Raw genomic sequence first — 72,089 nt, forward strand, 5'->3', positions numbered from 1 at the left:
TGTAGGTGAAAGGGGCAAAATTCCTATCTTTTGAGGGCTAGAGATCGGATATCCTATTATGTGAGCTAGGTATATTTTCCTTTGACATCACATAGAATTACTATCCAGATCATTTGTGGATATCATTGATGTCTTTTACTTGAGGCTTACCACCCTAGCATCAGACTTTTTTCTAAACAGTTTTGTCCAATATGAATTAGAGTAAGTGTTTTGTCAACAATCCTCTCATGTGATGATTTCTATCTCGTACAGGTAGTGGTTGCAGTACAGGTAGTTTCAGTAGCATTCAGGCAGAGGTACTGATTCCCATTGTCATTTTTAAAAAAAGTGTCCCTAACATCTTAACTGCAGAGTCTACAGAAAAAAAGTTAGATCTTCACCCAAGGCTATCCCATGGCCAGCAATATCTTTAGATTATATACACTTATATCCTCCTATTAGCATATTACATAGTGCTATTTATCACATCCCAACTAATACAATTTTGCTTCTTTACCATACAAAAACATTTCTATATAGACATATATTCCTTTGATAGTCCCTACCATGTGCAATACTATGTTTATTGAAGAGCTGTTAGTCTCAAGTATTATTATAATGGACATTGCAAAGGTGTAGCTCACACTAGTATCTTAACTGTAGAATATTCCCTTTGTTTATTCTCTGAGTGTTGTCTCTTGTAAGATATCACATCTTGTAGAAAGGCTGAGAACTAGGTTACTACTTGTTCTCTTGGCATGCTGGTTTGCTGGAGATCACTTCTTATAGGAAGGCTGTGTGTCCTATCTTTGTAAAGTGTTCTGGTTACATACTGTCGATATATCTCAACTGGATCTTATTTTAGAGAATGTCATCTACTCTTACGGTTGCTAGCTCTTCACTGGGATCTCATTATCCATAATGCCACATTTAAGAAAAGGTCAACAACAAATCAAAACAACATTCAGGTAGATCGATGCCATAAATGAACCTTGAAAAAGAAAATGCACCCTCATACTAGGAGGAAGGAAATTCAGCAGAATTTTTAGGTAATAAAAGTCACCTAAGCCCTGAGAGTGACATTTTTAATTGATTATTTGAAACCAAAGCTTCTAGCTTTATTTAATCTTAGCTGTACCCTCTGAGCTTTGACTGCCGGCACTGAGTATGCTTTAACTACATTTTAAGGTCATTCCTGGACAAAGGCTACCAAATCTAGTGATTACTACTACCATGAATAGGTCCACTGAAATCAGTAGTAAACAGTGTGCTCGGCAGCTATCTGCAAGATAGAAGATGGTTGAATATGACATACTGCAATGAAGACTAATCATCAGAAACAAAATTTCTTAGTATAAGGAAAAAATCTGTGTTTTTAAATTGAATTTCATCTGAACTGCCATCCCTCAAAACAATTTTGTTTATTATTATTTTTAAACTAATTGAGTGTCAGGATCCCAACCAGGGCAATTGGGGTCAGTGCAAGTGCAAACCTCAGGCTGGCAGTAACTGAGGAGTTCATAGTCAGGTTCTTGGCCAGGGTCAATACCAAGGGTCAGAGCCAAAGTCAGGAGGCAAAGTCCAAATCAAACTGAGGTCAAACTCAGGAATTCAGGAGCAAGGTGCAGATACGGTCATGGCAACTACAGGAAATCCACACTGTTGCCTGGATACTTTATGGAATGCCCCTTAGGTTTATATAGGGTAGGGAGCTCTAGATACTGTAATATGTTTAGTGAAGATTTCTATAGGATTAACAATTAGCTCCATGCTGATGGAATTTTACAGTCATATTTGAATAACTTCCACTTCAGTTACTTAAAACTTCACCTTTACTTTTTTATCAATTACTGCTAACATATGCAGAAAAAATCCTTTAGGGAAATTATCAATTGCTAGTGGATCTTTTCATAAGACTCTCCAGTGTCACTTGTGAGCTAGGTCTGCTTAATACAATTCTACATCAATAAGATATAAATGGACATTAATTAAATTCATTCCTGATACCTAAGCTGAGCATATCACTAAATTGGAGTAATTAATCAGATCCTCCAAACATTTACCATTATGGTCTAATTTTCAGCAATCACAGATTGGACTAAAACCATTAAACTCTACACATATGACAAAATAGCTGTGAAATCATTTATGACTTCCCGCAGTTTTTCTGATTGTAAGCACCTGGAAAAATTATACAAACCCAGGCTATATTTATCCTTTTTTTGTTGGTTTAAATAACAGTCCCGGAAAATACTCAGATAAAAATCTGATGGTGCCAAAAGGGGAGATGTTTTGCATCCCACCCCACCAGTCCGGTGGCTACTGACACCTCCCTGTGGCCAGACAACTCTCCACCCCCTTCTTCCTTCCCCTCCCCCAGTGCAGACCCCAGCCCACACAGAGGCCAAATTTGCATACAAATTTCAGAGGTGCATGCTCATGCAAAACAAACAGCTGAAAAATATGCACTAATTTTAATGAAAATGTTTCACTACTTTTGCACATCTACCCTTTAAAATCACACTAGATGGTGAAGTGGTTTATGGGGAATGGGGTATAACAGGCCAAAAGCAGGAATTAGAGCAAAAAATAAGCTGCATTTTGATTCCTAGTTGATGTCTGCTAGGAAATTCCAACAGACACTTATTCTCATTGATACACAAGAACCAAAGGGGAAAGACACTTAGAAGTTCAAACCCACAATAACTAATAAAAAAAGATATTCAGTTTTATCAGCTTTGCATTGGTTACCTGTACACTGGGAGCTGGGGTGTGATTCCCAGCTTGCATAGATGTACCCATGCGCTCTCTGCTCAAATTTGCATGCTAAAAAGAGCAGCGTGGCCAGGCTATCACAGGCAGCCTCTCGGGCTAGCTTTCCAAGTACATATGCGGGGGGTCCAGGGAGGTACTTGCATGGAGTGACTAGCCTGAGCCACCACCCATGCTACCCCAGCTACATGCTACTTTTAGCTTGAGCAGAGTGAGTCTGGGTATATCTATGCGAGCTGCGATTCACATCCCCAGCTCCAGTCTAGACATAGCCATACAGTCACATCTGTTTTGGTGGAAGGTATCCACATACATTGTTAATTCATTGCCAAGGTGCCAAAGTCTACTGATAAAGGGTTAATGCAATTTAACCCAATTACTAAATATGTTCCTGGGGAGAAATCTGGTAGTAACAGACACTCTGTCATGGAGCCCAGTATCGCACTCAACTACCCATGAACTCAAATGTGACGTAAAGGCATATGTGGATGCACGCAGACCAGCATCAGAAAAGAGACTACACGAGCCACAAAAAGCAACCTCAGCAGACACACCACTTCAGGAAGTTCTAAGTAACATTAGGGCCATACTTATTGTGACAGGGTCGAGCCAGATGGCTACAGGAGAGTAATAGAAGGCAGATATATTAGCCCCAGGTTAAGGAGGTCCCTTTTCCCTGGGTAAGGTAACAGGGAAGGTTTTTTTTTTTTTTTTTTGAAACAGAAAGGAAGTTTATTTGTAACAGTTACAAAGAATACAAAAGGATAAAAAAAAACTTAGCAACAAAACAACGCAATCAAAAGGTATAACACAACAGCTTTCAGGAGGGAGAGGTGTTCAGGTTAGCCCAGGCCCAGAGCGGGGGGGCTTCCTCGACACTCGTGGTCTTCCACCCTCCTGAGTTACCTGGTGGCCTAGAGCGGGGGGGCTTCCTCGACACTCGTGGTCTTCCACCCTCTCGAGTTACCTAGTGCCGCGCCCAGGGTCACCGACCCTCCCTCTCCTGAGAGTGCCCGACAAGATGGGCACGGCTGCGGGGTGGGTGGTTGGGAGGGAGGGGGGTACACCCATGTATTATAGGACCCCTCCTAGAAGACAGTAATGATGGTATTCACAGCAACTAACGGCTGTGACTGGCGGCTCTCGCTCTTTCCCTCAATCAGAGGGTCAGACGGAGGGAACCGGACGGGGTCACCGAGCAGAGAACCCCGGACAGCGCCCACCGCTCCTCGAAGGTGTCAAGGGAGTCGGTGGACGCTGCCCAGAGGAACTCCGCCCGGATACGTGAATGTACTGAGAGTCGGAAAACGGCCTCACAATCGCAGGACGCCTCATGAGCCAACCTCCGCTCTCTGGTCTTATAAATGGCTGTTTTAGCCAAGGCTAGGAGGAGGCTAACCAGGAGATCCCGCGACTTGGTGGGGCCACGGATGGGGAGTGTATAGATAAAGAGGTGGGGAGAAAAATGAAGCCAAAAGCGCAAAAGAATATTTGTGAGGAGCCGAAAAAGAGGCTGCAATCTGGCACACTCTAAATAGACGTGCGCCAGGGTTTCCCTCACGTTGCAAAAAGGGCAAGTCTCCGGAAGGGAGGTAAAACGTGTCAAAAACACGCCCGTGCTCACAGCCCCGTGAAGGAGCCGCCAACTGATGTCCCCGACGGGCCTCGGGACCAAGGTGGAGTACAGGCTGGCCCACCGAGGTTGCTCACCCTCCAAAGGTGGTAAGAGATCTCGCCACTTTGTATCGGGGCGGGACACCAGGGTGCGGGCATGAAGGGTATGGAGCGTGAGTGTATATAAATATTTCCGTGATGCAACTTGAAAACCGACCGGTTGCAGTTCATGCAGCCGGCTCGCAGTGAAAGGATGAGGGGTGTGTTGGGATCGGCAGGGTAGGGGCCCGATGGAAAGGTCCGGCGGGCCTGGGGTAAGGGATGGGCGGGGCACGCCCTCGCACAAGGCTCGGCTAACATAAGCCCGAGCGGCGGGGGTCAAAGCGGCCCCCACCTCCTGAAGCACGCGCCGGGGGGTGCGAAGGCTGGAGAGCCCCATGCGTCGAGCGAGCGTCAGGGGATCCAGCCAGTCCCCCCGGTCGTAGTCCAGGAGGTCCCCGACCCTCGTAACTCCCGCCAGGACCAACCTCTGGCGCACCGTGCGGGACTCCGCCGCCTGCACACAAAGTTGGGGGTTGTGTAGCAGGGGCTCCGTGAGGAGATCTGCCCCCACGATGGCCGCCACGGACCTGGTCGTTGAGAACAGTTTCCAGGCCCGGAGGAGGTCCTGGTAGAAATCCGGTAGCCCAGAGAGGTCTCGCGGAAAACCTCTCGGACAAAGATAAAAGAGCTGTCGGTCATATCGGAGCCCATGGAAGCGGCGTAAAAAGGCATGCGCCAATATGCTCCACGTCGAACTACCTGCACTATAAAGGAGCCTCTGCAGGGCCTGGAGGCGGAAAACGCGGACCTGAGTGTACAGACACTTCAGGCCCTGCCCTCCTTCCTTCAGGGGCAAGTGGAGAACTCCAACAGGGGCCCAGTGCAATCCTGACCAAAAGAACTCCAGAATCAATCTCCGGAGGTGGGACAGGAAACCCGGGGCCGGGGCTAGGGTGTTGAGCCGGTACCAGAGCGTGGACAGGACTAGTTGGTTAAGCACCAGTGCTCTCCCCCGAAGGGAGAGACATCGGAGTAGCCTCGTCCATTTCCTGATCCGCTCAATCACACCGCCTTCCAAATTTTGCCAGTTCTCCGGCGGAGAAGGGTGCGTGGCAGAAAGGTAAACGCCGAGATAGAGCAGAGGGCCGGCACTCCACCGGATGGTCTGAAGCGCGGGTGGGAGGGGGCTTACCTGCCGCCAGCCCCCCACCGCCAAGCCAGAGCTCTTGACCCAGTTGACTCGGGCGGAGGAGGCTGCCGAAAAGATGGCTTGGCATGCCTCCACTCGCGCCAAGTCGCCCGGGTCCTGGACCACGAGGAGGACGTCATCGGCGTACGCCGACAGGACCAGTCGCAGCTCCGGCTCCCGCAGCACCAACCCCGTCAACCTCCTGCGGAGGAGACAGAGGAAAGGCTCGATCGCCAGAGCGTACAGCTGGCCTGAGAGGGGACACCCCTGCCGCACCCCTCGCCCGAAGCTGACCGGTTCGGTCAGGGTCCAGTTGAGCCTAACCAGACACTCCGCGGAGGCGTACAGCACCCGGAGAAAACTCACAAACTGAGGTCCGAATCCAAACGCTCGCAGGGTGCTCAGGAGGTACCCATGATCCACCCTATCGAACGCCTTCTCTTGATCGAGAGACAGGAGGGCGAACGACAGACCGTCTCTCCGCCCGAGTTCCAAAAGGTCTCGGACTAAAAAGAGGTTGTCAAAAATGCTGCGACCCGGGACAGTATAGGTCTGGTCTGGGTGAATCACGTCCGCCATCACGGACCCTAGCCGCAGCGAGATTGCTTTCGCTACGATTTTGTAATCCGTGCTAAGGAGTGAGAGGGGACGCCAGTTTCGTAAATCGCGGAGGTCCCCCTTCTTCGGCAGCAAGGCGAGCACCGCTCGTCTGCACGAGAGAGGGAGGGCCCCGCTCTGCAAGGACTCAGCCCAGACAGTGACTAGGTCTGGGCCAAGGATGTCCCAGAACGCGCGGTAAAACTCCACGGTCAGCCCGTCCATGCCCGGAGATTTATTGGTGGGCATGCGACGGAGGGCGTCCGAGAACTCGGCCAGGGTGAGAGGCAGCTCTAGCCGGTCTCGGTCGCCCACGCTGACCGTGGGGAGTTCCTCCCAGAGCACCCCGCAAGCGCCAGGATCGGTCGGATCCGGGGAGAAAAGATTTGCATAGAAGTCACGGGCCCTCCCACACATCTCCTCCGGATCCGTGAGGGGGGTGCCGTCTTCCGCTAGAAGGCAGGTGACGTGTTTTTTGGCCCCCCTCGTTTTCTCCAGGGCGTAGAAGAAGCGGGAGCCGCGATCCATCTCCTGAAGGAGGCGGATGCGGGACCGGACAAAGGCACCTCGGGCCCGGTGGTCCTCGAGGGCTCGAAGTTCCTCCCGCTTCTCCCGGCACGCTCCGCAGAGGGACGGGTCCCCGGGGCTGGCGGCCAGGCGCCTCTCTAGCTCTAAGACCTCCCGTTCCAACTGCTCTATCGCCGCATTTCTCCGTCGGCTGGTGCCCCGAGTGTAGTTGCGGCAGAAGAGCTTGGCGCGCACCTTCCCTAAATCCCACCAGCGCCGCACCGAGGGAAAGGCACGCCACTGCTCCCGCCAGGCCAGCCAAAACTCCCGGAAGGACATCACAAAGCTCTCGTCCTCCAACAGGCTGTTGTTAAAATGCCAGTAGGCCGGCCCCGGTCCCTCTGCACGGAGGGAGACCGTGACGGCAACCAAATGATGGTCGGAAAAAGGGGCCGGCCGAATGGTGGAGGAGTGGGCCTGTGAAAGATGGAGACGGGATAGATAAATACGGTCTAACCGAGAGCGGTGCGACCGACGGGCCTCCACCCGAACGAAGGTAAACGTGGAAGTATCATCTGGGTGATGGTCACGCCAGACGTCCACTAGGGAGTGATAGTCGACTATGTCTCGAAGAATGGTCGCGGCGGCCGGGCTCGGCTCGGCCCCCGAGCGGTCCCGTTCCTCGAGGGTGGTGTTAAAGTCCCCTCCCAGGATCAGGCACTCGTGTGAATCCAGGGTGTCGAGAAATTCGGACACCTGCTGGTAAAATTGCGGCCGCTGTGAGCTCACTTGCGGGGCATAGATATTAACAAAATTGACCACAAGCCCCTCCAAACGAACTCGGAGGTGCAACAAGTGGCCCGGCACGGCCTCAGTGACTCCGAGCACCTCGGGCCGCAGGGTGGGGGAGAACAGGGTCGCCACTCCAGCTTGCCAAGCCGTGCAGTGGCTAAAGTATACCCCGTCCCCCCATTCCAGCCGCCACCTATCCTCGGCGGTTGGGTCCGTGTGGGTCTCCTGCAGGAAAACCACAGAGTACCTCCCCTCCCGAAGGTAGGAGAGCACCTGGGACCTGCGGAGAGCCATCTTACAGCCCCTGGTGTTCAGGGTTACAATGATGAGAGGTGTCATGCGGAGGGCTGGGGGGGTGGGGAGTTCTCAGGGGTGGGGGTACTCATGGCCCCCGGCGGGTCGCGTAGCAACCCGTGTCCCATCCCGTGAGTAAGTAACTCTTTCCGGAAGCTGCGGGCCCGCTCGTAGGCCGCGGCACCGCCCTTCCCTTGCCCTCTACCCTCCCTCATAAGGGCTCTCGCGGCCCGAAGGAGTCGATCAAAGTCCCCCCATTGCTGGAGAGCCAGCTGTGCCCTATCGCGGGCACCACGGCATCGTTTCAAGAACTCCCGTAATGCATGCTGCAGCTCATGGGGGGGTAGGGTTACAACTCCCAGAGCAGTCCCTGGTGGGGCTTTTGATGCAGCTTCGTGGTCCGCTAAGGCGGGTAGGCAGGGTGCGGACCGCCGACGGGGTGTCTGACAGGCTGGGGTTACTAACTCCATCTCGTGCCTTGGGGCGGACGGGGATGGCAGGGGGAAAGGTGCAACTCCTGGGGAGTCGCAACTAGAAAACATAAAGACTGCTCCCTGGGGGGAATCTGCAAAAGGCGGAAAAGAAATAACCCCAGGGGCGGCGGTAGCCTTGCAGGAGGAGGGAAACTGAACCGGAATAGGGGTGGGGGCAGGGGCAGAGGTAAGGCCCTGGGCTTCAGGAGGCGCACAGCGAAAAGAAGGCGCCTCCCGAGCAGGGTCGGGGGTGAAGGGGCAAGGGAGGGGGCTCCGAGGAATGCTAGGTACTGGCTCCGGGGTGGTCGTGGCAGCCATGGCCCCAGGCGGTAAACCACTTTCCGTGGGGTGCTCACCCGGAAAGGCAGTCAGGGGGAAAGGGCATGGGGAGAGGGGGCCTGGGGTGAGATTGCCCAAATCGAGGCCGGCCGGCAGTAAATCATCCCCTCCCTGGGTGACCGGGGTCAAATCCAGGGCTTCAATCTCTGCGTACACAGAGGAGAGGCCGACTCCCACCACCCCAGGGGCCTCTCCGCTAGGGCCCGCCTCGGCGGTCACGTCGGGGTTCGTTGGGAGTTCAGGTGGTATCTGGTTAGAAGGGGCTTCCCCCGGGGCTTCGGAGGGGAGGGTCCCCCGCGGAGGGGGGATTCCACCCTCCAATGCTGGTCTATCTTCACCTCCCGACACCAGCGAATGGATCTCACTCGTGGCCGAGGCGGGAGGCTCAGGGTCGGTACCTCCCTTCCTGGTCTTCCGGGGGGCTTCCGCGTCAGATGAATGCAGCGGAGCTCGAGCCCTCCGCTTGCCTCGCTTCCCCTGGACTACAGTCCAGCCCTCCATGGCGTCGTCCGGGGGTGGAGTAGCAGGGGACGGAGCGGGGCGCGGAGGCAGAGGTTCAGGGGTTTGGGGGGGTAGCGGTAAGGCAGCATTAGGGGCGGGGGGTTCTCCTTGGGGCGAGCCCTCTCCTGCACCCGGTAAAAGCTCTGCCACACCCCCCTCCATAGGCTCTGCCGAGGTGGTTACGGCAAGAGTGGGACTCCCGTGGTCGCCCGGGCGTTGTTGGAGGGGTGCCTCTTGGGCCCGGACGGGGGCAGCGGTGGATCGGGTGGGAGGGGGGGTGGTGTCGGGTGCCGGGTGGCCAGGGGTGTCGGCAACAACAGGGCCGATATCCCGCCGGGTCTCGGGGGTCTCAGGTGCCCCTCTCCCCCGGGCCAAAGGGCAGTCCCTGCGGACATGCCCTGCCGAGCGGCAGAGGTAGCACCGGGCCTCTCCGGTGGAATAAAAGACCCTATAGCGGGCTCCCTGGTAGGGAACTAGGAAGGACCCCTCGAGCGCCTCTCCGTCACGCACCCCCGCCGGCAGTAAAATCTGCACTTGCCGGCGGAACGATAGGACGTGACGGAGGGCGGGGTCCTTGCAGCCTAACGGGAGTGGGCTAATAACAGAAACAAGCTTCCCCAGGGCAGAAAGAGCAGGTAACAGGGCAACATTAGGTAAAAAGGGAGGAACGGAGGTGAGGACGAAGCGAACGCCCAGATCTTCTAGCTGTTCCAGGGGGAGAAACACCCCCCCCACCACTAGGCCCTTCTCCACCGCCTCCTGGGCGGCAGTCAGAAAGAGAACGACCTTCCCATACATCTTGGAGGCCGCCACAATGGCCATGGGTCCTACCACTTTCGCCAACGCCTGCACGTATGCCTCCACGTGGGGCGAGGCGGGTACTAGGAGGCAACGAACACCGTGCTTCCTGGTCAGGGCGGGAAGAGGGCCCCGACTACTAGTAATGGCAGCGGAGGCAGTGGGAGGGCGAGATGAGGAGGCGGCAGGTGAGGGGGGGCCTGTCGCCACCCGGGCATACGTCCTGGGGGCCGGGGGAGGGATGGTCGCAGAGCTGGTGGAGGGAACAGCTGGGAGGGGTGCCGCGATCGATGACGAGGCCACTGTGGTGGGGGCGGCCTCTGCCACGGAGGGTCCAGCGGCATTAGCGGGGCCCTTCCCTTTTGGCCCGCTTCGATTTTTCCGTCTAACTGGGGGGGGGTTCCTAGAATCTAGTGGGGCAGGAACCAGAGCAGCAGTAGTAATCACCCCGGTGCCTCCCACTGCCGATGCAGGGGTTCTAACAATGGAGGCGGTGGGGAAATCTTGAGGGGTGGGCAGGAGGGTAGATGGGGAAGGGGCAACCAATTTCGGTGGAGGGGCCTTGCGTCCCTCCTTCTCTGCCATTGTAAGCAGGGAGAGACAGGGAAACACTGGGAGGGGGGGGGCAAAAATCGGGGTCCGGTAGTAGGGGTAGGCTATGGGGTAAACAATCCGGGGGGGGGGTGGGGGGAGGACAACCCACCACAAGTGTCCAAAGAGTCTCGCTTGGTTGGGTGTTATGCCTGGTCCAAAAGGCAAAGTCCAAAGCAAACAGCTGGATCCGAAGGCAGATGGCAGATTGCCAGCAGGGACGAAGCAGCGGGGGCCGTGATAGTTGTAATAGTGGTGGGGGGGGTTGGGGGCACCGATGGATCTGGGGGTAGCTCCCTGCTACACCCCTGTGCCGCCGCAGGCGCAGCTGAAATGCAGTCAACTCCCCCCCCCGAGGGTAGAAATTCAAAAGAAATCCCTCAGTCTTACGGCCTCTCTCCACGATGATTCATAGCTGCCCGGGAGTTCTCCGGCCTCTGGCGTCTGCTACAGCTGTTGGCTCTGTCCCAAGGCTCTCGGAAAAAGTCCAGGCAAAAAGCAAAACAGCTGGGTCTGGGGGGGTCCACTCCCCTCTCCGGACAGCAGGTTGGCAGTCCTCCCCCCCTCCTCCGGGGGTTTCAAGTAAGCAAGGAGCAAAGTCCAAAAGCAGGCATCGGGGGGGGGGGGGGGTGCTGGCGACCGGCCAGCACACTGACGCAGCTCAAAAGAACGAAAAAAAACGAAACCAAAAAAACAAAGCGTCCGGCCCAAACGCGGGGGGGGAAACTAAGCAAAAGGAAAAGTGTGAAAAATCCGGGCCGGGGGGCTTTAGGAAAGAAAGGAAAGCAAATAGCTCAGGAGCGAGTGAAGAACGATTCCGGCTCCTTAACAGGGAAGGGTCCAGAACAATCAGGAACCTTCTGGAGACAATTAAGACAGACAGGCTGATTAGAACACCTACAGCCAATCAAGAAGCTGCTAGAATTGATTAAGACAGGCTAATCAGGGCACCTGGGTTTAAAAAGGAGCTCACTTCAGTTTGTGGTGTGTGTGTAAGGAGCTGGGAGCAAGAGGCACTAGGAGCTGAGAGTGAGAACGTGGACTGTTGGAGGACGGAGGAGTACAAGCATTATCAGACACCAGGAGGAAGGTCCTATGGTGAGGATAAAGAAGATGTTGGGAGGAGGCCATGGGGAAGTAGCCCAGGGAGTTGTAGCTGTCGCACAGCTGTTCCAAGAGGCACTCTAGACAGCTGCATTCCACAGGGCCCTGGGCTGGAACCCAGAGTAGAGGGCAGGCCCGGGTTCTTCCCAAACCTCCCAACTCCTGGTCAGACACAGGAGGAGTTGACCTGGACTGTGGGTTCACGAGAATGGCCAAACTAAGGGCTGCCGTGAAGCTCCAAGGCGAGCAAATCCACCAATAAGTGCAAGACCCACCAAAGTAGAGGAGGAACTTTGTCACATTATCTAAAGGACACTAAGAAAGTGACAAGAGACTACTTTGTGGCACATGGACAATTAAGCAAGTCAAATGGACTCATGATTAAAGATGATTGCATTGTCATTCCAAATGAAATAAGAAGAGAAATACTAAATCTCATCCATGAAGGACACCAAGGATTAACTAAATGCCATGAGCAGGTCAGACACAAAGCCAGCCTCTTCCCAGTGTTTGTGTTTGGGGGGGCTGAGGTGGGGCAGACAGAAAATTGGGGTGGATGTACTCCCTCCTCCACCCTGCATTTGCCATGAGGCCACACCCTTAGGTTGGAAGCCAGAGCTAGGCAGTGGGGGGTTCTGCCTGCTCACAGACCGTAAGAGTTGCCCTGGCAAGGGGACTGGCTCCAGGGCCGGCAGAGCCTTTGGGAGCAGTGACTGTAGGGAGCAGGGCCCAGGAGCCCAGTCTGGAGTGGGTCAGTCAGGGCCACTGTGGGGAGCCACAGACTCTCCACCTACCCTGGATGGTACGCCCCTGTGGTCAGGGACACGGGCCACAGGCTGCTCTCAGGCCCCCTGGCCCCCTGCCTGGGCTTAATTCTCCACTGCTGCCAGCAGCCACTCTTTCTACTCTGTCTTCAGAGCTGGGCGGCTAGAGTGTGGCAGCTGCTACGGAGGGTGGGGGGAGCTAAGGCAAATTTTGGGATGGCTACAGCCCCTGCAAGTCCTCTTCCCTCCCCACCCCCACCCCTAGTACCACCCCTGGTGGTGGCTGAGTATCAGCAAGGACATAAAGAATAAAGTACCTGCATCTGAACATTGCAGAACTAACAGACCAACACAACACAAAGAACTTTTAACAGCACCTCTACCACACAGAACTTGGACAAGACTAGCTTTATGTGAATTCAGAGGACATCATTGCCTGGTTGTAATGGACTATTTTTCCAAATATATAGAAATAATATACTTAAAAGACATATTATGTTGCAGTGTTATCGAGGAGCAGAAGTGCATTTTTATTCATGTTGATATTCCAGAACAACTAGTGATGGACAACAGACCACAACTCACTGCAGCAGAATTTAAGTAATTCCAATGATATATGGTTTTGATCATGTTACTGGCAGCCCACGGTACCCACAAATGAATAGAGAGCCTGAGAGAGAGCTGCACAGAGAGTCAAGAAAATCCTACAGCAAGAAGATCCATTCCTTGCTCTTCTGAGCTACAGATCAACCCCACCAGCAGCTACTGGATATAGTCTAGCACAACTCCTGATGGGAAGACAACTCAGGTTCTTTTCCAAAGTTGAACACTAGTTCTGTCTCCAAAGTGGCCAGACATGAAGAGACTGGCCAAATTGGATAAAAATGGAAAAAGAGCTTACAAACACTTTTACAACAGATGTCACTCAGTTGGAGAATTGCTGGGTCTAGAACCTGGTGACTGTGTTCATGTCAAACTGGATGGAGAAAAAGGAGAACTCCAGCTGTCGTAAAGAAAAAGAATGATTTGCCCAGATCATGTGTGACCGAGACTGACAGTGGAGTGTTCAACATCTACAGTTTGTTCCTCAGAAAGAACAACCGACAAAGAAAACCCCACAGGAGGCAGATACAGAACAAGAAGAAGATTCAAGGGACTCCAAACCAACCATAGCCAGTCATTGCCACTAATGGCTAGCCAGATCACCAAGTTGTTACGCATTCAGGATGTGTAATTAGAAAACCAGTACAATTCAGAGAAGTTTAACAGACTGAGACATACTGAATTTCAAAGAAAGTGTAAATTTTGTACATGTTAGGAATATAGGACTTAAAAGGAGGAGATGTAATGGAAAGTTAAACTATATTATGTAGTTCAGCCAATAGGTGGTGCTGTGTGCAACATATATTATTTAAGCTAACCTCAGTCATACCAGGCAGAACATTAAAGATCTTTAGTGAACACATCTGGCATGGATTTCTCTAAGAAGGAAGCTCTGTGGCCACTCCATATGCAGTACAGAAGCCTGACCTGCTAGTAGAAGCATTGCAGCCCACCATATACAAGAAATGAATCACACCCACCACCCTGATAGATTATGGCTGGACAACTACAATGCAGCACGAAGGCATCTGCCCTTAAGATACTCCAGCTAATTCATAACAGTAACACATCTCCTCAGCCACATGGGCTACCATGAGCACATCAAACCTGTCCTCCATTCTCTGCACTGATTTCCCATAGAATATTATTGAGTCAAGTTCAGTCTCAGCCCTTAACCTGAAGGTTCTCAACCTCCTGGGCCCAGCATATCTAACAGCTGCAGGACGAAGTTTCTGGTCAGCAACTCTGCTTCTCTGGCACAATGGAACTTTCCACCACAAGAATAAAGCGTGTTTGTCCAGGAGACAGCTTTCTCGGAGGCTGCTCCTAGACTGTGGAACAAACTCCCATAGAAACTAAAATGACCATGAAACTCACATCTTTGGCTCTAAGCACAAGGCACACTTCTTTGACCCTGCCTTCTACAGTAAAGACACATAACAGTGTGCACATATTTGTTTTTAAAAATCCTACCGAAACGTTACACTGTACACAGAATTTTCCCCCTGGGAAAGGATGAGAGAGAAAACAAAGCATGATTAACAGATGTTAGTCACATTGCTTAATGCCTAATGGAAAGTGCTCAGATACACTAGTGATGAGTGTGATACAAGAGCCTATATATAATACAACATAGTAGAATCTGAAAATAAAATTTGTATGCATCTTTCTGCAGTTCTGAATTTGTTTTTCTTTTTGTGGTTTTGAACTCGATCTTTATGATAACTGATGGGAGTATAGTTGGTTTCAATACTCTCCCTCACTCAGCGGTAGAATTGCTGGGAGAAGATAATTGATGGATTATTGGACAGTGTTACAAGAAGGTTTGCAATGCTCCTTGTTGCAGAGAACCGAATTATTTGCTTGTCCTTTCCCTTATTGTATTGTCTATGGTTTTCTTTGGAAGGTGAGCATGCTGGAAAGAGGGTAAGCACTCTATCCTGGCTTTTGTTTTCTGCATTCCCAGGTTCTCTTACAATTTGCCTGCTCTGAGTTGCTTTTGGTGGCCTTGATCACCCTCTTCCACCCAAAATCAGCACAAAGGGGCCCTCATGTATTCCCCTTCACACCTCTGCACATAAGGGCTGGCTCAGCAACCTTAACAGCAACACCCCCCTCTCCCTCCACTTTCTGAGTCTGGGTTAACGCTGGAGGAGGAAATTAAGTTGAGGCAGGCTAGGAGAAGGCATGGAGGGATGCACTTGGTATCCCCTCCTGTTGCTTTAATCAGAAAAGATAAATCAATCTGTGGCTGTATTTTTTTCCCCACAGAGCTCCCTTTGGTTCCGCAGGGGCAGCCACAGGCAGGTAAAGTCCCTGGTTGAACAGCTTCAATTGAATCACATTGCCCAAGAGCTAGCGGGGACACAGAAGGCTACTGCTGCTGCAGAGTTCCTGGACTACTGTGTGGATAGCCCTGTCCTCATGTAGGTAACACAGAATTTATGGGAGTCCCTGGGGTTCCCCAGGGGGAAGGGGGTGGCCCTGGAGCTTTTTCTGCAAGATAGGGAAGCAGGACGATGGATGGGCAATCTCAGTGAGCATATTATTGTAGAAATGGCCTCTGAAGAAGCCTCCCCTTCGGGTTTCACAATGGGCACGGATGAGCTGGCCCTCTCCGAAGACTGTTTGGGTCTGCCTGTACTCATGCTATCTATGATTATGTATATATATTATAATTGCATCTAAAGGAGCCAGTCAAGGATCATTACTTCGGACAGATCTGTTTTTCCTCAAGTAATTTCCTGTGATGTTAACAGCAGACTGTTGACATAAGTGTGGCTTTGTAGGCGTCCATTCCCACAGGCGATGGTTCTGTTCCCTAGTCCATAATTTTGGTCACCAAAAAAAAAAAAAAAAGTTCTCACATTACTAAAATTAGTCCAGTGGGTGACTTCTCTTTCCTGGATCTAGTCATTCTGGTGCAGATGCCTCACAAATCCTTACAAGGCCAATTACATTTAGAGACTTGTGACTTCCTACCATGCTAAAAAAGAACAGGATGTGGGGGGAGGGATCAAATTGATGTAATAAAGGGGACTGTATTAGAGCGATGCACATGCGGAAGAATATGTAACCACTCGGGATTTAACCCTAAGCACTAACAGGAAGTGTTTTGGGACATGATTATGAAATTAAATGCCTGATTGTAACAGAGACACAAGGCAGTAAACAGGACTGCTGAGACTTTACTGTAATGTGTCTCAATGTTTGAGCTTCTGAAACCATCATCTCCACCCATACACCCCTAGTATCCACTGTTTGAATTTTCTGGAATGTTTACCTTTTACCAAGTCCAAACACCATAGGTATTGATTCCACTGGACAGGGGATAGAAGGTTCATGAATCTCCTAAAGAACTGGGCACAAGCTACCCTTCTTCTCATCATAAGAATAAGGATTTACCTAGACTGCTTTCAGCACATTCCCAGGATATGGTGACCAGTCAAATATTGATTATGCTATCTTAAATTTTGCATCCTCGGCTATTCTTAAAGGACCTCTAATTCCCGTCACATTGCAGTAGCTGTAAATCCTGACTCCAGAAAAATGTATTTCATGCGAGTGGAATGTCAGCTCAGAGCAAGAAGCAGGAAAGGCTGCACCTAAGGTAATGGGGCCAGACAGAGAACTTGGAAAGAATGAAATAAATCAAATAAAACAACTGAGAAGAAAAAGAGGGAAGAGAAAAGAAGAGTGGAGCAGAAGGTGGTGGATACTGTGAGGACAGGAAGATGGAGGGAAGAGAAAAAGGTGGGGAGAAGAGTTGTCAAGGGGAAAATGTTCATTACAAAGTCAAGGTCAGACACAGGAGCTTTTGGAGAAAGTATGGAGTGGCACAACCCATCTCCTAGGAGTATACAGCAGAACATTTATACAAATGTACACTTCAATCCACGTTGAATGTGTGTCTGACCACTGATGAAATTTGAAAACTCAGCAAGTAACTTTGCAAGTATGGGTTTCTGAAGCTACTGAAGAGCAACAGTTACAAGAAAAAATTATTGCAAAATACTAGCTTTAGGAAGACAAGGCTTACAACACTCAGGCCATGCATTCTCTGTAGAGTTAACACAGGCAATAGGCACCTGGATCTGAGTACCTGAATTAGCTTAGTTCAGGTGTGAGCAGCCACACTGCAGAGCCAGATTCAAGTTACTGCATCTTCACTGGTTCTGCACTCCCCATGTGTATTGCTAGGACCTCTATGGACAAATGCCATGATTCTTTCCCAGTGAATTGTGGGTGAACATGTTTGTCCTTATGGACACATAGGGGAAATCCTGGGAAGACACTGGAGAACAATCTGCGTTTGCGTGATTTAGCCTGGGTCCTCACTGCAAAATGGGTGGGTTACCAGCCTAAGGTGAAAGCAGAACCTGGGCTGTAGCCTGTACCCTTGCAATGCCTGCTAGACTGGGTTGAACAATGTCTATCTGCTTTCACTTGGGTTGGTAACCTGCCTACTTTGCAGTGAGAATGCAGGGAATCCAGTGCTGATTGTCCTCCAAGGCCTCCCCGCAATCCCCCTCTCCCCCCGCATGTCTCCAGAAGGACGGACAAATTCTTCCACAATTCACTGGGAAGAAAGACTCACAGAGCAGCACAAAGAACCATGGGATGTGTTCCCAGACATCACAGCAACACACCTGGGTGAGTGCAGCATCAGTGAGGTTGCTGTAACTCAGGTGGGTATGGCTTTGCAGTATTGCTGCTCACACCCAGGCTAGGCTAACCCAATTGCTCAGATATGGGTACCAATCATCCGGTCTAACAAACACATATTTTGCCTCTATTTGGCACTGGTGCAACCACTACTGGAATACTGTATTCAGTTCTGATGCCCACAATTAAAGAAGGATGTTGATAAATTGGAAAAGGTTCAGAGAAGAACCACATGAATAATTAAAGGATTAGAAATTATGCCTTGGTGATAAAGAGCTCAATTTAGCTGAGTCTAACAAAGAGGTTAAGGGGAGACTTGATCACAGTCTGTAAGTATCTACATGGGGAACAAATATTTAACCATAACCTCTTCAACCTAACAGAGAAAAACTTAACATGATCCAATGGTTAAAAGTTGAAGCTAGACAAATTCAGACAGGGAAATAAAGGTGTAAATTCGTGACAGTGAGGGTAAATTCGTGACAGTGAGTCAGGTGAGCATTACCTCATCGTGGTCCCAAACTGACCAAGGGAAGAAGGGGTGACTCACTCAAGAATCCAACAGATTCTTTGTTGCTGCCTAGGCCAGTGTCCTTCGTTCCTGTGATGCTGGGCTGGGTTTGTCCCATACCTGCCCTGATGAGGAGTGAACTGACCCTCTGCTTCAGGAGAAGTTTTTCCTGGACTTGTTTTAAGCTATGGAGGACACATTTTCAGCTTCATAACTATATACGTGAAATTACAACCTATAACATCACTATAACAACAATGCTCAGTGCATCATGAGCCTTCTGAAGACACCCGACATGACAAACTTCGCATTGGATACCACACAATCATATTATAAGGATGAACATGGGGGTGCAGGGTGTTCCCCTGAGAGTTCCACTGAATAACAAGTACTCCTTTTCATTTTGCGAATACAGACTAACACGGCTGTTACTCTGAAACCTATATTTTGAGAGAAATTCGTAATCCCTAAATCAACTAGCAAATAAAACATTTTGAGATCTACTAATGAAAAGCACTAAATAAGAGCTAGATATTATTTATTTCACTGCTCTGGTAATCTGATCACTATATTTCATGTCTGAAAGGTCATAAACATTATTTTTAAGAGAACCCAGAACAACGTGTACAATATTTAACAATAGGTTTGCAGTATTCAAATGAACTTGTCATTTGTATGATAATTAGCTGAATCACCTCCAATGGCACAAACAAAGCAGTGAGTATCTGTCTTGAAATTGAACTGTAAACTTAAAAGAGAACAGGTAGTATTCCTCTAACATCCTGAATGTATTTTCAAAAAATCAAAGCACGGTTTTGCATAACCATTTTAATAAACATGTATCTGTGACATAATTAAATTACACCACACACTAAACACATAAACATCCTGAAAGTGACTTGACACTTCTCAGAGGTCTGATGACATTACAAACCACTCAAGCTCTATCCTGGAGCTATCATGCTGTCATCAGAAGTTATTTACCATCTAAGTATAGTTCATTTTGGCATGGTCTTAATATGCATAGTTATCCATGCATTACAATCTGTCTCTGCAATTAATTGTGCTATCACAAACATGGCAAAGAGTCCTATGGCACCTTATAGACTAACAGACATATTGGAGCATAAGCTTTCGTGGGTGAATACCCACTGCTTCAGATGCATGTAGCGGAAATTTCCAGAGGCAGGTATAAATATACAAGCAAGAATCAGGCTAGGGATAATGAGGTTAGTTCAATCAGGGAGGATGAGGCCCTCTTCTAGCAGAAGGGAGGAGAAACTGCTTTTGTAGTTGGCTAGCCATTCCCAGTCTTTGTTTAATCCTGAGCTGATGGTGTCAAATTTGCAAATGAACTGAAGCTCAGCAGTTTCTCTTTGAAGTCTAGTCCTGAAGTTTTTTTGCTGCAGGATGGCTACCCTTAAATCTGTTGTTGTGTGTCCAGGGAGATTGAAGTGTTCTCCTACAGGTTTTTGCATATTGCCATTCCTAATATCTGATTCGTGTCCATTTATCCTTTTACATAGGGACTGTCCAGTTTGGCCGATGTACATAGCAGAGGGGCATTGCTGGCATATGATGGCATATATTACATTGGTGGACGTGCAGGTGAATGAACCGGTGATGGTGTGGCTGATCTGGCTAGGTCCTGTGATGGTGTCGCTGGTGTAGATATGTGGGCAGAGTTGGCATCGAGGTTTGTTGCATGGATTGGTTCCTGAATTAGAGTTACTATGGTGCAGTGTGTCGTTGCTGGTGAGAATATGCTTCAGGTTGGTGGGTTGTCTGTGGGCGAGAACTGGCCTGCCTCCCAAGGCCTGTAAAAGTGAGGGATCATTGTCCACGATGGGTTGTAGATCACTGATGATGCGTTGGAGAGGTTTTAGCTGAGGACTATATGTGATGGCCAGTGGAGTTCTTTCTTGGGCTTGTCTCGCAGCAGGAGGCTTCTGGGTACACGTCTGGTTCTGTGGATCTGTTTCCTTATTTCCTCGTGCGGATATCGTAGTTTTGAGAATGCTTGGTGAAGATCTTGTAGGTGTTGGTCTCTGTCTCAGGGGTTGGAGCAAATGTCTCAGTGCTTGGCTGTAGACAATGGATCGTGTGGTGTGTCCGGGATGGAAGCTGGAGGCATTAAGGTAGGCATAGCGGTTGGTGGGTTTTGGTATAGGGTGGTGTTAATGTGATTGTCACTTATTTGCACCGTGGTGTCTAGGAAGTGAACCTCCCGTGTAGATTGGTCCAGGCTGAGGTTGATAGTTGGGTGGAAGCTGTTGAAATCGTGGTGGAGTTCTTCCAGGGTTTCCTTCCCGTGGGTCCAGATGATGAAGATGTCATCAATGTGGCGTAGGTAGAGAAGGGGCGTGAGTGGATGAGAGCTGAGGAAGCGTTGTTCCAAGTCAGCCATAAAAATGTTTGCATATCGTGGGGCCAAGCGGGTGCCCATAGAGGTGCCACTGGTCTGGAGGTATATATTGTCACCAAATTTGAAATAATTGTGCATGAGGATAAAGTCACAGAGCTCAGCAACCAGTTGTGCTGTGGCATCATCAGGGATACTGTTCCTGACAGCTTGTATTTCATCTGTGTGTGGGATGTTTGTGTAGAGAGCCTCAACATCCATGGTGGCTAGGATGGTGTTTTCTGGAAGATCACCAACGCATGGTAGTTTTCTCAGGAAATCAGTGTCACGGAGATAGCTGGGAGTGCTGGTGGCATAGGGTCTGAGTAGAGAGTCCACATATCCAGACAGTCCTTCAGTGAGACACACAATAGCAGATTTAAAGGTAGCCATCCTGCAGCAAAAAAACTTCTGGACCAGACTTCAAAGAGAAACTGCTGAGCTTCAGTTCATTTGCAAATTTGACACCATCAGCTCAGGATTAAACAAAGACTGGGAATGGCTAGCCAACTACAAAAGCAGTTTCCCCTCCCTTGGTGTTCACACCTCAACTGCTAGAAGAGGGCCTCATCCTCCCTATTTGAACTAACCTCGTTATCCCTAGCCTGATTCTTGCTTGTATATTTATACCTGCCTCTGGAAATTTCCACTACATGCATCCGACGAAGTGGGTATTCACCCACAAAAGCTTATGCTCCAATACATCTGTTAGTCTATAAGGTTTCACAGGACTCTTTGCTGCTTTTACAGATCCAGACTAACATGGCTACCCCTCTGATACTTATCACAAAGATAACATCACATACCAGTCCTATTGAAATTGGCACAACTCTAATGACATCAAAGGAATTACACTAGCATTGAATTTGACCCTATATCTTCATCTGTTCCTACTGCTTGTTCCTCAGTTGTTTACAACAGTAAACAAAAGAAAGGGAAATGTAAAACATATGTGGTCCTGAAGAACTGGCATCAGAATAGGATGTTTTTCATGAAACTTCAGCCTTTAACTCCTTAGTATCAGAAGTTCCCAGCAAGAAGGCTAGTACTGAAAATGAATTTTCCAGGAGTCGATAGCAGGATAGATTACAGACAGTGAGCTAAATACTGTACTGTACATAATCAACAAATCTCTAGTTTGATTGCCTAGTCTGGTTTTCATTATATATCTTGTTCAAAATGTAATTAATTTTTTTTACTATAGCTTAAGTTCATTCATTACATTTTAGCTTCAAAGCTGCTAAATATACAACATAAAATACTAACTGTTGTTACAGCAGCAGAAATACACATTTGTGAGAACTTATAAAGCACAGATATTGAGGGGAGGAAAGCTGCCAAGTGGCCTCCTGCTCCAATATAATTAAGTCATAATACATTAAAAATTTCTGTCCGATATCTGAGTCGTACCAAGTGAGCTGGTTTCAGAAAATTATTATGAAGGAAACTACAGAGCAGACATCAAATCCACGGTGAGATGGTTGGCTTTCCACAAGACATCCCCCACAGTATCCCCATCCAAACACAATAGTATTGCTTTGTGGAATTGACATAAATCCAAATAAAGGTATAAACAGGAGGAGAAAACACCAGCCTTGGCTCATGGACCTTGCTGAATAAACTGTAGGAAAAGACCAGATTGATAGATATGTTAGGATAGTTTATGGCAGCGGTTTGCAACAGGGGGTCCACAGGTGGGCCACGGGGCTCCACGCACCCTTTCAGGTGGGCCACGGGGCTCTGTGGCTAAAACCCAGAGGCCGAGCCCCAGCACCTCCCATGGGGCTGAAGCCAGGAGCCGTGGGATTGAAGCCCCGATCCCCAGTGCCCCCCACAGGGCAGAAGTCCTGAGCGCATGGACAGAGTTGGGGGGACATGGGGGTGTTGTCCCCCCAAACTACAATGCAAGAGCTTAGGTGAGTCAGGCGGTGTAGGTGACGCTCCTTTACTGGACCCCGCTGTGCGGAGCTGGATCAACCCCCATGGAATCCTGCCCACCCAAAATAGAAGTCAAACTATACCTATGCCTGAGCACCCCAGCCCAGAGCCCCGAGTTCCCCTCCTCCCGTGCTGGGCCCTAGAGTTTTATAGCACATTGTGGGGGGCCTCAGAAAGAAAAAGGTTGAGAACCGCTGGTTTAGGTAGACTTATCAAGCATGACTATTGCCTATGGTCACAACATAGTCATATGCTGACAGAGAAATCAATGACAGGTTTCAGAGTAACAGCCGTGTTAGTCTGTATTCGCAAAAAGAAAAGGAGTACTTGTGGCACCTTAGAGACTAACCAATTTATTTGAGCATGAGCTTTCGTGAGCTACAGCTCACTTCATCGGATGCATACTGCATACTGCATCCGATGAAGTGAGCTGTATGCTCAAATAAATTGGTTAGTCTCTAAGGTGCCACAAGTACTCCTTTTCTTTTAGAGAAATCAATGGTGATGACAAATTCCACAGCTGTTCCACCACTGGGAGACCTGACTTATGATTAAGGGGCAACCACCACCAATCAGTATCTCACACTGCAGCATCTCACAACACAGCAAAGACTATAGAATGCCCCAATGGCCACTAGTTAGTCTTTGCTGCATTGAGTTTTAACCAGTTGTCTTTAATCCCAATGAAAAAAAAGTTGGCTGGCAAAGAAACAGTCTAATAGCCAAGAAACAGGCAATAATAGAATTGAAAGTGCTGCATGTAGTGCTGCATTTTGCCATCCACTTACTGTTGTTATCTCAGATCACAGTTTCATAAGATCTCCCCCATTAGCCTTTATGTATGGTTAAGAGTAGACGAATACTATGGCACCCTATAGGTACAGATGAACAAGTGCCTATGAACACTCCTCCTTTCCAGGAATTATCAGAGCCATTCCAGAACAACCCACCCATTCCCACCAAGAACCACAGCCTCAGACAGACTTGGTCAATGGCTGTTGGAAGATTTAGCCATCAGCAATGGCAGTTTATCAGTGTTGTTGTCGTAGTCCTGTTGGTCCCAGGATATTAGAGAGACAAGGTGGATGAGGTAATATCTTTTACTGGAACAACTTCTGTTGGTAAAGTTGGTCCAATAAAAGGTATTACCTCACCCACCTTGGCTCTCTAGTTCCTTTGCCCCCAGTCTGCCCTGTTTAGACTGTGTCTTGTTCCCCTTCTCAGCTCTCTAATTCATTGTCTTGTGATTGGCATGAATCCCAAGGGAGCGAGTTTGGCATAGCATGCTGCTTCAAAGTACTTATTATAGCGAACAGGAAAGTACTCAAAACACCATCGGTGTCCATTCCCTTACTGTGTCAGTTTGATTCTGACAAAAAAAAATTGTGTCCCTCTCCTCTCCCCCTTACTTCTTAAATGCTGTACTTTCTCCAAAGAGAACAGTGACACCCTTTATGTTCTGGGTCAGTGACCAGGTTGAGCAAGACCAGTGATTTATTTATAGGAAGGTGACTAGAAAAGTCACCCCCTCTGTCCAAAAGAATGAGCTGTTCCCTGGCTTTTAACATTTGATAGCTCCTCTCACTCTCTGTATATTAGTCTTTGACCTGCATTATCATTTGTTCGACACATTACAAAATGTTGTTTCCTTGGATCTGCAGCTTCAGGACATTTGCGTAACACAGCCACTCTGGACAGTTCCCATCTAGGAGTTTTACAAATAAATCATTGGGCAAGAAACAGACCAAAGCCAGCCAACTTTCTGGAGCTTGCATATAGTAATAACTGGGAAATTCCAACAATATAGAAATCACTGGTATATGTTCACAAACCAAAACCTCTATTCTGAAATAATGCCTTGCCAGAAAGCACAGGGGCAGCTACAGAGAAGATTTGGAAGGCTTGGCCCCTACATGGGGGAAATTATGGGCTAAAGCCCCCCAGAAAACAACCTGTTGCTCAAATCCAGTCGACTAGCGGTTATCTTCCCGCACCCTCCTGGCTCCATGGTGAGGCTTCCCAGCAAGGGGCTTGACAGGTGACTGTTGCTGCCTTCCGGCCAGGGTGGGCCACAGACACCTGCAGATCCTGCCACTGAAGGGCTGGAACTGCGAGTAGCTCCGCTGAGTCTGGGGAGGATGCAAGGCCCCATCTCAGGGGGCCCACCCCCACTTTTAAAGGCTCGGGTTCCCACCGGGGCTGTGCCTGGCGCTGGGGCGGGAGGGGCAGGGCGCAGGCCGTTTTGAAGCCGCCAAGTCACTTGCCCTGTTCAGGACCCAGGCAGAGCCCCGCCCCGCCCCGCCCCGCCGCGCCTTGGCACCAGTTAGGCCAGTTTCAGGGCCGCTCTCCTGCCCCAGCGCGGGCGGGCGGGCGGCCGCGATCAGCCAGAGCAACGCGCTGCCCCTCCCGGCCTGGGTCCAGAGCCAGCCCCGTGCCCAGGGCCCCGCCGCAGGGGCCGGAAGGCCCTGGGGGCTCCTGCAGCGCTGTGTCCGCAGCCAGGCCCGGCTCGTGCAGCAGCCGCAGCCCGCTGCCCCGCCAGACCGGGCCGGGCGCCAGGCGTGTGGCGGTGCCAGCATGACCCCTCTCGCCCTGCACAGCCGCGGGGCTTTCCCGGGGGCGCTGCCGGGAAACTCTCACCGCACAGGGGACAGACTTGCAAAATCTCTTCCTCCCCCACCCCCAATCCCCGCTGCTTGATAAATGCTTCCACTCCGCTCCAAGCTGCGAGACGCGGCTCCGCAGCGACGCGATCCAGGCTGGGGAGGCGCTGGTTTGCCTGCCGCAGGCATCATCCCTCACCGAGAGTCGCGGGCGGGGGAGGTAAGTAAGTTTCTCAGGTGTCCCTCGCCTCCCGCAGCTCCAGCGGCGGGGGACTGCTCGCCAAATTGCTCCCTGCCCTTTCTCTCTGAGCCGAGGCAAGTTTTGTTTTTGCCAAGTCTGCACTGCTCAGAGGGCCATGAACTCAAACTTCTACAGTGGCCCGAATGAGCTTGCCCTGACTTTCCCCCGTGACATACATAGGGATGGCTTGCTTCCTCTCTCTTTCTTCTTTGTTAATCACCTTTCACAAAAAATGTTCCTCGCGAAAAGAGGTGATGGATGGGGCAGCACCAGAGATTTGTTGGGACTTTTTTTTGTAAGATAAAAATTAATGGTGGACAGGAAATCAGCTCAGTCTGTTACAGAGTTCATAGTTTTTTAAAAACACAAAATCTGATCCCAAGTTTATTCAGCCTTTTAAAGGTATTCGTCATATTTAAAGGAAGTAAGCAAAGCACCCAGAAATACTGCTTTTGTTAAAAAAGTACTGACTAGACTGAAAAAGCAGAGTTTCTTTGTAACTACAATACCAGAAATTTTGTTTTGGATTTTAGCAATCAAAGCAACGACATGCCCATGTTTCAGAGTAACAGCCGTGTTAGTCTGTATTCACAAAAAGAAAAGGAATACTTGTGGCACCTTAGGGACTAACCAATTTATTTGAGCATAAGCTTTTGTGAGCTACAGTGTAAGGTGACATTCCCATGGTATTTGATTTTCCTGATCCTGTACTTATAACTCATCAGTTGTTGAAAGGATAGCTAGATACTGCAAATTTCTTTTTCCTTGTGCAGATTCAGCTATGGACTTCATCGTTTCTATGCTCAGAAATCAGTGTTCCAATAATGTATTAATGTTTAAAATGTATATTTTATAGGTTGATATGCAAATGTCTCCATTGTTGCAGAAGGAAAAGGATTTTTCCTTAACAATGACTTGTACCAGACTGTTAATTCAGAGACCACTTGAGGCTGTCAGAACTATTCTTATCTTTGATATATGAAAAATTTCATATTCCCTGTAAACGTGCAATCATATAAAATGTCACTCAAAGTACAGCAGATTTTTTTCAGATTCTTGTTCTTTTATAAAAGAGTGCATTCCATTGAGGCTGTAATTTGTTAATTTATTTTTTTGAGATATGACTTTTCCAAAGTTCCCAGATTTGTTGGTAGTAATGATTCAGAATTGCATGAAATTGTAATAACCAAAAAAAAAGTACTCTTACCGCACCAAAATATTTCAATAGTCTATGTGAAATCAAGTTTACTAGTACTTTCTTCTTCCAGGGTGAAAAGTACTTAACATGTTTGTATAGCAGTGGGCTGAACAGAATGTTCCAATTACTTCCATTCTTAGAACACAGAAGACACGTAGTTGGCTAAAGTAGCTCCCTTAGTGATACACAGGAGCATTACAGAGTACTTTAAAGGATGATATCGTAGATCTGTACATGCTCAGCCTACTCTTTTTTTTTTTATCCAAATCCCTTTTCTTAGTTGATTTTGAGATTGTCTTAGGACAAAATGGAAGGCGAGAGCAGCTTTAAAACATACTCACTAACAGAAATGGTAGAAAAAACATTTCATGTGAATTTTTTCATTTGATTTTCAAGAAATTTTCTGGATGACACGATTTATTTCAATTTGAAATCAAGTTTTAATTTCATTTTTATTTTTGAAAACTAGCTTTTTCCCATTTTAGGGTATCCCTCCTCATACACACTTTGTCTTCCTTTATTCTTGTTTGTCACTGAATGCAATAAAAAACAAACAATGTCCAGGAACCATCCTACCCTGCTCCCACCCACACTCCCTTTTTCCACTCTAACTTTTCAAAACTTCTCCGACTTTGGAAAAAAAGTTACCAGCTGTTAAACAGAAAAGTTAAATTCAAACTTTGCAAAAGTTACCAAGTTGGAGAAGCTCTGAAAAGTTAGGTGGGGGGGGGGGGGAAAAGGAAAGAAGGAAAAGGGGAAAAATGAAAACATATGGGAGGGTGTAGTGATGTGACAACTCACCCATGCAGCATCTCCTGCTGGTCATCCTGAGAATTAGCTCTTCCAGCCCAGAGCACCCTCTGTAGGCCAGTGTCTCGCTTGCCACTAGCCCCCCGTGTCCATCACAGACCCCAGTGACCTTTATCCTGGAGTGCTGCCCCAGCAGTACCCCCACACTCTGGGTCTTCCCGCCCTGGAGAACCCCCAACCCTCTAAACCCACCTTGCCTCAGTGGCTACTGCCAGTCATCATCTAACCCCTGCTCACTGGGGCAGACGGCAGTGTAATGGCCACTCATCGTTGGCAAGGGGTTAGGACCTACTGCCTTTGCCTATCCCCAGGCTGCCCCTCTGCAGCCCCAGTACCTTTTTAGGCCTTTAACAAGGCCAGCAGCCTGGGGGTTTACCAGGCTGGAGCTCCCCAGCCCTATTCCCCAGCACAGGTACCCTTCTCTCCCAAGCAGCCAGCTCCTTCTCTCTCCAGAGCTAAAGAGACGCTGCGCTAGGTACCTTGTTCCTAGGCAGCTCGTCCTTCCTACTTCAGGGTTAGAATGAGACTCCTTCAGCTCCTAGCCCCCAGCCCTCTTATAAGGGCCAGCTGGGCCCTGACTGAGCTGGCCACAGCTGTGGTCAGCTACTCACTCAGCTTTTCCCAGCTGCAGCCCTCTCCAGGGCCCCCTTCAGGGCCGAACCAGGGTGACCATCCCGCTACAAAGGGCAGCCTTAGACATTATTTGTATTATTGTACTCAGTCACTAAAAAGGAGGGGCAATGGAGATGGGGGGCAAAACTTTTAAATTCTTTTCATCTTTCAAAACTAAAACAAAATTTCAATTTGAAATGTCATTTCAAAATTTCCCCATCAAAAACAGAAGAAAAAAAATCAAAAGTGTTATTTTCCTACAGAAACACATTGTTTTCAATGAAACCTCATTTTTCAATGGGAAAAGTTTCAGCCAAAAAATTTCAGGCTGTATTCACTAAACACACAGAAAAATCCTGCTCTCAAGTGAGGCCAGGGGTCTTTATGCAACAAAATCCATCTGAAAATTAACTATAATACTGGATTTTAAATCACACACACACACACACACACCCTAGTTGTAGCTAGGCTTGAAAATCTGTTTTGTGGTAGAGGGCATGTAAGGAACAGCTTAAGATCAATTCCTGCATGGGAGACTCACTATCCATTTATCCACACCTGCCATAATAAAGTGTCTGAACCTTCAGTCATTTTACACACAAAATTCCCATTCACACAGTACTGTTTTTTACTTTGCATTGCAAATGAGGGTGAATTGGAATAATAAGGGTATTGCACCTGATATCACTCCATGAGGTTGGCTAGTCATTCATCATGTTACTATGGAGAGGAGACCTAACTTTCAGAGCACTGTACCTCCAGAACTCCTGCAGGGCTTCGAGCTGCCACCAAAATGCTAAGAGCAGAACAAACCCAAATCAGCATTATGTCTTATGTATCATGTTCTAAAGTGCCTGGAAAAAGGAAACGTGGTGTTTCTATAAATCTCTATTGCCTTAGCACCATTATTGGGTGGCAGCAGTCTTCAGAGGGAAGCCACCGTAGTTTCTATTATCTAATTTAAGTAACTCGTGGTCTCTGAGTCAGGCTCATCCCTGGTTTAATTCCACTTATTTCTTTCCACCTGAAATGTGTGAGATTGTGGCAGAGGTGATGCTTTTGGTCTTAGAAGGTTGAAGTTAGTTTAAACCGCGCTAACAGGGGGCTTTAGGGGCTATAGGTACAGTTGTAATGAAGAAACAATGAATGATATTAGAGAATGACAGGGTGGCTGGAAAGCCTTGGTTTATGTGCACAGACACCTTTGTGACTGACCTTATTTGGTCAGGAAAGGAGTAAGAACGAAAAGATTTCTTTCTGATACCTCCAGTCCTTCTGATTCACAACAGATTAAGAAGAAAAAAACCCACAAGCTGTGCTGCAGGAAGTAATTGGTTGTTATTTTGATAGGAAATTTAGATCAAAATAATTTTGTTTTACATTAAACAATGGCATATTTTAAGAGATTATTCTTTTTCTAAACACTCTTCTCAATCTGCATTTTATTAATCAAAATGACAATTGATTGGGGCATTTTTCTTAATAAAACAGCTCGAATGGTAGTGCTTTACACTGTTGTGTCAGAGACCTGACTACAGTATCTAACAATGGTATTTAAGAGCAAAATTCTCTTTTCAGATTTAAGTGATGGAAGTACTGACTGATATTCTGGTGTCCCTGCTGGAACAGACCTTCCATTAATGTTAATGGGAAAAGAGAATATCAGAATTTAGATTTGCGGTGTGTACTTTAGGAGAATTGTCCCCTAAACATCTGAGCAGTCAAGGTCTGAGAGCAATTCCAAGGCATTGACCCAAATTCTGCCCAAACTGTTTAGCCTCCCTGAAGTCAACTGAGATCCATTGGGTGTAAATCAGAGCAGAACTGAGCTTAGTCCAGCTGCCAGGAGGTAGAAAACAGTGTGCCACATTGCTTTGGGACTGTCCACCTAGACACAGAACTGGGTCATCCTCTGCTGCTGTTTTAACAAGGAGACGCAGGAGGAAGTAAAAAACTGAGTTGTTGTCATAAACATGTTGTTAACATTATGTTACTGCTTAATTACCAACCAGGTATGAATAGCCCTGTCTTCAGCTCTTCTTGTTCCTATATTGTGAGACACCACCTTCAGAATATCCTAGTTCCAGTGATGCCTGAAACTGTTTTGCCGTCCAGCATGTCCAACAGACAACCCCTCCAATGTGTAGTGTCATAAAGCCAGACCTCTAAGGAACTTGTTCAGAGTGTTGACATCACTAATGGACAGAAGAAGATAGATTGTAATAAAATACATAGGGAACTGTTTACACCATTTATCAATCAGTTTTTAGCAAGTGATCTCATTGGATCCAGTGTATTATAATTGCTGCCATATTTATATAAATGGCATGGTTTGGGCTGTGAGAGGTCCAAAAGTATTTATTATTATTCATTTCTCTTCTTGAGTATATTACACTATTTTTGGAAATTGCACATTTAAATAGTTTTTCTATATATGCAAAATATTTGCAAGTGTTGCTGTTCTGTTTTAGAAAATATATTCAGGGAAAATGTCAAGAATTTCAAATAAGAATTGATTTAACCCTGCCACTTCCTAAATTCCAAAGTAATTCAGGAGTTCTGCAATTTTAGACATACAGATTAAGAGGCCCAGATTATCCACTCCACTTTGTGTTGTGCCTCCAGTGCAAAGTAGTCTGAAAACCAGCACGGTCAGTAACTGAAGGAGAAGCCAAAGGGCATTGAGCCTGCATAGAAATATAAAGGGCTGGGAAATGAGTGTGACCAAGATTTCCCTGCAGCATTGACCCCTCAGAGCCATTGGCAACTGCCATAATTTAGAGCAGTCTTCAGATGACCAGACCAGTACACAGTGTTAGAAACCTGGATATGGGCAGTCCTGCCTAGTTGTCAGAGCCGGACTCGTGCTTAATGATTGGAGCAGACATCCAGAGCAGGGAAACAGAAGCAAGGGTCAGCACTAGAGTCAGAAACCAGATGCCAAAGCCAAGGGTCAAGGTAGAGTCAGAGACAGAAATCCAAGGCAAAGGTCAGAACCGGGTTTCCTGGAATCAGGGAACACAGGAGCAGGACTGGGAAAAGGCAGGAGCAGAAATTAACGCATCCACAGGCAAATGCTTTGAGCAACCAGTGCCCTGCTGCTAGTTTTAAGAACATATCTGCTGATCCCCTGAGCCAGTTGTGCTGTTTAACCAGTCAGGTGACTGTGCTCTTAAATTGCCTGGGGATTAAGCTAGCAGGTAAACAGACTAACTGTGGCCTGACACCCAGGAACTCAGGGAAGGTAAAAATGGCTTACACTAGCCACCTTTGGGCTGACACTATGAGCTCTTCAGACACATCCAGGGAGTACAGTCATACTATCACACTGGTAGCAGAAATCTTTACAGGTTAGTTTGTTAAACATTTCATTTCTGTAACAACATATTCCACATTCCTTAAAATTAGCATTAAATTTATGTTCATATTCCGCAATCAAGAATTATTACATAATTCCTTTATGGGCACTGCCTACATTAGGTTAAAAGGTGTTGTAAATATGCATTACGTTAAGAAATACCAAAAAGTTACAGTCTGCACTGTCCGGGGAATTTTACAAGAAATGACTCTTATAGTATGATCTGATTGCAACATCTGTTGACAGATCTTTAGTCAGGTCTGTTGGACCAGTGCATTCTCTAATGATTCTCCCCAGCAGGGATAATAAGCCAGAAGTATTGCAGCCGGTTCAAATTGTCTTCCTCACTTTGTCCCTTTGTGGGGTGCCTCACATTTGCAAATGATTCCAAAATCCCTGCTTTCAGCAATACTACCTGGAAAACATGGTTTACAAGGTGTCCCAAAATGCACTGATACAATCACGGTTGTTAGGTAAGCTGTGTGTGTACATACCAAAATGGATTGTCAAGAATGATGTTACTATGTGGACACATAAAATTGCTGCAAGGCCAGGGGATATATAAAACATCTTATCACTTTTTGATTTCATAGTTATAGCAGCATTTGTTCACGCAAGCTTTTCAGCAACTACTTGCAAGGCTGACTGCTAGCCACTGCTTGGGGCTTTTCTTCATGGGCAGTTATTTCCCCAACTCTTCTGTTTGCAAGTATCACAGGTATAACTTGTACTTACTCAGGAGTGCCACCCATCACAAGGAATTTGGGACACTGTACACCAGTTGCAACAATAAGTTAGAAAGAATTGCATCCAGATAACTACTCACACAGCTGGTTCAAAACCAGTCACTTTGAGGGAGCCAGCAGCTCGGGAGGGTTAGAAAAAGAGAAAAACGAGCCAATCTGACAAACAGCAGAAAAGGAAATCCAGAAAGGAAAAGGTGATAAAGGGAGGCCAAAATGGGCAAAGCTGAACAGAGCTGCATACGGAGGCTTCATATCAAGCTTTGAAAACTACAGAAGGACTCTGGTGGACATAAACAGGGAAAGGGGATCATAGAAGGGAATGCTGAATTGAGAAGGTGCTGCCTTAGTCCATTCAAAACAGAACCTTCAAATGGATGGAAAACAGGGACAGCCCAGAGGATCTCAGTTGTCTTGGTTAGCAGGAGATGGCTAGATGGTGCCGCAGACCTCAGTTCAAATATTATATTGGGTGACAACATTTCAAGTTTATTTTGTTATTAATCTGGCCAGATTTACATGTAAGTGCTAGAACCAGTCCTTCCTTAAGACTCTGGAAAGAGGAATGATCAGTTTCAGAACAGCCTTGGTAATATTTTCAATGTAGTGATCACTTCTTACAAAAGTTACAGCAGAACTGGGTCTTTGCCCCTCAATTTACCTTGAATCCAAAGTACCCTGAATCTAAGCACATTTTTGTGGTTGCAACATGACTGTGATGCAGGCTCTAATGAGAGAGAAACTGGATGAGTTCTTCAAGATTCTGTCAAGGACATAGAAAATAAGCAAGAGGGAAAGAAAGTATTATTTCTTTCTTAAAAATAGTATTTTATCAAAATATGGCAGTCCACAGCATTGTGCAAGCAAGAATGCAGATAAAATGAATGTACTGTAAAATCAGTTCTGGACCATATCCAATGTGTCTTTGATCCTGATCACGTGTTCTGTTTGTTTTGGCAGGCAAAACTCTTGCTTGAGCTATTTCTCTTTTAATAATTCCAACTTGTTCTCCCTCTTTCTCCCACCCTGCAACTTTATATTTTGTGATGGAGAGCCAAGAAACCCCACTGAAGCCTTTCCACAACAGTAGGTAGCCTGCAGTTTAATGTAGTCTATTCATCTGCATTCCAGAAGCAGTAGATAGCAAACCGGAATGGGCCTGATTTTCCTCTCAATTGCACCAGCACAGAAGCAACAGTAACTCCACTGAAGTCAACAGTTATCCTCGTGTAGGTGCGAAGAGAATCAAGCCCATAGTATGTTTCCATAGCTGAATGGGTTGTTTTCTGTGTATTGTTCAAAGTGACTGGTTTTGAACCAGCTGTGTGAGTAGTTATCTGGATGCAAGAGCACAGCCAGCTAGCTAGTTCATGGATATGTCTAGCAGTGTCCTACTGATGGACTTTCCAAATATTCTACCACCTCATAGTTCAAGTCTCTGTAGAGACCAAAGTAATATACGAGGATCATAATTCAAACACGTTGCTCACTTGCTCTCACTAACCTGTCTTTTGACAAGTAGAGAATATTATATACATATATAGAGCTATATGTACACCTAAGGCACTTTTAGGATACCCATAATTATAATATTACTGAATATTAAGCACAGGTTGCCCTATTGGCATAGCCCCACATTGAGGGAGCAAGCAGGAACTCCCAGAAGAATTGTTATCTGGTGCACAGGGGATTTGAAAATGTGGGTTTAGGTGACTTAGCCAAGATCCCAGAGCAAGCCATTGGTCTAGTTGTAATAGATCTCCCAACTCTCAGTCCTGTGCTTTAACTAGGCCTCAGACTTCTGGCAGAATCATTTTCTATTCTGTGTGCAGCTCACGGAATTAAATTAGTGCTTGATACTTTTAAGACTCTGAACAGTTTGACAACTCTGAAAGTGCAGAGGAAATAACTTGGCTTTTAGCTGGGTCTTGTGTATTTATGGGAACAGTCTGAGGCAGTGAGATTTGCAGCTTTCTCACTACTGTGTTATGATTTAGACAACATTAAGCACACCTATTAAGGCCTATACTTCATATATTTGAAGAATCTCCAGACAGCTTTAGTGTTCTCCTAATAAAAAGCAGATGTGGGAAACAGAATACCGGTGTGTTGTCTGTAGTAGGATTTATCATCTCCAACAATTCTTTTGATCAGCTTTGTCAAACTCAGAGCTCTGGACCTTTTTCTGAGAGTAACTGCCCAGGAAAGGACCTCATTTACGTAAAAGTAAATTGGCCAATAATTGGTTATAGTATGTTTTTAAGCCTTTGATCCCTCACATTGTTTTGTTCTCTTCTGTGTGGGTTTTATATGAGAAACAATGTAATTCATAGCATAATAATCCAGTTTAGTCACATATAAGTCTCCCAGTTGTACATGAATTAGAAGACAGATTATATGTTTTTAAGCCTTTGATCCCCACAGGCCCAGAGTACTTAGTTCCAAGGTGTCAGGAGTTTTTCCCCATGCTGTTAGGTAACTATAAACAACCCTTTTTAAATTTGAAGGGGTAGATTTGGTTCACAAAGGTGAATCTAGAAAGCAGGTTTGATATGACATTTTTATCATGTCTCCTCTATGACTTTCTGTAAATTTACCCTGACGAACCTCAGGCCATGTCTACACTACAAAATGACGTAGGGTGCAGCTCGTCCACTGGTCACCCATCCCCCACACTCCTCCTTCCTTGTCCACCTCCTCCCCCTCACTGTTCACGGTGGGGTCTGTGACTTGGGCTCCTCCAAAGTATCCATGGTGCTCTTGGGGATGGGTGTCTCCACCAAGGATGGCTGGCATGCAGCTTTTTATAAAAGCAGCAGGTATCCAACTCCACACTAGATTGATTGTTGACCTCCCTTGCCTTCTGGTATGCCTGCCGCAGCTCCTTGGCTTTCACATGGCACTGTTGCATGTTCCTGTTTTAGCCCTTCTCCCACATCCCCCGAGCAATCTGCTCATAGAGGTCCACATTTCTACAGCTGGATCAGAGCTGTTCCTGCACAGCCTCTTCTCCCCACAGGCCCAGGAGATCCAATACCTCTTGTGTACTTTAGGCAGAAGTGTATCTGCAGCATGCCGCCAGCATGGTCAGCTAGGCAGTTACACTCAACAATGGAGAGCTGCTAGGTGTGCTCACCTCACCAGAAAACCAGGAAAAGGAATTTCAAAAATTCATGGGGCTTTAAAGGGGACGGGCAGCTGACCCCTGGGCACAGGAGTTCACAATGGTGACCAGAGCGATCAGTATGGGGCATTGTGGGACAGCTACTGGAGACCAGTAATAGTAAGCATAAGTAATACAGCGCTCACAGTGACACTGTGTTGACCTAACTACATTGACCCTGAGTCTACGCCGCCCACAGAGGTGGTGTTAAGTCAGCGTAATGGGGCAGTTACGTCAGCAGGAGCATCTGTCCTCTGGTGTCCGTGCCTTGTCATGGCAGGACAACTTGCGTGCTCTAATGATCCCCAGAGTCTGTGTCGGCGGGGGCTTTTTGCTCCTGGTAGGTTCAACCATGCCGGATTGGTCTGTGGGGGAGGGGCCAGACAAAACAGACACCGTTGTTCTCCAGGTTGGGGGTCAGGCATAGGGCTAACAACCCTGTCCCGTAAAAAACAAAATATGTTACGGAAACAGCAACAGAGAAATTAACCATTAATGTATGTGATGGCTTTCGGGAGTCAATGACCTGTATGACTGCCAGTGGTGAAAGCCAAAAGGAAGCCACTGGCATGAAGACTGAAGTGCTCAACACCAAGAGAAAAACGAAACTTGGTTTTTGGAACATACGGACAATGTACGAAGCAGGAAAGCTAGCTCAGGTCAGAGCAGAGATGAGATGCTACAGCTTACACATCCTGGGTGTCAGCGAGAGCAGATGGATGGGATCAGGAAGATTAACAGCAGCCTCGGGAGAAACTTTGCTGTTTTCTGGACGGGATGATGGACAACATCGTGAGGGTGTTGCCATCCTTTTGAAGAAGGAAGTGGAGTATTCCCTGCTTGCATGGAAATCCATCAGCAGCAGAATTATGAGAGCCAGACTGAAAGAGAAACATAATAATATCACCCTGATTCAGTGTTATGCTCCAACAAATGACAGTGATGAAGACGTAAAGGACAAATTCTACCTTACACTACAGGCGGAGTTAGAGAGAGTACCACGCCATGACCTAACTATCACCATGGGAGACCTGAATGCCAAGGTCGGTAAGGACAACACAAACAACGACAGAGCAATGGGAAGACATGGGTGTGGCACTGTGAATGAAAACAGAGAAAGGGTTGTTGATTTCTGTAATATGAATGACCTAGTAATCGGTGGAACCCTATTTGAACATTGTGAAATTCACAAGCTGACATGGTGTTCTCCAATTGGCAGAGATAAGAACCAGATTGACCATATCATGATCAATGGCAAATGGCGACACTCACTGACAGATGTGAAAGTGAGAAGGGGTGCAGATGTTGGCAGCGACCACCACCTTGTGACAGCCTCCATCAAGCTAAAACTGAGAAGTGTGGGTCCACCAAACAAGGGACATAGATGTTATGATATAAATAAGCTAAAGTCCCTTGAAATACTGAAGGCCTCTGTTATGCAGTTAAAGAACAGGTTTCAAGCACTTGCAGACCTTGATGAAGAGGAGGGAAATGCAGATGAGGAGATCAACAAGAAGTGGGACAAAGTAACAGTAATTTATAAACAGAGCAATGAAGCCTGTTTAGGCTACAGGCAGGCGAGAAGGAAGGAGTGAATTACACTCAGCACATAGAACGCCACAGAAACCAGATGAGCCCTGAAGAAAAAAGTTTTAGACACAAAATCCCAGAAGCTAAAGGCCAAATACCATGAGCAGTATAGCAAGGCACACCGGGAGATCAAATGCCTTGTGAGAGCGGACAAACTGCATTAAATTGATAATCTAGCAACACAAACAGAGGATGCAGCTGCTTGTGGTGAACAAGGAACCGTCTATAAAATGACGCGGCTTATCAGTGGTAAACGGCAGACACCAACAAACAATCTCATCAGGAACAAACAAGGACACCTACTAACAACCGAAAAAGAACAAGAAATGCACTGGACAGAGCCATTTCAAAGAATTGTTGAACAGGGAGCCACCTAAAGAGGAAGCAAACATCCAGGAGGCAGAAGAAGATCTTGATATCAACACAGACACTGCAACTAAGGAAGAGATCATTCAAGCCATCAAATGCTTAAAAAATGGGAAAGCTCCTGGCAAGGATAACTTGAATGCAGAATTGTTCAAGATAAATCCTAAATTAGCAGCATCTATCCTGGCCCCTCTATTTACATCAGTCTATGAAAGGGAAAAAGTGCCAGATGAGAGGACCAAAGGGGTTATAGTGAAAGAAAGAAGGAAGAAAGGAACTCAATGGATTGTAATAACTGGCATGGTATCACACTTTTATCTGTGCCAAGCAAAGTATTATGTAAGATCATAGTCCCAGCATATATCAGAGGCAGTTAATAATGTTCTCAGAAAAAAGAAAAGGAGTACTTGTGGCACCTTAGAGACTAACAAATGTATTTGAGCATAAGCTTTCGTGAGGTACACTTCACTTCATCGGATGCATTCAGTGGAAAATACAGCGGGGATATTTATATACATAGAGAACATGAAACAATGGGTGTTACCATACACACTGTAACGAGAGTGATCACTTAAGGTGAGATATTACCAGTAGGAGAGTGGGGCGGGGGGAGAACTTTTGTAGTGATAATCAAAGTGGGCCATTTCCAGCAGTTGACAGGAACGTCTGAGGAACGGTGGTGGGTGGAATAAACATGGGGAAATAGTTTTACTTTGTGTAATGACCCATCCACTCCCAGTCTCTATTCAAGCCTAAATTAATTGTATCCAGTTTGCAAATTAATTCCAATTCAGTAGTCTCTCGTTGGAGTCTGTTTCTGAAGTTTTTTTGTTGAAGAATTGCAACTTTTTGATCTGTAATCGAGTGACCAGAGAGATTGAAGTGTTCTCCAACTGGTTTTTGAATGTTATAATTCTTGACGTCTGATTTGTGTCCATTTATTCTTTTACATAGAGACTGTCCAGTTTGACCAATGTACATGGCAGACGGGCACTGCTGGCACATGATGGCATATATCACATTGGTAGATGTGCAGGTGAACGAGCCTCTGATAGTGTGGCTGATGTGATTAGGCCCTATGATGGTGTCCCCTGAATAGATATGTGGACACAGTTGCAATGGGCTTTGTTGCAAGGATAGTTTCCTGGATTAGTGGTTCTGTTGTGTGGTGTGTGGTTGCTGCTGAGTATTTGCTTCAGGTTGGGGAACTGTGTGTAAGCAAGGACTGGAATATCTCCCAAGATCTGTGAGAGTAATGGATCATCCTTCAGGATAGGTTGTAGATCCTTGATGATGCGTTGGAGAGGTTTTAGTTGGGGGCTGAATGTGGTGGCTAGTGGCATTCTGTTATTTTCTTTGTTGGGCCTGTCCTGTAGTAGGTGACTTCTGGGTACTCTTCTGGCTCTGTCAATCTGTTTCTTCACTTCAGCAGGTGGATATTGTAGTTGTAAGAAAAGAGCAAGCTGGTTTTCGGAAAGGGTGTGGATGCACAGACCAGATCTTCAGTTGGCTAGGACTCTATATTAGGAAGCAACCAACAACAACACTGCAGAGCAAAAAGCAGATAAGCAAATCATTAAATAACTTATATAAGGATTCTTTTCCAAAGAAGTCAATCTTTACCAAAAAAAGAAAGAAAATATTACGGTAGAAAAGCCAGATGTCGTGTATTGATAAATATTTCTTTGGCATTCATCCTATAGTATCTGAACACCTAAATAAAAAACTAAAAATAATTCTTGTATGTTTTCTCCCAAGCATTATGTACTGTCATCACATCACCAGACTAACATCACAGAACAAAGCTATGTTATGTTGCCATCTACTGGCTGAACAGAAATATAGTGGCTCTCTAAATAAAATTTACAAACCCAAATCCAAAAATCATGCAAAGTCACCATGGTTTGAAGTTTCATTACAAAAGGCAAATTCTCCAAGAAAGGCTCACAAACAGAGGCTAAAGATCCATAAGAACCTGAAGAGGAATCAACTGTATTTTTCCCCCTTCCTCTCCTGTAACAGGACTCAGGTCCACTTGTTTTTAGCTATTGCTGGGTGAGGGAAAGGCAGTGGCTTACAATCACTTCTTCTCACAACATCTGTTCTTGGTCTCCCCAAGAAAGTGATGGAAGCCTTTTCCTTTGGAACACTGAGAATTAGACATGCATAAAGATTCCATTTGCTGCTGTGGATGTCAGGGAACTGGCGGTGGCTCCCTGATTCTCTGTACTAGGGACTTGGAAGTTTCCACTCCTTTTGCACCAGAAGCAGACTGCGTTAGAAAATCTGTCTCAAATGCTGGAAACAATCCTATACTGGTAGAGAATTGGACTGTATAACATCATAGGTTCCGTTCACTGTCTTACATGAATCTGATTAATATTGTTTAAATCAAACTGATTCAGTTTTAGAACAGGATGAAAATGGAAAACCATTTTTAGTGAAAAAAATTAAAAAATTGAAGTCACCTGCATTCTGCAGGTTTAGAAAGATTTTTTTAAAAAATTTAAAAGATTTTGTTTGGAAAACTTCTATTTTCAATTTTTGGGGAGATTCTTCACACTTTCACTTCACACTATCCCTCTCTCCCTTCATTCCCTTTGGCCACTGAAAAAGGGAAGTGCAGGAGACAAAGGGTGAAAAGGAAAAAAACAAACTGAACACCTTCCCTGTGCCACACACACACTTACTTTTCATTTTCTAGTTTGTTTGGTTTTGGGGGAGCTGTGGAGAGTAATTGAAATTTTCTGAATAATTATTTTGAAACTTTAACTTCGTTCTCTTTTTTTCCCCTTCCCAAAACATTTTAAGGAAAGACACCAAGGGATATTTCACATTAAATTACTTTCCCTGGTGTTTTACAAATTATTTTCCTCTGAAGTTTCTCAGAGGAGGGGTGAGCAGACAAGTTACTGAATGACTGAATTGGAATAGGGGGATACGTGTGTGTCTAGATTCCAGGAAACAAAAGATTAGATTCCTCTAACACCTGTAAAAGCACCAGCCCATGTAAACATAAGAGGAGTGTTTTTAGAACAAGTGAATTACATCTTCACATTCATTGTACAAATACGACAAATAGTTATAAGAGAGTGTGAAGCTTCCCAATACAGGGCACAATCCTGCAAAGTTTTGAACTCCCTCCTCAACTCCCAGAGCAGTGATTGGGAGACAAGTTCATTATATTAGTGTTCTTCTTGCTAAATGAATATTAACAGACATGAAATGCTGACTATTTTAAAATAGTAGGTAGTACACAAGCTTCCACCTTTCAGAAGACACTGAGCATCTCAGAGGATCAGGCCCTGGCTAACAGCATGAGAATCACTTTAAAATGTATCCAATGATTTTGCATCAAACGTAGACTGTAGAACAGTGATACTCAGACTGAGACTCGTGAGCCACAAGTGGCCCTTTAATGTGTCTGCTGCGGCTCTTGGCAGCACGTGATATTAAAATATTGTGTGATTTCATTATTAGCCAGTCTAAGTTATTAACCAATCAGGATGCTTATACTATATTGTTAATCATTGTAGTTGATAAAATAATAATACTTGGTCAGTCATTTTGTTGTGAGAATAAATGAAACAATGACTTCACGCTCCTGTGGCTCTTTTAGGTAATGTTGATCGCCAGTTTGGCTTGTGAATCACTGAGGTCGGAGTATCACTGCTGTAGAACCAGAACAGCATGATAGCTTATGCTACAAAGTAGTTATTTAGCATTAGGTCACAATGTAGCAGAATTCTCCGATAAAATATCTATAATTTAGTGCCCATTTTTATTTATTTATATATTTATAGATTGGTAATATATCTTAATGAATAACATTTAGAGGGAAGTAACTAAATCTATTTCCATGTGATTTTTTTTCATTGCTTCCCACTTTGCTGAATCTATTTCATAAGGCTGCAACTCATTTTAATTGAAAGAGTAATAAAATATGCATATATCCAAACCACACAACTCCAGAGTTGTTCAAAAGAAGGCTAAATTTAAAGTGCATATTAATTTTTTCTATACAAGTGGTAGGATGAAACCTGTGTCATTAACTGGATATTAATTATGGCTATTTTGAAAGATTCAGCATTAATATTCCCTTCAACACTAGTGTAAGACTTCATGTTCATCAGCACTTAGGTTTTTTTGTTTCTTTTTTTTAGCTAATTACAACAGAATCTACAAGCTCCAACGAAGATCAGAATCACATTGTGCAAGGTGCTGTGCACACATGCAGCACAAGACAGACCCTGCCTTTAAAATCTTACAGTCTAATAGACAAGACAGACAAAGGAAGTATTATTCCCATATGACAGCCTGGGAATTGAGGCACAGAGAGATTAAGTGACTCGGCCATGGTCACACAGGAAGTCTGTGACAGCGGCGAGAAGTCCTGGGGCTTGGTCCTAGAGGATACTGAGCATTCCGTCCCTCATCCAGGAAAGCACTTAAGCAAGGAACAATCAGTTGCATGCATACAAAATGGGAAATGGCTGCCTAGGAAGGAGTACTGCAGAAAGGGATCTGGGGGTCATAGTGGACCACAAGCTAAATATAAGTCAACAGTGTAACACTGTTGGGGGGAAAAGCGAACATCATTCTGGGATGTATTAACAGGAGTGTTGTAAGCAAGATATGAGAAGTAATTCTTCCACTTTACTCTGCGCTGATTAGACCTCAGCTGGAATACAGTGTCCAGTTCTGAGCACCACATTTCAGGAAAGATGTGGACAAATTGGAGAAAGTCCAGAGAAGAGCAGCAAACACGATTAAAGGTCGAGAAAACATGTCCTATGAGGGAAGATTGAAAAAATTGGGTTTGCTTAGTCTGGAAAAGAGGAGACTGAGAGGGGACATGATAACAGTTTTCAAGTACATAAAAGATTGCTTCATGGAGGAGGGAGAAGAATTGTTCTTCTTAACCTCTGAGGATAGGACAAGAGGCAATGAGCTTAAATTGCAGCAACAGAGGTTTAGGATGGATATTAGGAAAAACTTCCTAACTGTCAGGATCATTAACACTGGAATAAATGGCCTAGGGAGGTTGTGGAATCTCCATCATTGGAGATTTTTAAGAGCAGGTTAGGCAAACACCTGTCAGGAATGGTCTAGATCAGTGTTTCCGAAACTTGTTCCGCCGCTTGTTCAGGGAAAGCCCCTGGTGGGCCAGGCCGGTTTGTTTACCTGCCGCGTCCGCAGGTTCAGCCGATCATGGCTCCCACTGGCTGTGGTTCGCCGCTCCAGGCCAATGGGGGCTGCAGAAATCGGTAGCCGGTACTTCCCTCAGCCCATGCCGCTTCCTGCAGCCCCCATTGGCCTGCAGCGGCAAACCGCAGCCAGTGGGAGCCACGATCGGCCGAACCTGCGGACGCAGCAGGTAAACAAACCGTCCCATCCTGCCAGGGGCTTTCCCTGAACAAGCGGTGTCTCAAGTTTGGGAAACACTGGTATAGATAATACTTAGTACTGCCACGAGTGCAGAGGACTGGACTAGATGACCTCTCAAGGTCCCTTCCAGTCCTATAATTCTATGATACTATATGCTCAACTTTAATCATGTGAATTGTCCCATTAAGTCATGCTTAAAGCAAAGCATATGCCTAAAGCTGTTCTCAACACCTTATGGGATTGAACCCTGAGCCGCAAGGCGATATAGATGTTATTCTTCATGTAGAGTCCTTGATATTGATGTTGTATTAAAATACATCAGCTGATGTAGTAAAGTATATTAGTAGGGATTACAGCTAAAGCTGAGGGAAACTCACTAGGTCTTTTGGTCATGACGCTTGTTAGTTTTGATTTTCACACATTCATACTGATTGAGTTGCACTCTGAGTTTTAATTTTGAACCAAATGTGCACAGGAAAGCCAAAACTCAGAACAAAATCAGCATTGCCTGTAGGTTTCTGAGGTTTTGAGATACCCAGATGAACCACCCTGTGAACTTATCACAGAAGACTCATTACAAATCATAAACCCAGAGGTGAAAGTAGGCCGGTGCGGGCCAGTACGGCATACTGGTAAGAAGTGGCCACCGGTACCGGGCCGCAGCAGTGCTTTAACATTGCTGCTCCTTCTCCCCCTCCCCTCCCAGGGCCACCGACGGGTAGGCACCCTACCGGCAGGGCCACCGACAGGGCGTGAGGGGAGCAAAAGGGGCAGCTGCCCCAGGGCCCGGCGATTTAAAAGGGCCAGGGACTCTCAGCTGCCACTATTGTGGCAGTGGCCAGAGCCCCGGGCCCTTTAAATCATCACCGGAGCCCCAGGCAGCATGGGCCAGGCAGCGTGAAAGGGCTGGATGGGGGAGGCTGACCTCAGCCCCACCTCTTCCACCTGAGGCCCCGCCCCTTCCGGGGGCCTGGAGCCGGGCCCCTGTACTGGTAAGTAATTTATCTTACTTTCACCCCTACATAAACCTTAGTCTAGAAAAAAAAATCGGGCCAATTCAGCAACAGCTGGAAATTTTACTGAATTTTGCCAAAAAGCTTGGGGGAATAATAGGACTGAAAAGGGGTTAGATGGAAGTCAACTCATTTCATTTCCATATTTGTTCTTTTAACTAGGCAAGTTACAGATGGCTTGTAGCTTCAAAGCCAACTTTTTCCATATCACTTAGTACAGTGCTGTATTCTTGGATTATGTCTTGCAGGAACAAATGTTAAACTACACAAAGTTACCAAACAAGATTTTACAATGTATGATATTTATGAAGACATTAACTACTGACTAATTTATCTCTGGTATTTGTGTGCCATCAAATCACTAAGGTGATAATCATAAGCACTGTCATTTTTCATTATGTCTGACACCCAGTACTTCCTAACAAAAAAAGCTGAATTCTCCTTACTTTATTCATGCAAGTGGTCTCACCGCATGAAATGGGACTAGTTGTGAGAGTGAAGCAAGGGGATTTTGGCCTATCAGCTCTAAGGACCCAATCCTACAAGGTACTGAGCAACTTCAATTTCAGTTTACTAGGAACTGAAGATGCTCAGAACCTTATAGGAGGCTGTCAGCACCTACTTGGATAGGGCCCTAAATAGTAAAGCAAAGGGAAAAAAATTCTTTTGCAGACTTCCTCCTAGGAAAGAGGAATGGAGCGTTCTAGAAAGGGATGAAAGAGAAAAGAGCCCAGTGTGCTATAGAGCAAGGGTGCCTAACCTGAGCCTGAGAAGGAGCCAGAATTTACCAATGAACATTGCCAAAGAGCCACAGTAATACGTCATCAGCCCCCCCCCGCCCCCCATCAGCGCCTCCCCTTCCCTCCGTGCACCTCCCAATCAGCTGTTTCATGGCATGCAGGAGGCTCTGCAGGGGGAGGGCGGAGGAACGAGAGCATGGCAGGCTCAGGAGAGGGGGTGGGAAGGGGTGGAGTGGGGGCAGGGCCTGTGGCAGAGCCAAGGGTTGAGCAGTGAGCACCCCCCGGCACATTGAAAGTTGGCGCCTGCAGCTCCAGCCCCGGAGTCGGTGCCGATACAAGGAGCCGCATATTAACTCGTGAAGAGCCGCATGGGGCTCCGGAGCCACAGGTTGGCCACCCCTGCTATAGAGGAAAAGATACACAGACAGCCTTCTTTAAAGGCGTTTTTGGGACCGGAGCCTGCCGCCACTGAAGTCAAAGACAGAATGCCCATTGACTTCATTAGGAACAGGATGGGCCCTGAAATACAGTCATTTAATCATCATTGCTCTCCGACACAAGCCAGTGCAATATTTATAAGCCTATAAATACCTCTTATACTTTCGGCTCCTACAAACCAGTTTATTACCACTATACTATGCCATAGCCAGCCCAAGTGTGATTACTGTCACCCTGAAGAGTTGTAAAAGACTATGTTATCTGTCCTTTGTTTCAGGTGTGGGTGAATTCAGTTATGTAATCTCTCCTACTCCAGTTCTCAAGAATCATATGGCAAGGCCTACATGAGGAACATTTAGTTTTGAGAGTGCTTGGCCTGTAATTGGAGGCATATAAACAGAAAACAATATTTAAGGTCTCTAGAGGTCAGAACATTGCTTGCTGGATCATTTGGGCAAGTGCTTAGCCCCAAACAATCATCAGCAAATTAAATGTTTGGTATTCTATTTTAAAGAACACTGGAGACACTTTGTAGATTTGTTTCTTATTGCTGTAGCTTTCATTAAATAAAATGTTTATAATATTAATTAATTCTGCATGTCACAAAGAAACAGCCATTTGATTTCCATTCAAATCTCAGTTAGGAAAGGGCATGACTGCCACACAGTTCATTCAGTAAAAAGAAAAGGAGGACTTGTGGCACCTTAGAGACTAACCAATTTATTAGAGCATAAGCTTTCGTGAGCTACAGCTCACTTCACTTATGCTCTAATAAATTGGTTAGTCTCTAAGGTGCCACAAGTCCTCCTTTTCTTTTTGCGAATACAGACTAACACGGCTGTTACTCTGAAACAGTTCATTCAGTGCCACCTTTCTGACTTCTTACGGTTAGAGACTCTGGAAGATTTGAGTGGGATACTGCCATATTTCAAACAAAGTTGATCATCCATTTTATAGTACAGAATATGTTAAAAAAGGAATGTTGCATTTACTATATAGTGGCTCAGAGCAATTAATCAGTATTACACATGCTGCTATTCTGCTTTGAAATATAAGAATATCCACAAGAGGGAATTCTACAGCCTTCCTCCCCTTTGAGTCTCTGTAAAGGGGTTCACTCATCACAGTTGCACTTCCTTAGCAGTATCTGGGAATTAGCTTTCACCCTGTCTTGTACCCCCTTCTGCTAGTTGCTCATACTGTGGCCCCTCTTTCTCTCTGTGCCTCAGGGTATTCCCTCTTTGTGACTTGTCCCTCCAGCCAGGTCACTATATAGTCCTCCCCTTTCAAGGTAACAAAGTCCCATCAGACAAGCTGTCCAAGTGCCACCTCAGACAGACAGTCTTCCGTTTCACATCGCCAGGTCCTGTGCCACCTTCCCAGTGGCCAGTAGGGAAACCCAGGCCCTCCTTCTACACTGGGTTCCAGCTCAGGAACCCCATAACGAGCAGTCACAGTCTGTGCAATCCCACTAATTTCTGCTGTTTCCCTGGGCTTCTTCTAACCCAGCCTCTCTCAGGCTTTCTTCCTCGTAACTTCTCTGGGTAGACCCTTCTTTCAGGGCTAGGATCAAGGGCCTATTCTCCTCCCTGGATGTCCTCCACCTCTCTGTACCCAGAGAGTAACTGAAGACTCCCTCCCTTTAGCCCTCTTCTGCTCTCATCTTCCTGGCTTTATGCTAACCAGCCTGCTCCTGCCCAGCTGGGCTTCATGATCCGTTAAGCCTGGCTCTCCCTCCAGGTGCACCCAGGTACCATAACTGACCTCTCAGGCTCACATTAACCCTTTCAGGGCCTGTGGGTTACACACCACATCACAGTCTCTGAGGACATCAGCAAACCCAACAGAGAGTGATTTTTAAACATGTCCAAAGGAAGTACAATGTAGTATCACATGACAGAGCATACAAATACTAGCTTCTTAGAACTTTCCACTTATGGGTCCTTTTGAATAGGTTTCCTTTGTGAAATATGTATAGATACGTAGAGAAAGGGTGGTGGTGTGTTAGGACACTACCAGGGACTCAGGAGACCTGGCGTCAATTCCCTGCACAGCCACAGTCTTCTTGCATGACCTTGGGCAATTCACTTAGTCTCTCTGTGCTTCAGTCCACCGTCAGTAAAATGAGAATAATAGTCCTTTCCTATCTCACAGATGTGTTGAGAGGCTACATAGACTGTAAGCTCTTTAGGGCAAGGACTGTCTTTTTGTCCTGTATTTGTAGAACATCTAACACAGTGGGGTCCTGGTCACTGGGGATCCTAGGTGATACCACAATGCAAATAAAGAATAAAGATAAAAAAGATTGTGAGGCACTTAGATATTACAGTGAAGTGGGTCATATAAATACCTACTAGATCAATATTTATACATTGCTTATAATAGAATTATTATAAGTAAAGGAAATACACTCTAATAGCCTAGTACCTCAGTAGTCCCTTCTCCGGGGGTTCTTTCCTAATCAAACACTTTGGCACTGAAGAGCAATAACAATAAAACACTGAGTAGGGGAGGGGAGCTCCCAGCTTGCTCCTTTTGTAATGTCTCTTCTTTGAGTTTTCCTGCAAAGAGCCTCCAGGTTCTGATTTCTGTTGGTACGTTCCCCTTTAACTTGTTTCTGGCAACAAAGTAAGCAGAAATGACCCAGAAACGTGGGGCAAATACTATTCCTTCCTCTCTCTGTATCCTGCCCTCTCTCCCCCTTTTCCCCTCAGAGAAGAGAACTGAAACAGTTCTTCCGCATCTAGGGTCTGCTGGGGGGCAAGGTAGGGCGCTATAAGCCCATGAAAGAAATTAACTTTACTTTTCTTTATAAAACGGCACAGTAAGTCCTCTGACAATGTGTGTTATTGTTAGACTGTCCTGTTAAATAGTCCAAGAAACAAAGAGAACTCTAATATACATTTTGGTATAATCAAAGCACCATGCTAGTTTGTCCTTTTCAAAGTATTCCTGTTTTTCCCTATTACTGTTTTTTAGATATGGAGAAAAATTCTTCCAACATGATCCCTCTTGCTGAAAACTCTCCTAATAAACAAGAGACTGTGTGTATTTTTGGAACAGGAGATTTTGGAAGATCTCTGGGGTATAAAATGCTCCAGTGTGGCTACTCAATAGTGTTTGGAAGCCGAAATCCACAGACTTCCAGTCTGATTCCCAAAGGCACAGAGGTGCTGAGCCATGGAGAGGCTGCTCAGAAGGCTGACATTATTATTGTAGCAATTCAGAGACAACATTACAACTTTCTCACAGACTTAACTGAAGTTCTCCATGGAAAAGTATTGGTGGATGTAAGCAACAACCTCAAAATAAACCAATATCCTGAATCCAATGCAGAATACCTTGCTCAACTGGTGCCAGGCGCTAAGGTAGTGAAAGCATTTAACACCGTGTCAGCATGGGCCTTGCAGTCAGGCACGTTGGATGCAAGCAGACAGGTAAGATGAAAAAATAAGAGCTTCTTGTAAATTATATCATATGGCAATTTCTGAACAAAACAGCAAAATACATATAAATAATAGAGAAAAGTATCAGACAAGGTTCAGGTGCAACTTTCATTATGATCCCCTGTGTTCAGTCAAATAACTAAGCCAAAAAATCCTTTCATGCTCAAATATGATGGTTTGATCTTAGCCTAGAAATAAATCTCTATCCCCAACATTTAAAAAATTGATTTTCCCTGCCTTTTGATCGTTAAGCACATGTCCCCGACCCTCAAACCACAGGAAGATGTTAACAGAGATCAAAGAAGGGAACAACTGTTATGTATCTACAGTGTTGGGAGGATTTTAAAATCATCTAAAATGTTAGTAAGTTACAAAAGAGGAACGTTAAAAAGAGGGAGAAGACCAGGATGAAATGAGGGTTGTAGGAAGCTGAAGATGGGAAAGACTAAGGAAAGGAATTGAGAAGAAAGAACCAAAGAATCAAGAGAAGAGGGAAACAAGAGAGGAAGAAGCATAATGAGGGCACTTGGACAATGCAGGAGGAGAACTGAGACAGAAAGGAATGTAGGGTGGAGAGGAAATATCAAGTTGTATAAATCACACTTCCATTCTGGTTACTTTCAGGTAGTGGATAAGCGTGGAAGCAGATGTGTCCCTTCCCACAGAGTTCAGAAACAAGGCTGGACTTATCCGGAGTTTAGACGTTTTGAGGGGAGGGGCAGGGGGCAAGAAGGGCATGGAGATTCTGATACTTAGGCAGCTTGGGATGGCTGGAGGAACTATGGAGTTTGTTAGCCATCTTCATGGTTCTCTGATCCTTGGTCCACTGTGTGCTGGGGTAGGCCTGAGAAGCAGCTTATTGGAACATCAGGGGTTACTTTAAGCTGCTCCAGGTGCAACTGTTCCCAAGGGACTGCTCTGGCAGCCAGAAACCATCAGAATTCCCTTACGCCATGTGCTGCCTCAACTGGTCACTTAAGCCATCATTAAACCTGCTTCGTACTGCCAGGGTAGAGCCAAGGATCTGGTGCCTTGTACTCCTGTCCAGGCTTATCTCTGCACAGATGTAGCTCCCTTCAAACTGCACTATGGTCAGAAGCTCCAAAAATCCCCATTATTGTGGATCTGAATGAGAGCAGATTGCCTTTTTTCTCCAGACTCCAAGATGAGTACTGTCTTTCCCAAAACACCCCCCGCCCATCCCTTCTGGCTGTCCTGTGCACATGATAATTGGCTGGTGAGGGTACGCTTTTCTATTACCCTGCATACCCATATGAGAAAGGCTCCCTCTACATTGTTCTCAGAATCCTTGAAAAGAAATATTTATTTTAATGACAGGTGATCTATATTCCTATTACCTGTATCCTGATTGCTCTGGGCCCCTTGGGAATCACTGCTTTATATGTGTGGGGCAAAAGTGGAAGATTGTGACCATTTGTATAAAATCCTAGAGAACCCTATGCCAGTAAGATGCAATTGTGTTTACAAATTGCTTGACAAAGTTGTCTTCCAAAGCGTGTGCTAAAATCCAACAGTTCTAGCTAAATATCATTAAGTGTATTATATTTTGCTATTTTCATATATATGATTGTTTCACTTTAAACCTCCCACCTCCCCAATGAAAAGGTTTTACCTCTGATTCCGATTCTCAGTAGCAGAATGTTATCGTTTGACCCTTGCATCAAAGACTAGCAAGAAAGCCAATGATTTCTAGAAAGTTTGGAAATACAGTCAACTTAAAGGTCTTATTTTACAGGTCAATAGTAAAAAAGTCTGTCCCAAACATATGTCAAAATAAAGCCCATTCTTTTTGTTGCAGGTGTTTGTCTGTGGAGATGACAACAAAGCCAAACAAATGGTGATGGATATTGTTCGGACTCTTGGTCTTACACCATTGGATCAAGGCTCTCTCTTGGCAGCCAAAGAGATAGAAAATTACCCCCTGCAGCTCTTTCCAATGTGGAAGTTTCCCATCTACTTGGCTATTGGCCTAAGTGCATTTTTTTTCTTCTACAGTTTGATCCGTGATGTAATCTACCCCTACATATATGAAAACAAAGACTTATCATTTTTTATTGCAATTTCCATTCCAAATCGGGTCTGCCCCATAGTGGCACTCATCCTTCTTGCTTTGGTTTACCTTCCTGGCATAATTGCTGCAATTCTCCAGTTACACAGAGGTACAAAATACAGTCGTTTCCCAGAATGGCTAGACAAATGGATGCTCTGTAGAAAACAGCTTGGATTAGTAGCCTTGGTTTTTGCTTTTCTACATGTTTTGTATACTCTTGTTATCCCTATTCGCTATTATGTAAGATGGAGATTAAATGTTTACGTCATATCTCAGGTAAGTTTCTGTTCATTTCTCCCCGCAACCCATGTATGCTACTATTTTGTAGGTTGAGTTTCAGAATTTCATGTCAAAAGTCATATTTGTATTGATTTTATGCTAGTGAATTTCTTTGTATCTTTGGTGTTTCCTCTAGGCATCTGTATTTCCAAAGATCACTGGTGCTGTGGTTAAATGGGGGACTTCTGATCTCAATCCTCCTTCTGGCTAGTGTAGTGATTAACAACAGGTGCAGAAAAATATTAATTATAAATAATTTTGAGGTACATGTTCCATATTTCTGCATATCCCTTTGAGAGTGGCACATTTACTGACATTCAGAAAGTCATGCCTTATTTTTAAAAATAACCATATTCCCTCAATCATCAATAGGTCTATCAAAATGTACTGTTCACATTACAAAGCTATATTAATGCTACACTAAGGCTGTATGCAACACTGTATCTGCTGCCTCTGAGTGGCACATGCTATGGAAGGCCCTGCATGCTGGCAGTTCAGGACCCCACTCTGTTCATGAGACAATCTGGTCTGCTGTTTCAGATTCTTTTAATCTATTTACAAAAAGCCTTTTCAGTTCACCTTAAAGAAACCTCATGTTAAAAGGCATTTTTCTGTCCATTGGAGCTGCAGCTACTGTACTATTAAAGTATATGTGATTTTTTTTCTTCTTCAGATAAAGGACAACAGAACAAATCCATTTAACAACACTACGGGCTGGATTAGTGACTCTTACTTGGCTTTAGGCATCCTGGGATTTTTTCTGTTTATCTTGCTGGGAATAACTTCCTTGCCCTCTGTCAGCAACAGCGTCAACTGGAGAGAATTTCGATTTGTACAGGTGAGAAATATACCTTCTTTCAACTAAAAAACTAAGTTCATGTCCTTTCTCTCTGCTGCATTCCCTGCACTCTGCTGTCAACTTTTGTGTTTCCGTGGTAGCTCATGATGGTGGCATTGCGGCCGCCACCTACATAAAGTAAAATTAGGAAAACTGAACTTCCAAACAACAAATGAGAAGGTGCAATGACAAATGTGTTGATTTCAGAAGATGGTTGTACAAAACAGAGTGATCAGTTACATCGAGTAAACCCCAGAAATATTCAGCCACTGATTAAAAACCCATGTTCTTTCACTAATGATTTTGACTCATGAAGTATTTACTCCATGTTGAAATTTCAGTTAACATTAGTCTGGAAATTCACTGTGTTGAATAAATTGACAGTTATTGTCACTGTGAAGTGCCAACAATATTCAGGCAACATACAAGCAACTATACCATCACTTTTTGCCATTTCATAAAAGAAAAGTCAATATTAACAATCCATTTTCCCCTCTCAACACTGGAAAAATGTGGTGATTTTCTAAGTGATTGTCATAAAATGATGCACTCTATCTGGCAGGAGGTAGCTTTTCTTTAGACTCTCCCTATAAGCCACCCAGCCTTCCCCCCGTCTTTGTGAGATCATAAGCATCTCTTAAAAGGAATTGGGCAAAACATGCCCCATCCCCCAGAACAATCAGAACTATTAGCCAAAAATATGTTTATGTGGGTGAGGGTGAGAGAGTTAGCTCGGATTTCATCGCCGCATTTACCTCATTTTCAAACATAGCAATTGGACATCGTTCAGAGGTCCCAGGGTTTGAAAATCAGGACATACATATTTGTAGCAGTACTGATGCTATTGTGCATCAGTAAAGGAATGGAGTGTATGATTAAAAGGGTATTGTTCCTTTAAGGGGACAGGCTGGAGACTAAAGCCTGGGAATAATCAAAGAGGCCCTGGCAGGGCTGAGTTCTATAAAAGGAACGGGAAGCAGGGAAGCACGGGAGAAGTAGATGTCAGGTAGGCTGATGTGAATGACAGTTGCTCTCATAGGCACTAGGAGACAGACCTGGAACTGATTCAGAGACTTGGGTATGGACTTTAAGTTTGGGCAGCTTGAACCAGGGCTCTACCAGCTGTTTGTTGTAATGGTTCCTGGGCTGAAGCCTGTTTAAAAGGGGAGATGGTACTTTGTTTAAAAAAAAAATTTGCTTCTTCTTTCCTGGGCTGTTAAACTGAAATCTATGGCTGCTCCGCTTGGGGCAATCAAGGTGGGGCACTCCAGCAGCGTCATGCTGGGCTGCAAGGGGGTGCTCCTTGACTGCCTGCACCTTTATCGCATCCTAGTCAGATGAGAAGTTTATGCTCCATTTATGGAAAAAAAATTAAGGCTACAAAATGGCTTTAATCTATAAACTGTAAAATGGTTGGTCCACTGAGGTGGTCAGTGACGGAGAACTTTTTGCAGCACAAAGTATCAACATTTAATTCGGTATAGTGCCATCAAGTGCCAGTCTTAGCCAGGCTGAAATTGCCCCTGCTCATGTGTACTTGTTCTTTCTGCCTCCTCTTCAGCCCCTTTATGCCTCTGCTCCATCTTTGACCCTTTCCCTCTCTCTGTGTTTGAATTCTCTTGTAAGTCTGTCAATGGCACTCATCTGGCACTCAACCGCATCATCTGCCCCTACTGCTCACTCGTCCTGACACTGCTTGTCCCACCTACAAAGATGTGGGCTGTCCACACTGCTAGACCTACTTCACCAGATATCAGAGAGCCAGTGGGGCATGTCGCAGTTTGTTTGGCTGTGTTAGCAGCCATCCCTGCTGCTACAAATCCTGCCTCCCCACTCGTGTTGGACACCTATAGGGAGCCTGCCTTTCCTCTAGTGAGTCACCTGTTCTAAGGTCCAGCTCATGTGCAAGCAAAACTGGTAAACTCATGGCACATGATATCATGTGGGTATAAATAGTACAACCCTGGTGACAGTGCAACACTGATTACTGTTAGCACTTGGTTCATAGGAAGCATTGCAGCACTGGTTGGCTTCAATGCACCCATTCTGGGTAACGGGGGGGGAAAGTCTCCTATCAAGGAAGCTTTGGTGAAGAAACCTGAATGATATGAAAACTCTTGTTGGATTATCATTATGGCCTCTAAAGAGCTAGGGCCTCTGGATTCATTTTCACCAATTTTCATGAAAATTACAACCAGCTGGACCTAGGTGTGACCTGGCAAAAATTATCAGAATTGCCAAGCAAACATTTTGAGAAGTAAAAAGCTTTGGTTAAGAATATAAAGCAATTTCACCTAAACAGTCTCAGTTCAGTCCCAATTTTGGTTATATCCCAATAGTTATATAGTTTGTAAATAGCATTTACTGTAAAGTTTACTTTACAATCTTAACTGATGCTCTTTTTTTCCCCTCCCAATAGTCCAAACTGGGATACCTGACACTGATTTTGTGCACTGCACATACGCTGGTCTACGGTGGGAAGAGATTCTTGAACCCTTCAATGTATAGATGGTATCTTCCTGCAGCATATATGCTTTCTCTCATTGTTCCTTGCATCGTCCTGGCCGTTAAATTTGTTCTGATATTCCCATGTATAGAACGACCACTCACACAAATTCGACAGGGCTGGGAGAGGAACTCCAAAGGTTCAAAACAAGCAAATTACAATGATAGCAAGTCAGCAGTATAATCACTTAGTAAACACCCAATCTGTATATCATTGCAATGTCTCAAAAACTTAAATTTTATATTAATGTCCTTTCCCAGTTTTACATGCAGGAAAAGGCAAAAAGGAGGAAACTTTGCCAGGTCTGAGCAATTTATTGATATAAAAAATGACATAGGTCCAATCTTAAACACAAATAAAGCCAGAAGCCACTGGGAATGCTCTGTGACCCATGAGCTGGCTTCATCTCCCTCTCATTCACTTTATAAACTCACTGCTTGTCTGCCCCTTCCCACTCGCCTGGAGTCAAGACAGGAGGAAGAAACTGCCTGATTTCCCTCCTTTTATTAGTATGGAATCCCACTCTGGATATGGCACCACCAGTTGTTAGACTGGCCCTGCCTGGACCATGGGCAAAGAGGAGCTCAGCTCTTTGATGGCTTTGCTTTCTCTCCATTAACCTCTGTTTCAGGAGAGGTCCTTAGCTACACGCCATGTATACCTTAAAGATAGCTGGCCAAGATTTGTTTGGTTTGTGTACAGAAATTTTACTGTTGGAAGTGGGTGGGCCAGTGGTCCTTGCTACACTGGACTACTGCAAACTCAGGCATCAGGCTGCTGGGAAGCGGGGAAAAGAGAGACTTTTCAAAATCATGGATAAGGAAAGTGGTGTCAGGAAAAGACAGACCTTGGTTATGGTGGTTACAAATGTGTGATTCTCCATGAAGAGTGACCAGTGATTGAGATTGTGATTATGCTGCATTCTCAAGTTAAATCAATTCGTCATTTTGCTTAATATGAATTTGTGGCCAGATTTGTTTAGTCTATGCTTATAATGAGTTATAATCTCTGGTGTAATATGCTGATTTATTGGAATTTTTTGTTATAAGTTCAATAAAGAGGAGGTCTTTTGCTTTCCAAAATCCTGGGGTTCAATATGACCAAGTGTTGCTCAGCAGCAGTTATATTGTGCATATTTCAGTGACAATGAAGAAAATCCTCAAAATAATTGATTTCTGAGAGTAATTTTGGAGATCTTGCAACACAGAAGGACTGTAAATGCTCTATAGATGTATGCTTAGCCACCAAGTCACCTGTGTGTGACAATGCTGCTGATAAACAGGGAGCAGATGGTGAATGATGACTTGGTACTAGAATTGAGGTGACTAGAGAAACCACCAGACCTCTTTGCACTGGGAGGGGAAAGAAAAGAATGAATAATGGGTTTTAACAGGAACAGACTTGCTCACCAACTCTTCTGTCGTATCACCACTGTTTCAGAGACAAGATCAACACATACAAATGGGTAATTGTAATGATGAAATGACTAATTGAAATTTCAAATGGGTAGTATCAACCAGGCCAGAATAAACAAAAAAATCATTATCTGACGCTTTCCAAAACCTTTACAATATGAGAGTAATTTTACTCCACTACATCCACCATAAAGAAAAAAGTACTTAGCATGTACCTGACTCCTAAAAAAGCGTAGGCCTGATGGTGGAATGATAAACGAGACAAATGTATTAGTGACTGGCCCAGCCAGATTCCTTATGTCTAGTCTAACACCAGTGTTATCCGCCTGCTAACTACAGCCACTAGTCACTGGTGCAAACTTCATATTTCAAGGTGTATTAAGCTATACATACCATTGGTGCAATTAAGTAGTTTTCTTTCCCCTTTTAACTGATAGGTGAGGGTCCACAGAGGGTCCATTTAAAGTTGTTTCAAATTAATGTTAAGAAATTATTGACTGAAGAAAGTGCAAAAGTCACAGTCCTAGCTCAATGTCCTTTTGGCTAAGTAAAAACACAGAAAAGATTATCCTTAAAATTCAACCCTCTGACACGCCAAGGGTAAAGTGGCTGGCTGTTTGGAGAAGAAAAGCTGAAAACAAAAAAGTAATGGATAAACAGAAATCTTACACACCTACAGTCTAGGGGCAAATTCTGCCTTCAGTAACACCTGTGTCAACAGAGTTACTTCAGACTACAGAGCACAAAAATATTTCCAAGATACACCAATTGCTTGTAACTTCAGGAAATTACTGTTAAGAGCTCTGTAAATATAGGTGCAATTTCAGGAATTCCCCTTTCTACCTGTTACTGCGAAACTCCTAGGGAATTATCTCTGGGCTAGAGTATAAACTTCACTAATGAGTGCCAAGTAACAAAAGTCCAGTAGGTTTGATTTACCAAATACAAATATAGTGTGTACTTCATTGCCCCTTGTTTTAGAGAGCAGGGCTCCACAGATGCCAACTTTCCATTGTGCCGGAGGGTGCTTGACCCCTGGCTCTGCCCCAGGCCCTGCCCCCACTCCACCCTTTCCCTAAAGGCCCCACCCCACCTCTTCCCAACCCTGCTCCACCTCTTCCCACCCCATTCCCCCAAGCACGCCGCATCCTTACTCCTCCCCCCTTCCTCCCAGTCTCCTGCATGCTGTGAAACAGATGATTGCGGTGGGTGGGAGGTGCAGAGAGGGAGAGAGAAGCGCTGATTGGCAGGGCTGCCGGCGGGCACGAGGCGCTGGGGGAAGAGGAGGCGCTGATAGGGGGGCTGACGGTAGGTGCTCAGCACCCACCATTTTTTCCCCATGGATGCTCCAGCCCCGAAGCACCCACAGAGTTGGCGCCTATGCAGGATTCTATGTACAGGGTTCTTTGTGTCAGGGTACTCAATACAAGGCCAAATCCTGTAGTCTTTACTCAGGCAAAACTCCCACTGCAAAGTAGTCCGTCTTAGTACAAAATTACAGCTGCATGATTTCATACAATCTTTGTAATCAGTAAGGGTTGTCACAGATCCACAGGATCAGTGCTATGGCCCCAGCTTTGGAACAGTCTCTGGGAGGACCCCACTCTTTCTTCAGGGTAAGCCGCGCAGCTTCATTGCCTCCTTAGGCCTTCAGCACTCCTGTTTCACATCATGAGCACCATTCAGCAAGTCCCACTTTGAGGCAGGACCCTGAGGAAAACTTGTACAGCCTTAAGGAACAATGCACCTCTGCAAGCACCTGCAGCCACACTCCACCAGCGTTGTGAAACAGTAGGGTTTATTAGTTGACTGGAACACAGCATAGGAAAACTTTGGTTAGTTTAGAGAAATTAAGGTTATAGAACAATCCATTCTGGGTAGCCAGAGCCCAGTCAAGCTGCAGTGAGTCCCCATTATTCAAGCTCTGTCTGTCCCTCTGTCTGATCTCCTATGTCAGACTCCTACATGTGCCCCTGACTGCTTCCCACAGCTGGCCCTTAAATTCCACCTCACCCCAGTTCTTTGTCCCCAAGCTGGAGAAATTCAGCTTGAAGTCCATATCTCTCTGGATCATTGGTTCCTAGGTGTCCAGGTCCAGGCTATTGAATTTGACAGTGTCTTCTCAAGAGCTCCATTGATATGGAATCTAAGGCTCCAGAAAGTGAGTCACCCTTTGCACCTGTGTTTTAGCTTGCCCCAGGAACAAACAGTCCCTTTTCACCCACTTGGTCAAAATGCAGCATATAGGGGACACGGAGGCACATATAGGCTTCATTAAAATATTTTTTTTTAATTCCCACTTCATCACACGGGCTAAATAGTACCACCAAATGACGTAAGACCATGGAATATACACTTTGCTTCATGGGAGACTGAGAGTAGGGGGCCCTTTCTATAAAGATTGATATAAAATTTGTTTTGTGACTAGTATATGAACTAAAATGATTCCTTTTTTTTAAAGTGAGACATATTTTTAGTAAGGGTTTGTCTATATGAGGAAGTTAGTCCAGAGTTGCTAGTATGCTTTTAAATTCACACCCTAACTTACTCCCCCTGTGAATGTTCTTACTGCACACTACAACTGCGCTTGAGTAGTTTAGCTTAATGTGCTTCCAAAGTGCACTAAACTACTGCACACAAAGGCATTCTCAATGGTCAGTAAGCGTGTCCACATGGGGAGTTAGTGCGGAGTACCTCCCACACATTACCTGCTGTGGCCTTTTTCCGCATGTAGACAAGTCCCGTGAAGTTTCATAGCTGTAGTCTGCAATTTTCTCTTTAATCTAAGTTCTTTTGCATTACTCCAGCTGGAATCAGACTAAAGGAGTAAAGCCCTAGAATCTGATGTGGTCAACCCAATAAAGAATGACATCTTGTTTAGTGTTGGGGATGGTGAAAAGTAATGTGGGTGCAGGCAGCACTAAGGGATTGATCCAAAGCCCTTTGACTGATAGAGTATGGTCCAGGGATGTTTCCTGTAAAAGTTTTTTCAAGTCTTCGCAACGGCCCCGAGTGGTGGAACTGCCCTCCAACAGGACATATTTTTCCTGTCTGAGCTGGAATGATTTCATATCCCGTTGTCCTGGGGCAGAATTATTTTAACTATTTATTACCAGAACATTTTAACAGAAATCGTAATGTGTAAGTATATTTATTTTTCTGTAGTAATCTTTACGTATTTGAACTATTCCACAACAGCTTTAAAACAATAATGATCAGCTGTGTAAAACAGCACCTGTACATTATACATATGGTTACTGGCTGAGTTTTAAATATGCCAAGTATGTTAGAAGTGTTAAAATTAAGAGCATATAGATTTTGGATTGGGTGTGTGCTGTTCATCTCTCAGAAGCCTAGAGAAGCCTTTGTGTGTGTAAGTGTCTAATGCCATCTTATGACTCCCTGCTGTAACAGCACATTAGCTTTCTGACTACACTGTTAAATCCAAATCAATGAATGGGTGCTTTAGAAAATATGAAATGCAGCCCTTTAAGCAATCATTAAAATATAATAGGATACTGGTGAAATTTACAGACTACATGGAGATCAGCACCTCAAGCTAGGTTTAGGGTTCATAGCACGGGAACGCTTTACTCTGATGAACAGGGATCAGCATAAGATCTTTTAAAAAAATCTACATACAGAACAGTAGGTGTGACTTAGGTTTGCTTTTGTCTTTTTACCAGTAAATGTTATGAATATGTTTACGGAATATCTGTTGGAACCAATAAAATAATACTTTTCCTATTAGTAACAAGACCTGAAAACATTTTAATTGCATCAACTGTATGTGGGGCTTGAGACATTTTGGGGTGTCAAGTATGCACCAGAACCCAGTGCTACAGCTGGTACATGGATAATAGTACTGTTGGGACTACAGAGAATTTGGCTGGGTTGATCATTAGTTACATTTGGTTCCACTACCATTACACCAAGAGTCCCACAGTTTGCACCCTATTTTATCCTCAAGCAAGATCTTATGCAGGCTATAAATTGACATCTCTGAAATTCTTCCTAGCATCTGAATTCCTTGGCCAGAGCTTTCTAACCCTTGCTTCTAGGCTCAATACCAAATCCAAATTGTGACTTCTCAGGAGTCTTTCTGTAAAGAACCCTCTTCTCCTGCTTGTCGTGCTTTTCTCAGGGCCTCATTATTGTCACCATCTATTAGACAAGGTGAATTAGAAAAGTGTACCTTGTCCCAAATTCAGTGACCTCTTCAGATCCACCAACCCAGATACTGGAGTGATGAGTGGTATAAATAGGTAGATGGAACAATTTTTCTTAACATGCTGCCCCTGATCAGAAACATTGTATTTTTAACCCCTCTCAGCTGCTGTTTGCTAAAATTAGCAAGTTATTAAGTCTTTAACATGCAAGCAATAGCCTCTGTTCATTTCCTTTTTCACACACTCCTAAAGCTTTTCTTTAGTTCAACTTTTTTTCCATTTTATTTGCTTTTGCCCTGATCCGCACTTGTTTCTAACTCTGCCTGGTAAACTGAGCAGTTCTTTCATTAAAAGGAAATCTACAACTCCCAAGAGGTACTTGGGTATCACATCAGTTGAACAAATAGCACATATCTCACTGTTACGGCTTCTCTAACAATGTTCTCGATTTTGGGGGCCCAGAATTGCCCTAAAGATGTGGTATAGACATCTTCACATAAATGATGGTCCAGACAAGACTAAAGCCATTGAACTATTGATTTCTGAGGAGGAAATTTATAAAACACAGCACTACAGAGCCCTGAAAAAATACAATTAATCACTTGTGCTGACCACAGGGGTGTGTGAATCTAATAACTTCTTAGAAGCATGCAAACCCAAACTGACATTTTTAGTTCATATGTGTTCACAGTCCGCCAGGTTTGCTTAGCTTGGGGCTCATTCAGACACAATCCCTCTAAGCACACCTTGTTGAAACTTAATATCCAAGTCTCCTCTCACTTACATGGATTTAGATCAAGAATAATTCTCCTGAAATCAACAGTCACATCAATATAAAACTGGTGCAAAACAAACCATTACCCTTTAGCATTTTACAGTGCCCTTCTTTTCCTACAGTTTTCATGAGTGACCAGCTGCCCCTTTCCTATATCCAGCTCATTAGAGAGTTCACCAAGTATAGTTCCTCTCCCTTCCTGCCTTGACTGACTGGAGGAGAAGACGTCCATGATAACAGGGGATGGACCAAACCTGAAATAAAAAATACCCCAAACTAGATCCAGATTTGAGAACCTGTGATGATATTAGAGTCTCTCTTAAAATATGAAACAAATCAAATGTCTCCCATTTTCATGTTTTATTATCAGAGAATCATAGAAAAGAAGGTCTGGAAGGGACCTTGAGAAATGACCTAATCCTTCCCATTGCACTGAGATAGGACCAAGTATACCTAGACCAACCCTGACAGATGTTTGTCTAACCTGTTTTTAAAATTCTTCCTGCCCCACTTCATTGCCAAACAATGGCCACTTCACTGGTGATTGTCAATCAACTTTGACACTTGGCTACAGGTGTCCCCTTGTCCTCTGCCTTTGAGAAACAGGTGTACCCACTCCCCACACTTGTCTGGTAAACACATTTCAGTCATAATTCCATCTTATGTTCATAACTTTATATATAATGTTGCTATACACATTTCACCCTGATATTATTGATGAGCAAGTTATTGTTTTTCAAATGATACCTCACAAGGAATATTTTATACAAAGATTATTACAGGATGTGTAGGATATGAATATAGGGGTGAATTCAGTCGCACCTTAGTCTGCCCTCACCCACATTACTTTCCAGCATCTCTAACACCAAACAAGATGTTGTGCTTTATTGGTTTGAAAACATCAGATACTGGGGCTCTATTCCTTTAGAAAAGTAGTACTTGTGGCACCTTAGAGACTAACCAATTTATTTGAGCATGAGCTTTCGTGAGCTACAGCTCACTTCATCGGATGCATACTGTGGAAACTGCAGCAGACTTTATATACACACATACATATATATATATATACACACACACACACACACTATATATATAAAGTCTGCTGCAGTTTCCACGGTATGCATCTGATGAAGTGAGCTGTAGCTCACGAAAGCTCATGCTCAAATAAATTGGTTAGTCTCTAAGGTGCCACAAGTACTCCTTTTCTTTTTGCGAATACAGACTAACACGGCTGTTACTCTGAAACCTATTCCTTTAGACTTATTCTAGCTGGAGTAATGCAAAAATAACTCAGATGATTCAGAAAATTGCAAACTACAGCTACCAAACATCATAGGGCGTGTCTACACGAAGGAAAAATCCCACAGTAGCTACCGCAGCTACCTACTCTGCACAATTCCCCATGTGGACACTTACGCCACACTCATTGATTTTAAGGCCAGAAGAGACCATCATGATAATCTAGTCTGACCTCCCGCACATTGCAGAATCTCCCCCACCCACTCCTGTAGTAGACCCCCTAACCTCTGGCTGAGTTACTGAAGTCCTCAAATGATGATTTAAAGTCTTCAAGTTACAGAGAATCCACCATTTACTCTAGTTTAATCCTGCAAGTGACCCGTGCCCCATGCAGCAAATGAAGCCCCCCAGTTCCTGGAGGAAATTCCTTCCTGACCCCAAATATGGCTATCAGTTAGATCCTGAGCAAGACCTGCCAGCCAGACACCTGGGAAAGAATGCTGAGAGCTTGTCTACACAATTAGACTGCAGCAAACTGGGGTGAGACTCTACCTCTTACTAGCCTGCTGTGGTCTAACTGGTCATGTGCACCCTACTGAAGCATGTTAACAATTCTTGATTGTGCTTTGAGCTAGTCCCCTTTCAAAGAGAACTAGATCAAAGCAACTTCAAGCCACATGCTCTTTATTTTCAAGTAGAGTACAACTAAATAAAAATACATTGAAAACATATTGATGAAGAACAAGGCTTTCCCTTCACATTGCAATGTCTTCAGTGCATCTGGAAATTGCAGTGGTTTGAAGGACAAGAAGAAAGCAATGCAATGTAGCATAGGTCAACTGATGCACTGTATTTACTATATTTTTGAGATATACAATTTTAGGAACTCCTCAATCCCCAATTAGTTTGTAAAACAGGGGTTCTATTGTAGTTAATACAATAATCTCAAAAATAATTGTCAAAGGGGGTGTTTCTAATGAAGTTCTGTAGGAATTGGTTCCTGGTACCTCGGCCCGTGCTGCTTCCCGCAGCCCCTTTTGCCAGGGATGGCAAACTGCAGCTAGTGGGAGCTGCAATCGGCCGAACCTGCAGACGCTGCAGGTAAACAAACCATCCCGGCCCGCCAGCGGATTTCCCTGACGGGCCACATGCCAAAGGTTGCTGATCCCTGGTATAGACACAACTAATCCTGTGTCTTTGTAGAGGGCTAGACGAGATGATCCTTGCGGTCCCTTCTAACCTTATGGTTCTATGATTCCTCCTGCATTGAGGGAAACAGGACTTTGTAAATAAACAGGATTGCACCAGAGAAATACCAGATTGTCCTCCTAATAGAAAGAACCCACATGACCCCAAATATTGGCTAACCTCTGGGGTCAAAAGGGGTAACAATATCTTCACCGGGAGAAAATACCAGGTACTAAAGGGGTCTTTAATTTAGCAGAGAAAGGCATAACAAGAACCAGTGGATGGAAGTTAAAGCCAAATAAATTCAAATGAGAAATAAGACCCAGACTTTTAACAGGAAGGTTAATTAGCCCTTGGAATAAACTAACAAGCGAAGTAATGAATTCACCATCTCTGATGTCTTCAATTTTAGATTGGATATCTTTCTGGAACATATTCCTTATTCAAAGACAAGTTATTGAGCTCCATACAGTGGTAACTGGGTGAACTTTTATGGCCTGTGTTATAGAGCAGATCATACAAGATGAGCTAATGGTCACTTCTGACCTTAAAAATCTATGAATTAGTCTATGACTGAACTGTGAATATGTAAAGCCCCGTATAAATGCTGAGTATGCTACAAATTAACATACCCTTCATGTACTGTTCGGGGAGATCCTTAAATGGAAAATGGAGATGAGAAAATAGGCCACCTTGTAATATGTATCCAATATTTGTAAACTAAAGAAAAACGGATTTTCCTCTTAGCCATTTAGAAGGAAAACTTTCAACGATCAGTCCAAATTACACTCTTGTTGCTAGAGCTATACCAATATTAATACTTAGTCAAAATAAGCTTTTTTGGCAAATGCAGTAAGTGAAAGGACACAATCGAATCTAAACTGCTGTTACAAAATAACACAGGAAGTAATTCGATCTCTCATCTGTGGACGAAGGAAGAAGTAAAAGGAAATAAGGTATGTGGAAAGATCAGTCAGTTAAAAACATGATCTTATCCCAAATGTAATAAGAGTTAAAAACAAAACACACCCACACAGTGGCAATTCATAGTCATTGGGCCCTCTTCTGTAATGTGGGATACCCCTGTTCAAATCACTCTTTCATGTCTGGCAGAGGGGGGGTACTGAACTCAGGCGTCCCACATCCCAGGAAGTGCTTTAAGCACTGGGTTAAAGATGTAAATGTAAGCGGGGAAATAGTCCCGCTATTGTGGGGTACTTTCCTGGCTTCTGTACTATCCTGGTGAAGTGGGCTAGCGAAAGGATCTGAGTCCTCGCTCCCACTTCCTTTACGCAGTGGCCTCCCTGCCCTTGAGGACTCCCCTTCCACTCTCCTGTCTGGCAGAGTCCTCGTAACCCCAACAAGGCTGGGCCCAGGATTCCTGAGGGGCTCGACCCCCAACCCTGCTGTGATCACCCAGGACAGGGGCTAGGGTGTCCCCTCCCCAGGGTACTCTCTCTGCCCTGGGCACTTCTCTGACCCAATGATCATTACATACAAGTTAAAGCAAATGCAAGTTATTTAATCAACAATTAATTTTAAAAAGAATAAGGAAAAATGGGAAAGGCTAAAGGAAACACATAACCCCACTCTGTGGCAGGGAACATCACAAAAAGTGTCTCTGGAATGTCAGGGCAGTTCACAGTCTGTTCCTTGTAAGTCCCAGGCCTCCTTCTCAGCCCCTGGCTGTGTTGCAGGGATGCTGTGGGTTGGACACTTGTTCTCGTGGTGGACGCACGCTCTCAGGCTCTAAGTGGTAGGACCCTTCTGCCCAGTGTCGCCCCACCCTGTCGGGGTTATGATCCAAGCCTGGCCTGCAGAGCCTCTTGGCTGAGGCGTCTCCCTGTGCTGGGCCCGCTGCCCAGGGTCCCCCTCGGTCTCCCCAGCTGCTCACCACACCCAGCTCCAGACTGCTCCAGCCCCAGCTGCACCACTCGGTCTCTGCACTGCTGCTGCTGCTCTGCCTCCAGCTCCCTGGGCTGCTTCTTTGGCCCCTCTGCCTCTGGTTGCTGCAGCTCTGCTCCCAGGACAGGTCTGCTCTGCAGGCTGCTTCTGTGACTCTGCTCCCAGCACTGACCTGCTTCTTGGGCTGCTTTTCTGGCCCCTCTGGCTCTGGTTGCTGCAGCTCTGCTCCCAGGGCAAGTCTGCTCTCTCTGGCCTGTGCCTCTGGCTTTGGGGCTGCAGCTCTGCTGCCAGGACAGGTTCTGCTCTCTCTGGGCTTCTTTTCTGGTCCCTCTGGATCTGGCACAGCTCTGCTCCCCAGCTCAGCTTGGGGCCCTGCTTTCTACTTAGCTCGGCCCCACTCTGTCTGGCCCAAGCAATTCCAGCTCACGCAGAGGACGGGACCTCCCTGGCCTCCTGACTCTCTGATTAGCCTGCCCGCCCTGTCATTCAGGTTGACCTGGAGCATTGGCCTCTCCCCATTGTTCCTGGGGGCTGTCAGTCTCAGGGTCCTGATTTTCCATCGACCCTTCCCCCTTTTTAGTACTGGGCACTAGCAACTAAAACACCCCCACTGAATGTTAGTAAGGGGGCAACAGTCCCCTTACATAAAGGTGGCCTCCTCCTCCCCTGCCCCTTACCAATTCTCCCCACCACCACCAAAAACAATCCATTTTGGGGTCCAAAAAACCATGTTTCATTTGACCTGAAATAGATTTCTTTGATTTAACCATTTAATCCCCCCCCCCTTTTTTTAACAATTTTGGATTTGGTTCAACTCAAACTGATTTTTTTTAAAATTGGAACTGTCGGAGAACTGAAAAATTGGTTATTCAACCAGCTCTAGTTATCAGAGCTCAACAGGTGCTGAGCACTCTTGTCCAGATTTTACCAAGTATTTAAGCCCGTGGTTAAAGTTAAGCACATTTTGCTGGACTGGAACTAGAGTGCTTGAATTAAATTCCAAAAATCCATGCTCTATATTGCGGAAGGACAATACAACTGGAGAAGGGGGACAAAAACCCAGGAAGAAGACAAGGATACAAAACTTGTGAAGGAAAAGAAGATCAAAGCAGCATGGAGTGGAGACGAGGAGAAAAAATGTTTGAATAATGATTTCCGTAATTAAAAGTATTAACTGATGTTTGTTTATTATAGAAATAGCTTGTGGTTTTTAAATTATTAGATTATTCAAATATGTTTGGTGTAGTCATCAATATTTTTGTCTCAGTGATCAAGATGGATGAGAATGTGCTATAACCAAGTAAAAAAGTTTATGGCTGGGGTGCTTGCAGCAAATAAAAGTGCACAGAATTGAACTATTCATGTATATTTTTTAACTTTCTTGTAAATCTGTGTGCAAAATGAAGTAAACATGATGGACAATATGCCCCCTTGTGGTGGATGATCATCATTACATTTGATGAGGGAAATTTTTAATAGAACAGTTACAAATACAGTTTGGAGTTCTTCTGCAGATGTGGAACTTAGTCGGTGTAATCATGGAAATCCTAGACAGTGAGGTTTCTTATCATCATAAAACATTTATATCATAATGTAATATAATTGTTAAGTGTCTCTACAAAAAGCAGTTGTGGGAATAAGACAGAACTTGTACATTCTCTCTGCTCCAGTACTGCCCCTCCCCCCCCAAACTGCATGGCATGTCTCACCCAACTCCCTTTCTTCTTCTTAGTATATCATTGTCATGAACTGGTTCAAGCACTGGCTTTGTCATATTTCAAGCCAGCATCCATTTTGTTTTCACTGTTAAGACACATGCTTCCCGCTGTGGCCCAAATAACTCACCTGTTTTCTTTTACATTGAAAAATTGTGGTAAGCTCTCAACTCCATTTAAAAGCTAAAATGTAAAAAACCCTCAGGCTATGGAAACCCTTGAGGAAACTTGCTCCCATGGCAATGTGGCAGATGAGAAAGTTTCTTTCTTTGCTTGAATAATCTTTTATCTTTTAAGTGAAAACAAAAAGATCCTTACACACTTCTGCACAAAATCCTGAAATTGTTAGTGCCCACACAGAGCCTTGTGGACTTCATTGCCACTCTGTGCAGGCACAGGAGTGCACACATGTATTATCAGTTGCAGGATCAGGATCTTAAGTTTGAAAGCAGCTCTTAAGTTAAGAGCACTTTTCCGAAGTGCTTGCTACCATCATCTGAGTGAGCTGTAGCTCACGAAAGCTCATGCTCAAATAAATTGGTTAGTCTCTAAGGTGCCACAAGTCCTCCTTTTCTTTTTGTAGTTCAGGGTACTGTAAAACAGAATGAGGCCAACAAGTCTCTGCTCCTCACTCTCTATAATCTAAAGACATGAGCAGGTGCAATACAGAATACAAAGCTGCATATGGTTATTATACACTAGCTGTAAAGATTCCTGGAGCAGGTAAGTTGCATAAAAATGTATATCATTTTATAATACTATACACAAATAATTATCAGAACTGCTACAATAGGAGTAATATCCTTGAACAGCTTGTAAAAATGCCAGAGCTGAACTTTACAAGGCATATGATAATAGACAGGCCATATGATAGCCTCTTTTTGATTTCTGTTTCATCCTATGCATATTTTCAACCATCTGTTGAAAAGAAGGAGAGAAAATAATCAACTATAGGGTATGTATTAATGAAGTATAAAAAGGATTCAGCTACAAAGAAATGGATAAGAAATGAACATCAATGTGACAGTGAACGAGAGTATACCTAACTTAAATATTATATAAGAAAAAATCATTTAAATAAACTTCATCTGTCCCTGATATTCATATGACCAGATTTTAGAGGTGAATCAAATTATAATTTCCCCAGATATTAGCTATATTTGTCCATCTGAATATGTCTGGATCACATCCCAAATGAAATGAAATGATCAGAGAACACAGCAATGTGAAAGATATTATCATGGAAAGCAGACATAATAAGATGCGATCGGTGGGCTAAACAGCGTGGCTCACGGACAATAGGTGGACCACAATCATAGCTGAGTGGTACCCACAAGAACAGAAAAGACCACCTGGCCAGCCTCCAAGAAGATGGGAAGATGATATTGTTAAACATTTCGGATGAACATGGAGAAGAAAGGCGAGAGTGCAAGAAGAATGGCGGACGTGTTGTGATTGGCGCAGTCTTAACGACAGCTGAAGACCAATCGATCCAGGTGATCCAGGTGATATTGTCTGCTAATGACACTCTTTAATTTTCCCATCTCTATAAGCAGTGCTGCCTCTCTGCCTGGCCTGGACATAAATTATCTATCCCTTGCCACACACCCTTCCTCCCAGTGGAGAGAAGATTCTTGTGATTCACATACCAGTAAGCAGAAAAGAAAATCTGGGCTCGGGGAGGGGTGTGACTATCTGGGTGGGGAGGGGGCCAAAACAATTAAAACTGGTGTGATTATAGAGTGGTATTTTGACAAATAAAATTTTCAGAATTTTAAAATATTGTGCGCAGAATTTTTAATTTTTTGGTGCAGAATTCCCCCAGGAGTATACAGAAGTGGGGATTTCATTTTATATCTATGAGATCATAGGCTGACTGGAATCAGTATCTGAAGATGAATCATTAAATAATCTTAATTTTTTTGTGTATGAATTCAGAAACTGATACCATTTTTTTTTAAAAATGAAAGAGCTAGCAGTAAATGACCAAAAATGGCTGTATTAAAAATACTAGTGTGACACCTAGTGGACACTTTATTGGAAAGTGATAGTCACATTCTGTAAAGTTTTAGAAGTTCACAAAAATGAGAAATATGAGATAACAAACAGCTGAAGACAGGAAGCAAGAGGATCAACATAAGGAAAGGGGGCTTAGAAAATACTGGAGAACTGCAATTATACGAGGGAGAGAAACCGAATTATTACAAAAGCTTTAGACAGAAGGGATAATTCTGTTCACTAGAATTGTAGTAAGAGGGTGCTGAAGAGTAAGTTACATGACAGGAGTTATAAACAAATCTAATGTTACCATGTTTGGGGGGCTTTTTTAGCATACCTAGCAATTTCAGTAATAAAAATATTCATAAACATGCAAAATTTATTTCCGAGAGTGTACTATCCAATCAATTGCATGCACACAACTTCCACTGAAGTCAATAAGTTACACGCGCTAAGAATGGGATAAATGAGCCCTCAGACATTTTTCAAAACTACTCCGCATTTCTTTTATCCCTATTTCCCTAGGGAAATTTAAAATCAGCAGAGAAAGGGTTAACTGTGGTGACTTGCAGTTCTTCCAGGCCTGCAGCAAGGTAGGCTCTTAGCTTAACTACCATAGGTGAGGAACATAAACAACATGGGGCCAGATTTTTAAAAGACCTTAGTGCATGCTGAGTGCTGAGCACTTAGAAAATTTGGCCCCAACTGTATATGTGTTGGAGGTAAGCCCTTATGAAAATTCTGGCCTGTAGGCATCAAGCTATTTTCACGTTTGTTAGAAAAGGAGCAAGAGCATCTATGAAGAAGGCTACCAAGTTTCATTATGCAACTTTTTTGCCTTTTTTTTTTAATTACTTCAGTTAAAGAAACATGCAAAGCCAGAAGTGATCTAAGGTTTAATATTACAACTAGTATAGCACCTTCCATTGGAGGATCTCAAAGTGTCTATAAAACAATTAAGCTCACAGTATCTCTGAGAGGTAGGTATTTTCTCCATGTTAGACATGTGGAAAGTGAGTCACAGGTATACAATGACTTATCAAAGGTCATAGGTCTGTGGCAGACCCAGGAATAGAAATCAGGGGCCCAGTTCCCTCTGGCCCTGCATTTTTTTTTTTTTGTATAATCATTTACAGTAAATGCAAAGTGCTACCGAATCTGAATGGTACTCCCTTGCACTGATGTAAATAACTACACAAAGAGCAAGGCAAGAGAGACTCAAACTCCACCTCTGCTAACTCCCATTCCTATGCTTTAACCACTAGACAAAGCTCTCCTACTTTTATAAACTGCCTCTCACTTTAGTTTTGCACAGAGTTGGCAAGGATCCTGGTCCCATTTAACCTAACCAAAAGTGTAAGGAAGTTTGGGTAAATGATTGCAATTTTGACCCTGTTTAAAATCCTCCAAACTTCCAGTAAGAATTGAAGCTTTCTCCCTTTCCCCTAGGAAAATGAACTAGGAAGAAATACACAGATGATGTGCAAAATAAGTAGACAGGAAAATTGTCTTGGCCCAAAATATGTAACTCCTCCATTTTCCTTATTTATTTTTTAAAGATGCAGTACAACATCCTTTGGAACCATTAACTTGCAAGTTACTGGGACTCAGAAACGAACTTTTCTGCCTTGTGACCGAAACAATACTTTAGCTTTAATTCAGTTATCTTTGTATAAGGTTGACATTGACCCCAGATGAGTTTGAAAAGTTATTTAATGAGTGTACAGTGCTTTGAACATGTAAAGCACAAGATACATGCTAACTGTTATTATTTCAGGAACAGCTGATTGTACCTGCTGGCTCCTAAGTCAACAAGGGATAACAATACCACATTATAGGCAGGGCTAGCTATGCCTCCTATTATTAAGGTTCACATCATTCCCATTATCAGACTCTGTTTTCAGTTGCTTATAACTTTGCCAAACATCAACCATTCAGGGTAAAGGTGTACATGCTTGCTGTCTGCCTCTGGGTGATTTTTTTTTTTTTTTGAAAGTTTGAGCTAAAATGGCTCGGCCATTTCTGACAGCAAGGCTAGGGGAAAATAAGCTGTTTTCCCCATGTTAAAAAATTCCATAGACCTTTCCTTTGAACTCCTCAGTATTCCATGCTTTGGACCATGGACTTGAAATTTGGCAGGACCTGGCCTTAGCATGGGGAAAGTTCCTTTTGCTGTTAGATGAAAATTCACTCAAATTTGGCCAAATTATTGGCCTTTGAAAAATTGTACAAGCTCAGTAGAAACTTTCAATTTTAGCAGCTGAACACTCCAAAGATTCCATCTGCTCTGAGCATGCTCGAGTCTAGGGTTGCCAAGTCTCCAGGATTGTCCTGGAGTCTCCAGGAATTAAAGATTAATCTTTTTAAAAAAGATTATGTCATGTGATATAATCTCCAGAATGTGTCCAACCAAAATTGGCAACCCTACTGAGCCTCATATAGCTCCTAGTGCTGACCGGATTGCTCATGCGCCATCCCCACAGTGCGAATGAGTACGCTCCACCCCCTCACAGCTCCTACTTTGACCAAACTGTGCATCCACTATCCTCACAGAAAGAAAAGGAGGACTAGTGGCATCTTAGAGACTAACAAATTTATTTGAGCACAAGCTTTCGTGAGCTACAGCTCACTTCATCGGATGCTGTAGCTCACGAAAGCTTATAGCTCAAATAAATTTGTTAGTCTCTAAGGTGCCACTAGTCCTCCTTTTCTTTTTGCGAATACAGACTAACACGGCTGCTACTCTGAAACCTATCCTCACAGAGCAATTGAGTGTGCCCCAGCCCAGGGCTATAGGGGCAAAGCTAGATTTTCACTGTAATGGCTATGCTGGTGCCAGGCACCTCTCTCTCCTGTACTCTCAGTGGTCCTCCTGCTGGCATTCAGGCAGCTTGGAGGAGGAAACCAACTGATATAGAATGAGTGGAAGAAAAGGAGTAGATTGGGACAAGGAACAGAAACTATTACTGGCACTGGCTGGGCAAGGAGACGCAGAGCTGGTGGGAAGGGGAAGGCAGAATGGTTGGGCAAGGGGACTGGGTCTCATGGAAGAGACTGGGACTGGGAGAGTGATTCTGTAAACAGAGGGGAGAGACTGGGAGCCAGTTGGCTGGTCAGGGAACACTGAGATCAGATGCAGAGTCGTGGGGAGGACTTGATGGACATGAGGACTCTGAGTAGGAACCATTGCTGATGAATCATGTGCGTGTCAACATGCTGGAATTTCTGTTTTTTTCAGTTTGCTTTTTTTAAATGTAGGAAATTACCCACAGAAAACGCTGTTAAAAGTAGTATGAAATCATGTAATTAAAGACTATATTGTAATGCATGCACACACAGGAGCGAATTAAGATTGCACAAGCAAATTTAATTCTGGAGTGTCCTAACTTTTGAGTGCTTGGCTTTGTCACCTTAATAATGCTCTTTTAACATAGCTTTGTGGGTAGTTATTTATAATGTTATTGCCTTCTTACTGAATTTACCTTTCAAATGAATCATTACATCACCTCTCGAGTTTATTCTCCAAGGCAACCCTTGCTATATAAATATTTACACAAACCCACACCCACAGGCCACCAGTCATCTGTTTGCTGGCAAGCAGTTGAAGCAATTGTAAAGGCAATCGGCAAACTTTTTTCAATTAAAAATTTTATGGCTTGCTGTCCAATGCCTTAAATATGCCAGGTAGCCATGTCAGCAGCTCTGACCTTTAATCCCTAATTTCCTTTCTATTCTTGCTCCACAGCCACTTGTACTGTACATCTGGGAAGGACAAATTCCTCACCCAGCTTGCCAGCTACCTTAGAGGCCT

General features: G+C 44.8%; 1 protein-coding gene across 2 annotated transcripts; it reads left to right on the forward strand.

Moving 5' to 3' along the window:
• Window positions 1-24,777: 24,777 nt before the first annotated feature.
• STEAP4 (STEAP4 metalloreductase) lies at window positions 24,778-54,937 on the forward strand. 2 transcript variants are annotated; one of them, XM_084620325.1, is made up of 5 exons: window positions 24,778-25,298; window positions 47,714-48,171; window positions 50,000-50,527; window positions 51,204-51,368; window positions 53,788-54,937. In XM_084620325.1, the coding sequence occupies exons 1-5, from the start codon at window positions 25,175-25,177 to the stop codon at window positions 54,055-54,057; spliced, it is 1,545 nt and encodes a 514-aa protein (XP_084476451.1). In that variant the 5' UTR covers window positions 24,778-25,174; the 3' UTR covers window positions 54,058-54,937. The 2 variants fall into 2 exon arrangements, with proteins under 2 accessions (XP_084476451.1, XP_084476452.1); XM_084620326.1 differs by having other exon boundaries at window positions 24,778-25,294.
• Window positions 54,938-72,089: the final 17,152 nt, after the last annotated feature.

Source organism: Lepidochelys olivacea (genome assembly GCF_965140295.1).
Source record: "Lepidochelys olivacea isolate rLepOli2 genome assembly, chromosome: 2".
In the NCBI taxonomy this organism is placed as follows: domain Eukaryota; kingdom Metazoa; phylum Chordata; order Testudines; family Cheloniidae; genus Lepidochelys; species Lepidochelys olivacea.

Bases quoted from the DNA above. Each gene is read 5' to 3' on its own strand.
- STEAP4 (XM_084620325.1), top strand. From the start codon at position 25,175: ATGCTTCCACTCCGCTCCAAGCTGCGAGACGCGGCTCCGCAGCGACGC. The intron at 48,172-49,999 runs GTAAGATGAAAA...TTTTTGTTGCAG, and splicing joins CGTTGGATGCAAGCAGACAG to GTGTTTGTCTGTGGAGATGA. The intron at 51,369-53,787 runs GTGAGAAATATA...CCCTCCCAATAG, and splicing joins GAGAATTTCGATTTGTACAG to TCCAAACTGGGATACCTGAC.